Here is a 72,089-nt window from a genome sequence, read left to right as displayed (position 1 = left end):
TGACTTACAATCGATTTCTAATTCCTTGCATCACCCCTTAAGTCACATTTAGATCTTTGTGATTTCCCATTTGGCAAAATCGTAAAAAAGGACAAAGCCACTACGTCAGACAGTAATTTGAATGACGATTTTACATGATGAACAAGGCAGTCACGCCATTTTTCACACACCACAAGAGGAATATTCAAATTAATATTTAATAAAGAAAATAAAAGTTCGTAAGCGATATAAAAAATGATAACGAAATTGTGCTTTTATTTTATTTTATTGTTTCTTGACGTCACAGACAAGTAGATGCTCCAAATTTGTATGACATAAATGATCAAAATTGTTATTTTGTAATTGGTTTGGTAAAAAACCGCAGAACTACAATAGTAGATTTAAAAAGGAGCGTGCCTCTCAATATGTATATACAATATTTTTTGAGGGGACCTCTAACTCCCATATTTTATCAATCATGTTCCTTCAAGGAAAATAAGATATTCATGGAATTCATATTATTGGGGAGCTGCTGGTGTAATTATGGCGTCTCAATGAAAATCAAAACTCTTTTTATGATTTTCATGAAATCGCCACCAGTATTGTAATCTATCAGGGTGACCTTAATCTTTAGCTCTTTGCCAAACCGAGGGCATGTGTCGCGTTCTCTCCTATACTCCAAAAATGTGATTTTAATTTACTAACCGGTTACATTTTCTGTCATGTTAACATAATTCGCTAACCGGTACGCTCGTTCCCGTCTTACACGCACTCAACTTGGGTTTGTCTGTCAGAACAGGAGCTTTAAAAAAAACATGAGTCAACAATTACATTCAACGATTTGAAATTAGATTAGGAATTGATAGACATAGTTGTCTGGACATGGGACGTCCCAAGTTGAGGTGTAGAATGTAAGAAATCGTCCCCAAAAGTAGGTCACTTTACACACACACACATCTCTTGTTCTAGTTTCTTGTTCTGTCCCTCTCATCCTCCTTTTCATTTCCATTTCGTTTCACTTTCTTTCCTCTGCGTATCACCTCCTGTATTTATAAAACCAAATCTACTTTGACTATATAAACAAGAAGTTCATAAATATAATCATTACTCAGAACGGACTTTCTTAATAATTATTTTATTCCCTTTACCCCAAAAAGCTATTGTATAATATAACATGTATAAGAACAGAGAAATTAGAAAATGCTAACGATTATTGAGTAACATGTATTATGTCGTAATAAACACCATGTGATAAACGTTTTAATAGCTGTAAAAATAGTGTAGAATTAATCACTACCAATGCGCTTTGTAACTTAAAGAAGGGCTTTTGTGTAATTATCATTATGATGATGCAAATTAGATACCGCCTACCATGACAGATGCTTGTAAGAAAAAAAAACGCCTACTAGTTGGCAATAATAAAGTTAATAAGAAGCAATTATTGTCAAATAGAAACTATTGAAGTACTCACTTTTAGATTAATTTGATTCATTTAATTTCTAAACAACACTTAAGAAATATTTTTAAAAATTAATGTAGTCGGTCAAGCAAATCAACATTCACTTTGCTGTAGAAAGAAACTTGTTATCAAAGAAATGTCTAAATAATCATTATGCTCATCAATTAAATTTGTTGATAAGATTAATTGTACATGTCCCAAGGTTAGTATAGGGAATTTTTGCACCGTTAAGCAGTACGCTTTTAAGAACATAGAAAATTTATCGTCACTTCCCCTCTCGAGGCAATGAAGAAGTCTTTGTCGAAAAGTGGTCAGTCAGAACAGAAGTTTCGTCCAGGGGGCCGTTCATAAAGCATCTTGTAAGTTAAGAGTGACTTTAAGAAAGACTGGTAAATCTTTCTTCCGCGCTAAACCATCGCTAATGAACATTTTTTATTATACCATTTACTTCAAGAAAGGATCACCAGTCGCTCGTAACGATGCTCTTACGAACAGCTTTATGAAACACCCACTTGGAGTCTGGGCAACAGACACACTTTTTTTTCGTCAGCTCTAAAATAAGAACAAATTGCTATTCCCGTTCATCAATATTTTACAAAAACCATCCAGCTATTTTTTGCTATTTGACGGGCATTTCCAATACATTTATAGTGTTTTTGAAAACGTCCTGCTTTCAGGTGCGAAATCTCGTTATTAACCATACACCAGAAACAAGATATTACGAATAAGCAATCTGAATTTTACTCTCCAGAAAAATGGTTTGTCAGTCAGGCCATCGCGTCATGATACCGAGATACTCAGACACCTGCAAAAAGATTGAGATAAAATTAGCGTAAAAAATACAAGTGAGATATCAAACAATATGAATATTTGACAGAATTAAATATACAGTATTTCGTAAATATACAGAATATAAGTATTTGGCATTGGTACTCAATGCATAAATCTATCATTTCTTTATACAAACACACCCATATTCCCTCACGCACAGACATATACACATATGTGTGTGTTATGATTAATAATTAATTTATTATCATTATCATCACTATTATTAACTTAATAATGGAAAAGTTCATCTTGAAGTTCATCATAATGATTTCGTCTTTTTTTACTACTTTTGCTTTATTACCATATGCATTTATCTCGTATATAAATATGTATTACTTTTCTGTTGCCACGACACTTTGTTAACACCCTGACCCCCCCCCCCCCCCCTGCACGACTGGAATATTCTTTTTTTTATCAAATCAACTGCGCCTGCGCACAACCTGTATGACGTCAGCTCGAATTCCATGAAAAGTCAGTGACAGACGACATTTGTTTCTCCTGCAATTTTATCGATTTTTGGCGATTGTTCTATTAATTGATGTCTACCTTTAATCGTTTCTTGATTTGAGTCAGACGAGGAGGAGTTCAGCTTCAATTTTAACAGATAGCGTCAGGTAGATTCTGCGTGGGCAGTATTGTGTGATTTGTAATTCTAAATTTGTTATTTATTAAACGTTGAATCAAATCTATAATAAAAAATCAGTTTTCTCGAGTCTTTATCATTTCTGGTTTTATCTTTCTCCCCCAGCTTTCCTTGATTGTATTGTTATGACAGAGAATTATCTCTACTTCAAACTCACAAAAATATTACACTAAAGCAATCATATAGTTAAGTAAGAATGAAATCGTCCTGCTTTGGACCTTTAATCAAAAGTTTGCATCTTGTAAACAAAGTTAAAAAAATAAAAGTTTCTTCCAATCTCCAACACCATGCTTTAATTATAATATCAGCAGGTTCGATAAACTTGTAAATCGAACATTGTTTTACAATTTGTATGACCGTCACTCAATCCCCAGGCATTTTACTTTTATTTCGGCTATTAGTAGATTATGACTAGGAGCTCGCTATTTCAACCTAAGCCTAAAACGTTAGGCCTACTTAGACTTTAATAGCTTAGTTCTACTTCTAGATCTACATTAAATTTTACCTTAAGTTACCAAAAATACATGTTGCGGATTGTTGGGGCCCATACGGTATTAGCAGCGACACTTCAGTTTTATTCAGGGGTTTTCATGGTGTACTCACAGTCCAGTTCGCGATTTAATTGCATAAAGTTCATCCGCTATGTTGAACTAGTTGACAGCGTTCACTGTGCAGTTCTAATTAATGTTGTGTATTACATTTCCGAAGTGTACTCTGGTAGGTGTGTGTAGTCCCAATAGTTCATTTATATGTTGTGCAGAAACATGTTCAAACTCTGTTCCAAATCTCACTATTCAACGCGTTGAAACACTAGCTCAGACAAAAGTCCACCTCTGGGTAGAAAGGTTGTTCAGTTCAGCTAATAGTCAAGATAATTAACTTTCATCTCGGATCAAAATCATACAGGGTTGAAAAGAAAAGAACGACGAAGTTTCGCCCGATAAAAATAAAAGACGTCACTTTCCACTTTTTACACAGTTCATGCCATTGCCATCCTAATCCTTTTTTTCGAAACCATGGAAACAGTCCTTAGCCTTGTTCCGAAGAGCAAAATATTAATTCTAACTACATGATAAAATAAAATATTGAAATAAACTTAATCTTAATACGATACTATCAAGTTTATTCGTAACAGTATCCATAACCAGGCTAATTCTTTGAATGCTCTTATGAATCAGTAATGTACGTAACATAATTTTGGTGCGAAACCCGGGAAAGCTGAATGGCAGATCAGATCGGTAACTAATTTTCACAATTCACTAAAAGAGACAAAACTTAAATTTGCCCTTAAATCTGAATCTATACACAACACTGTCCAAAGGATCGTGAAGATAGAGAATCCAGCGCCACCGTGTCCATCTCTATCGACGCCGGTAACACCAGCGGATCCTCGCAGCCAACCGATGCTGTCACCAGTTACTCCAAGACTTCCAGCTCCAAGGCAGTCTAACCCAGTAACACCTCTCCAGATGGCTGGATTCGACCCCATGCCAGCAGAATTACAAGAACTGAAACATTCTTCCTCGGTCCCATCACACATTGTATGCCATCAAATGAAGCAAGTAACTGTTTTCTCTGGCAAAGGTGGTGTAAAGGTAGAAGATTGGGTTAGATATATGAAACATGTAATTAGTTCAAAATGAATTATGTCACATCAAGCCCAATTTAATGAAGTTGTAAGACATACAGGTGGTAGGGCTCGTGATCTTATCTTGAATATCGAATTGTATCAAGGTGAAGAGTTGTCAGCTAATAGAGCATTTAGATAGTTAATTGATGAGTACGGTGATGGCGACATTACGTCTTCGCCAATGTCTGCTTTTTATTCCAGGATACAGCACAGCAATGAATCGCCCTCAGAGTACGCAGTTGCATTAGAAGCGAAGTTGAGAGTAGCGAGAGAACGAGGCGAGCAAGCTGCAATGGTGGATGACGATGTCAGAGACAGAATGCTGGCGACCCAATTCATGCATAGACTGAGGAGTCAAGATGTCAAGGCTCGTCTGGCTCCGATGAGACCAAGAGAGATGACATACAGGGAGCTATGAAAGGAACTCAAAGTGATTGATGCTGAAGAGAAGTGTGCAGTGGCACAATCCTTCAGACAAGGAGCCAGTTCCAATGAGGCTCAGGGTAGATTGAACACTAACAAAGAGATCGAGCTACTGACAAAAGCTGTCGGAGAATTGGCCGCGACACAGAAGCAACATATGGAACTTTTCCACGAGTCTATGAGAGACAAGCAGATTCGATTATCTTCTCTCGAGAAACACATTGGAGGAGGTTCTGGAGGAAAAGGGAAGAAGTGGAATCGCCAACCTCCAACATGTTATTCATGCGGCCAGATCGGTCACATGTCTAGATCCTGCCCCAACGCCATCCCGTCAAACTAGGAAAACCCACAGATGGAGGGCAGTCTGTGGGTGTGTATGAACAGAGAAGCCCAGAAGTTGAAGAAGGTGATTTTCAGAAGTCATTAGTTGGGCCAGTGAATAGAGAGGAGATAGTTATCTCCGGATTGTCTTGTTTGGCTATTCTTGACACGGGTTCACAAGTGACTACAGTGTCCAAGGACTTCATCAATCGTCATCCTTCCCTCAATAAACAGAAGCTCAAACCTGCCAGGATTACTGTAGTAGGGGCCGGTGAACAGAACGTTCCATATGAAGGCGTAGTTCCCATCGATGTTCAGATGTTGGGGACCGTAATAACTTCAGTACCAACGATTGGACGAGATATAGGCCAAGAGCATTAGGCCAAAATAGGATTAAGAAGGGAAATTTCTGGTAACGAGCTAATTTTTTCAGGATAGGTCCAGGAAACTGTCTAGAATAACATACTAAAAGTCCCCATAAATCCTCCATGGGGGTTTTCCGTAATCCAAGATGGCGTCCAAAATGGCCGCCATTCACAGAAAATGGGCATAACTCACTCATTATTCACACTAAACATCAAATTTCGGTGCATATTTCATGGTTCAAAGAGGTAACGGATCTAGTGATATAGGTTAGAGTAAAAATAAAGACCAGATTACCTAAAAATCCAAGATGGCGTCCAAAATGGCTGCCAAAGCCTAACAATCCACTTTTCATCCATTACTTCCTTCAATGTCTTTAATGTTGGTTCTATTCAATGGTTTTAATGGTCAAGTAATAAATTGGGACAAGTTACAAGGACAGTCAGTGGTCAAGTATGTCCGAAAATCCATCTGGCTTCCAAAAATGGAGTCTAAGATGGCTGTTTTTACTTACGAATGGACATAGTTCATGAAATATCTGCCTGGGATATATGATTTTGGTGTCTAAACCATGGTTTGAAAGGTCAAATAATACATTTGGACAAGTTAAAAGGACATTAAGTTATCAGGTATGTCAAAAAATTCAAGATGGCTCAAAAAATTGAGTCTAAATTGACCTCTGTTACTGAAAAATTAACATACTTCATTTAAAATATCCACGTGAGAGATATATGTGGTGTCTAAACAATGATTTAAAGAGTCGAATAATATATTAGCACAAGTAAAAAGGACAGTCAGGGATTCAGTATGTCTAAAAATCAAAGACAGCTTCCAAAAATGGAGTCTAAAATGGCCGCTGTTACATACAAATTGACAAAGTTCATTTAACATCTGCTTGGGAGATAAGATTTTGGTGTCTAAACCATGGTTTATAGGGTCAAATAATACATTTGGACCAGTTAAAGGCAGACAGTGGTCAATTATGCCCAAAACTGCAAGATGGCTTCCAAAAATTGGGTATATTGGTAATGATTGGTTAATTTTATTTAAAAATCGACAGTTTGATTAATATACACCTAAAAATATGTTTTTGATGTCTAGACAATGGTCCAGTATGTTCAGAAATCCAAGATAGTTTCCAAAACGGAATATAAATCAGTTATATCTGGAGAAGAGACTTGTTGATCATAGTGATTCAGTTTGCTTTTTGCCTCCTAGGCAGAGGAGAAGCCTAAACAAATAAAAATGATAAAATGACTTCTGAGACCTACAAATGGACATAGTTAATTTGATATCTGCCTGATATATATGATTTTGGTGTCTAAATACAATAGTTTGAAGGGTCAAATAATATTTTGGGATTGTTAACAATGATAATGCTGTTGTCCATTTTTTTCCTAAAAATCCAAAATGGCTTAAAAAATGGCGTGTAAATGACTCCAATCACTTAAAAGAACGATCATTATTCATACAATATCCTCATGTGAGGAATAATTGTGGTGTCTACGCTTAAATACAGTTAAGTAAAGTCATCTTAATGATTTTAGGAGTATGTAACGACAGGCATTTTTGCTCAATTTGGGAACCAAATTGCATATATACACAACAAAAAAAGTAAGTCCCTGTTGCACCCACAAATGTAATAAAACTTTACCCACAAATGTAATAATTTTTGATCGCCCACAAATGTAATAATGACTTTACCCACAAATGTAATAAATTTGAAGGGATTTTTGGCGAATCCGTTCTAAACTAAAATCCTATAGTAATTCGTTCATATAGCAAAAGTGCAAAGTCTTTTTTTCAGACCGGGTTAATAAAACATCAAAGTACAAGTCCAAAGTCTTTCTTCCAGACCCGTTTGTTTCAAAAATTATAATATAAATCCAAAGTCTTTTTTCCAGACCCGGATGTTTAAAAAAATATAATAAAAGTCCAAAGTCTTTCTTCCAGACCCGGTTGTTGTTTCAAAAATTATAATAAGTCCAAAGTCTTTTTCCTGACCCAGTTATTTCAAAATTTATAATATAAGCCCAAACTAAGATACGATAATGATATTCCTGTGGAAAAAAAAGGGAATAGAGCTTAGTCTTTTCTCCAGACCCAGTTAATTAAAACTGGTGGAATTAATGTCTTTGTTGTTGTTTCAACTAATACGGTGTATATTGTGAATATATGCACTAAGAGTAAATTGAGAATCAAGCGTAGTCTTTTCTCCAGACCCGGTTACCTGTTCTTTAAACATTATGAATAACAGTTTAAAAACAGTATAAAGACCCCATAATCTTATTAATACTGGATATAGCGTAGTCTTTCAGCCAGACCATTTTTTTCTTTAAAAAAACGCTAATAGTAAGAATTAAAAAAAATCAAAGTCCAAGACCAAACAAACCTTCAACCTAAGAACCTGTTTTAAAGAGGTTTAGAGTGTTGTCTTTATTCCAGACCTAAAACAGTTACGAAAAAAAATCTTCTAACATAAGACCTTATATTCTTATTCTCGTGGAATAACACGAGTTTAAAACATACTCTTTCCTCCAGACCCGGCTATTAAAAAAAAGTAACTGAAAAACTTCGAATCTAAGACCAAATTTCCAAAGTTTCACCCAGTAAAAATATGTCTTTTTTTAAATAATACTACTACCCCTACAAAACATTGTAATAACGCGAGGGTAAAGCAGACATCCTTTCTCCAGACTTGGTTACTATTTGAAAAATAAAATAGTGTTTACAAATATTCTAAAACGAATACCCAATAATCTAATTACTGTGGAACAACATGAAGACCGATTGTCGAAGATCGACTTTCCTCCAGACACAATTATTTCAGGAATAAAAAATCAATAAAACTCAACCCCCAACAACAACAATCCTCCAAATTAAGACCATGCATGTAGAAAAGCACATGTTTAGAGCGTTGTCTTTATTCCAGACCCGGTGATTTAAAAATGATTTAAACAATCCTAAAAACAAAAGACTCATATTCTTGTGGAATAACACGAGTATTATGATTAGTCTTTCGTCTGGACCCGGTTATTTAAAAGATAAAGAAATATTGAAAAAATGACAGCTGAGACCAATCTTCAAAATTAAACCCACTTAAAATGCTTGGGCTTAGAGTGTTGTCTTTACCCCTCACCGACGTATATTATAACTTTTGAAACGACCGGGTCTGAAAAAAAGACTTTGGACTTGCATTATAATTTTTGAATTAACCGGGTCTGGAAAAAAGACTTTGGACGTATATTATAATTTTGAAACAACCGGGTCTGGTAAAAAGACTTTGGACGTATATTAGAATTTTGAAAAACCGGGTCTGGAAAAAGACTTGGACTTGTACTGTAATATTTCATTAACCGGGTCTGGAAAAAAGACTTTGAATTTTTGTGCTTTATGAACGCATTACTATAGGATATTAGTTTAGAACGAATTCGCCAAAAATCACTTCAAATTCATTACATTTGTAGGTAAAGTCATTATTACATTTGTGGGTAAAGTGCATTATTACATTTGTGGTTAAAGTGTTATTACATTTGTGGGCGTTATTACATTTGTGGGTAAAGTGTTATTACATTTGTGGGCGATCAAAAATTATTACTTTTGTGGGTAAAGTGTTATTACATTTGTGGGCGTTATTACATTTGTGGGTAAAGTGTTATTACATTTGTGGGCGTTATTACATTTGTGGGCGATTATTACATTTGTGGGTGTAACAGTCCCCCCTTAAACAAACATCAATAATTTCCAAACCAATTTGAGATTTTAATATATTTTTACATGAGCGTGTAGGTAATTTTATAAGCTACCCTCTGAGTAAATGTTATGGACGTATTTTACGTCATGCTTCAGTGAGCATCGTCAGAAGGCAAAAATGTCACGTTTCAAAAGTCACAAGCCAAATATCATGACTTTGATTCCATTTTATTGAAACTTATTCCACATTCTCATCATGAAAAATAGTCAGAAGGCTTATAAAAGGTACTTTCTAAAAGACGATATAACTTTTTGGCTAAATTTCACGGTTGAATAAACACAAGTCCAAATTTGCTATAATTAGATATTCCACACGTTTTTATCGATAAAAATGATAGAATATGACAGTTATTTTGGGGAAGAGTTTCTTCATCAGTATTCATCGTTTCACGGTTCAATGAACATTTATTAAAAACAAAAAATACGATTTTCAAATATCATAGGCAAATATTGTTTCATTTTGGTAACTGAAAATGATCTGTTCTTAACTTTTTCGTTGTGTTCATGACCAATTAACATGCTTCAATGATTCAAAGGCGTTTAATTAAAAATTCACGCTTGAATGAAGATGTGGAATGTGATTAGCTCTTTTTTACGTTATTGGAAAAACTGCAATTTGTTACTATGGATATCTGTCACAAACCTCCTTGCATAGTTCATTTCATTTTATTTTTGTGAAAATCCTTATGTTTAATGCATCAGTGAGCACAAAATACTCGAAATTATGCAAATGAGAAGAAAGTTCAAGGCCTTGGCCCCACTCTGTGCCGTATCGAATGGTTATTTTGGTGTGCGCACCTTTTGGATAGTGTTACTCTGAAGCCATATGCGAAGTTTCATGAAATAAGTGTTGGTAGAAGTAACAAAAATCGTCCATGAAACAAACCCTTATTTCAAAATTTTGACTTTCTATCTCATAGACTTGTGTACATTATGGGTGCATATGTTTACCAATAAGTAACCCTTTATTCAATATGGTGGAACTTTTTTTTCAAGGCTGTCTTTAGCAATGCCGTTTGGCAGTAATGCTTATCAACCTATGGGCAAAATTCTGTGCAAAATTTGAAATCGATTTGTTAATTTATGGATGAGTGAGCACGCAACAAAGTTGGAAAATTGCTATTTTCAACGTCACAGACGCATTTTAAAGGATAATAAAGTGATTATTGGGGGCAAATTCGGTTGTTTCAAATGTTACTCTAATTGCTGTTGTTTTTATCATCCATCATTTCTATCACCACACACTTTTCAAATTTTAAAAATTTTCATGGTTGAGCGAGCACAATCGAAAACTCAGGAATGAATACTCTTTATACTGCATAAATGTATTCTTTTCCTAACAATTTCTCAGGATCAGTTGAATGTATGGACAAATCAGTGGTGGATCCAGAATTTGAAAATGGGGGAGGGGCCTATAATCGGGGGAGCCACCAAAATTTTCAAATTTTATCATGATCTAACAAGTTGTAGAGGATACTACTATAAACCCCTATAATGATACGTCACAATTCAGGGGCCGCGGAACGGTTTTCAAAAGGGGGGGGGGGGGAGACTGAGCCAAAAGTGAAATGGGGCTGATCATGCAAAAAACTCAAAATCGTAGGGTCATTTTTACATTTTTGTACCTGCTTTTGGAAAAAAGTTGGGGCTGAAGCCCCCCCCCCCCCCCGCAGCCCCTACAATACATTGCGCTCACTCAACCATGAACATACGATATCAAAATATGGACTGAAGTGGTTGAATGATGGATAGTAAAACAGCATAACACCATAAAATTCTGCTGAAAACAACTTTTGCCCAACTTCGTATATGAACAAACTGAAAAACGACTCTTGTGACTTTTAAAAATGGTCATTTCTAATTCAATTTTTAATTATTCATGCATGACTCAACCAATCGATCTCATTTTTCTCCAGAAGTTGCCTAATGAGTGCAGAAAACCACCTATGAAATATCATATCTCAAACTAATTTGGTTGAAAAGTTACAGCAATTTGATTTAGTGGGGACTTACTTTGTTTGTTGTGTATATAATGGAAAACTGAACATTCTTGTGATCGACTTGTTCTTAATATATACTTGATATTTCAAACCATAGTGCAGAAATAAAGTTTATTTCTCACAGGTGAATATTGAGTATGACTATTTTTAAGCGATGAAATTAAACGCCATACTGGAAGCCATATTGGATTATGAAGGAAAATTTACAATTGCATAATCATCATGTCTCAAAGTTTTATTTGACACTTGAAACTATAGTATAGACACCCAAATATTATCTCTCAGGCGGATATAAAATTAACTATGTTATTTTCTAAGAAACATCAGTCATTTTTAGACTTTATTTTTGGAAGCCATCTTGGATTTGTAGACATATTAGACCACTGACTGTCCTTGTAAATTGTCCCAATTTTTCATTTGGATCTTTAGACCGTGGGTTTAAAAAAACAAAATCATATCTCACAGGCAGATATCAAATAAAGTATGTATTTTTTAAAGTACCTGCGATCAATTTAGACTCCATTTTTGGAAGCCGTCTTGGATTTTTGTACATACATGTACTAGACCTCTGATTGTCCTTTCTACTTGTGCTTATGTACTATTTTGACACTTAAAACTATAGTAAAGCACCACAATCATATCTCTCAGGTGGATTTTTAATGAAGTATGACAATTTTCAGTTACAGCAGTCAATTTAGACTCCAAATTGGAAGCCATCTTGGATTTTTGGACATACTTGACCACTGAATGTCCTTTTAACATGTCCAAATTTGATCTTTCAAACCATGGATTAGACACCAAAATCACATATCTCAGCCAGATATCAAATGAACTATGTCTATTTGTAAGTAAAAAACAGCAATTTTTTACTCCATTTTTTAAACCCATCTTGGATTTTTGGACAAACTTGACCGCTGAATGTCCCTGTAACTTGTCCCAATTTATTATTTGACCATTAAGAACTATTAAATAGAAACAAAATTAAGGACATTACAGTAAGTAATAGATGAATAGTGGATTTTTAGGCTTTGGCGGCCATTTTGGACGCCATCTTTGATTTTTAGGTACCATGGTCTAATTATTATTACTGTAACCTATATCACTAGATCTTTTTACCTCTTTAAACCATGAAAAATGCACTGAAATTTGATGTCCAGTGTAAATAATGATAACGGAAAACCCCCATGGAGGATTTATGGGGACTTTTAGTATGTTCTTCTAGACATTTTTCTGGACCTATCCTGAAAAAAATCAGCTTGTTACCAGAAATTTCCATGTTAGGTAGCTTGTCAAAAGTCCATGCACCGTTCTTCATCGTTCTTCCCGCATCCGGGTTTTCGCTTCGGCTTTCCCGCCCAACGTCTCTTCTCTTCAAAGGAACGGTCGCCATCAAAGGCCCTTTGATGCCACCGTTCTTTTGTTCGTCTTTCCTGCAAGTCTTAATTTCTGTCGAAAGGCCGAAGAATTTATTCTAAATAGCTCCCTCTACGACCAAAACAAATGTGTGCCTTCATCATGTTCATATTGACTGTTGGATCGAGATTTCGCGTCACTGTTCTGAACTGTGGTTCGCATCTATAATGGAAGTTCTGGTGCATTCATAAAGCCACGGTAGCTTAATAAAAAATCACGCACATGTCATTAATCGTTACTGATCTTACGAATTTGCTGCAATAAACATGAAAACCTCTTTTTTGCAATGGAAGAGAGTCAATTCATGATGTTTTAGGTGGGAAAATAAGATTCCACATATTTTCGTTTCGTAGGCCCAAGCCATTCGTATAATTCACGTCGACTTAGAATATTAATTATTACTCGCATCTCAAACAAGTGTCGAGAGCCCCCCCCCCCCCCTCCCAAAAATAAAACCCAGAAGGAAATGAGAATGATAAAATAAATATGACCGGAACAGCTTGAAACTATTAGGCATAGATAGATCAAAGATTTACAAAGATTTATTAGAAACTGTTTTAAATAGTTTCTAAAAAATTTTGACGGGCAACAATTTCCCCAGGATAACATATTGTCTCTTAATTTTCTTTATCTCCATGTTGTAAAGAAGCGGGACCAAAAGAGATTGTGAAAAGAGGAAAAAGAAAACTAAGAAGTCAAAGGGAGAGGAAAGGAAGGGGAAATAGAGAGAAATAAGAAAATAATATTGGGATGGAAAAAGAGGAAGGGTGAGAAAAAAAATGGAGTAAATACAGTTGAAAGAGTGGGAAAAAACTCGGAAATTTGAGAGGGGTTCTCCAGATAAGCGATTCCATGTCCCTCGACATCAATGTCCGATTGTGTTAAAAAACGACTGTCATCGATTAATATTAATCTTTTTTTTCGTTGTTTAACCAAATGCGTGCGCATCCCGATTGCTGCTTCTGCATCGAAATCAATAATCATGAAAAGCAGAGTTGTGTTCTCGCAGAATTCGTGAGCAGGGGGGGGGGGGGGGGGGGGTTAAAAACATTTTCCCCAAAATTCATGACTTGCGTCTTCGGAATGAGAGTACGCATGCGCGTGGACTGGATATTTACGAAATTGTGGTCGTCTATTTGAATATTGTATGCCATGAATGAATCAGCATCCTCAAATTTCCGTTACCTTTCTACCCCCCCCCCCCATTATGAGAGGCACAATTAAAATTTGTAATGCAAATGCAGCCAAAACAGAAGAGTGGCCCCCCCCCCCCACTTGAAAGCGAACCTAATTTTCCCCCCCGTCATGGATCCGCCCCCGACCTTTAGACATTATGTTGTACATTTACATAGGGCCCGCCCCCCCCCCCCCTATTGGCGGAGCAAAAAAAAGGGGAAAGAAAGAAAAAGAGAGGAGAAAAAGAAGGGGAAACATAAGAGGAGGAAGGCGAGTGAATAAGATGAGGCGAAGACTTAGAAAATAACTTTAATAATCATTACGCTACTGGGACAACCAATTCAAAGAAATAAACAAATATCAACCTTGGGCGGCCGATCGGGGAAAATATGGGTGAAAAATGAAATCATCCTCCCCCTATTGGCGGAGGCTGGATCCACCCCTGATTTAGATTTACATTTTATTCACACTATCGATCCCCTCTCGGGGCATGAGTGTACAACATAAAAACATATAACAGACTAAAGTATAACTTCATTTAATTGGTTTAACGTATTAAACGTAATGTTCGGAATTAAAGATAAATACCAATTGTGGTAACGATCAGAAAATTAGTTCGATCAGAATGCAATGAATTTTACCAACGAAGTGTTTGTTTGTATAAATGAAAAATATTTGCCAAATAGCCCTGTGAAAGAAAATGGTAAAAGTGCTGAGAAATGAGCGATATAAGCACAGAATTCCATCAAATGTCAGGTATTTTTGAGGCAATATTATAACACACTGTACCACGTATGCTTTTTTTAAAAACAAAAACAAAAAAACAGGTACACACCTAGTTACAAATAATGCGTGAAGCATTTCCATTTATTTGAATGCAGGATAAAAGAGCACAGGTGTCGTAGCCGGGGATCGAACCCCGGACTTTCCATGTATAGCCAGGCGCCTTAGACCACTCGGCCACGGCACCCTCACATGTTTTAGCAATCATCAGAATTATCGATATTGAGCGGCGATTTCATTATTCTACAAAGATAAGTGCAGGCGCGGATCCAGGAGGGGGCCGAGCCGGCCCCGGCCCCCCTATTTTTTGACAACCTGCAGAAAAAGTGTTTCTTGATAGAAACTACGAAAAGCAGGAAGAAAAGTAAGAAAGAGCTATTATACCCATGATGTGTAATTTACAGCCTCGTAACGGCCGGCCCGACCCCGAAAGGAAACAAGAAAAAGATGAGGGGAAGAATTGGAAAACAGACTTTATATAAAAAAATTCGCTCGCGCATCGCGCTCGCATTAACTGTGTAATGAATCCCATTCAAGAGGATTAAATGGCACTTTATATATCCAGTTCTGAAATCAATTTGCACACAATATTTTAGCTCACGCATCAAGCTTTCATTTTTTGTTTGATTTACACAAATTGTTATATCAAAATTTTCAGCTCGCGCTGCGCGCTCGCATTGTTTTATTTGTGAGTAACCTATCCTCTTTGGAAATTCTTTCCAAAATTTGTCAAAATGCTCCTGTATCATGTCAGTTTATCAAAAAATTAAGCTCGTGCTTCGCGCTTGCATTTAATTGTTTGAGACATGCAAACAAGCTTGTTCTTTAATTTTGAATAAAAACGCACTTAGACCGTCCAGTTTTCAGGTCGGAATATCACTAATTACTTAATTGGTGATACTTGTATCCTCTTCACTAATCACTAAAAACAGTCCTAATTGAGTCCCTTAATTTTCACGTTTCGGCTCGCGCTTCGCGCTCGCATTGTTTAGTTGGATAGTTATCTTTGTTCATTATTATAAAAACTGCTCAGAATCTTCGAATTTTTTGCACGCGCTTCGCGCTCGCATTTTATATTATGACCACATGAGATACCTTATCTTGTTTATAACAATAAAAACTAACATTTACTTAAAACTTCAGTCTTCAGTTAGGACTACCCCCTGAAAAACCAACAAAAAATAGAATTATGGCGGCCAATAGAGAAAAATTTTGCTGAAAATATTTATCGGCCCCCCTATTGGCGAAAGCTGGATCCGCCCCTGAAGTGCACATTAATGTACTAGATCTAGATTTATGATAAATATTTCGTATCGAAATCGTCATGTAATCATATTTAAAATTGCTCCTGATATCTTGTGCTGTTCATGGTCTATAACCTCCCATAGTTATCGATATCGTCATCACCGCTGCGGCTGTTACTATCGCAATCATCTTCATTTCTCTATTATAAGTATTATCTTCGTTAACATTTCTATTATTTCATTATAATTTCATCTTCATGAATCGATGGGGTGGGAGAAGGAGGAGAAGACTGAGAATTACCAAGGAGAAGCAGACGTACATGTAGAATGGGGGAGCAGTAAAAAGGGATGATAATAATAATGAGAGATGAGGAAGGATACGGAGAGGAAAAACAAAGATAGAGAAAAAAGGAGATGCAAGAAGAAAAGAAGAACGAAGGAAAAGCAGTAGGAGACGTATAAGAAGAGCAGGTGGGCAGAAGAACAAGAAGAGAGGAGACGTAGAAAAGGGGGAGGAGGGAAAAGAAAGAAGCAGCAGAAAAGAATGAGGTGGAGAAAAAAGAATAATGAAAGACGACTAAGGATATGAAAAAAAAAAAAAAATAAAGAAAAGGAGGAGTAAGAAGAGTAGATGAAGAAGGGGCGAAGGATGAGAACAAGAAGAATAATAAGGTGAAAAGAAGAATAACGACGGAAAACAGAAGAAAAAGAAGGGGGGGTGAGTTTGTTCTAAAGTAAAATCAATGTGAGTAGAATTAAATTAATGTTTTTATCTATATTGCAGTGATTACATCATTACAATACTAGGATGCCATTATGTTCAATAATTTAAGCTTCAAAATTCTGTACCTTACGGGTGAAGATATGGGGCCGTAAGCTGCAGGGAGACATGTAAAGTGATATATTAGCATCAGATCATTACTCTAAAATAGATGGAACGTGATTATTTATTTATAACTAATATTAGTTAGTACACTTACTGGCCTAAAAGCCAAAGCAAATAGGGCCATGATATAAACTTCTCCATCAAGAGAATTGAACATTATTGAACTTTCAGGATTGCTTGGCATTGATACTCATCGAACTGTTCTTAGTCATTGCCCAGGCCTATGATCATGAAAGAGCAAGATCACTCACCCGTATAGTAGAGAATCATTGACAATAGCATGCTCAGCGGGTTCGCCACAGAAAACAATGAGAGAGCTAGACGCTCACAGTCTTTAATTCCCCATATCCGCTGTCGTGATTATTGTCGTAATTTCAATAGATAAACCTACTTCAAAAGACCGTTGGCCCGCCCGAAGGGGAATCTTTTGTAATAATGTAGTGTATTAAAGTACGTGTATGCAGTAACTACCATCCCGACTTCTGTTGTGCTATTTAAAAGATTTCTTTCACCATCATCGAGGAGCGATTAGCGTGTAAAATCGCATAAATTATCTCACAGAACGGATATAATGTTCATGATTACCAACATCACCATAATCATTACTATTATCTTTCATATTTTTTAATGATATAAACTATAAAATTGATATTGGAGAACGATTGGAAATAGATAATGAATGAATGATGATAACAGTGATGATGATGGTGATAATTAGAACTTTAAAGTGATATTAATGGACATGATACGAATAACATGAATAATAATATCAGTGATAATGTAAACATTAACAAGCGAAGATGATTGGTATATTTGAGGCAATGAACCATGTATAACTTGAGACGCGTTTTTCCTTTATCATGTTTGTTATAAAAGGGTTTTCATATCATGATCCTGAAAGACATAGATTATATTTAGATTAAAAAGAAAGAGAATGGATAGCAATCTAATTATGGGAAAGATTTTGCGGGATGTCAAGTCCCGGGGGGGGGGGCACTTACATTGACGAGTGGATACCATGCGCGACCAAAAAAAACACGTAAAAAGATGTCTTTTTCACGATAGGGCACGTTACGTACGTAACGTGATAAGGGTGTCCATAAACACAAAATAATGAAATTATAATATAATTATAATTATTAAATATAAGTAAATATAATAATAAAATAATTTTGCTAGGAAAATTACGTGTTTAGGGTCGAATTTGCGGGGATGATAAAACAAAATAGAATGTTTTATAAAGGATGTCTTTTTTGCCCCAACACTTCGTGTTTAGGGTCCGATTGCGCGAGGTGTAGAAGGTGGGTTCGTACTAAACCCAAATAAGGTAAAGCCGACGACCGAAGGACCCGTAACAATAAAACATTCCTTTACTGTTATTTAGGGGTCATTTCAGGGAACATTTGCCAAGAGTATCGTTTTGTTTCAATACTTGTTAAGGGTAGGGTTTCACACGCCAGTACTTGTTAAGGGGTAATTTTCAGAATATGGAAATTATGTGTTTAGGGTGCTTTTTGAGACCCCAATGGTCGTGCATGGTATCCACTCGTGAATGGAAGTGCCCCCCCCCCGGGTGTCAAGTCCGATGCAGTATAAAAATTGATTGCATATCGCGGTCGATGCGACTCCTATAATCAACGATATCATCCCCAAGAGTCTATCAAGTTATGAGTTTAAAGTGCATTTTTAGCAAAATGACATTTGTAATACGAGATTATTCTAATTTAGAGTGCTGTAACAACCGATTGCATGGCATTCCTGCTACGTACGTTTTGAATTCATCGGACATTTCGATTTCTGGATGCATGTTATATCAGTTAAAGCGGTGTACGTCTGAATCATATTGATTGTCATTTGTATTAACTTTATGATAACGTTGATATACAAAAACAGAATTCATCAGTTCTTTATCATTACACCAATGGTATGAACTAATGCACATATAGGCCTACGTCTTTTGCTTGATAGAACACTGACCCCCCCCCCCCCCTCCATTAGAGCGAGAACAATATTGTGCTCTTTCATTAATATTGATTTCGATAAGGAGATCGGAAAGCGCACGCCATTAATAGGAATTTACATTATTTGTATACCACTTACAAGTGAAGCACAAAACATGTATCTAAACGCTAGGGAACAAATAGAAAGAGAGAATGAATTTCACCAAAATTAAAGTAGTTGCACAGTTAACAGTAGGCTGAAAACGATAGGGGGCTTCACATGCGGCGGGAAAGGCTATTTACCCCCCCCCCCCCAAAAAAAAAAAAAAAAATAATAATAAATTTGAATTTTCTTTCTTGAATCTGCTTGTTTAGTACTTTCTGTCAGATTGTTCCTGATTGGATCTAGTGGGGGGGGCAAGGGGCCCGCCCCCTCCCTCCTCCCTCTATTGGCGGAGCAAAAAAAAACGGTGAAAGAAAGAAAAAAAAAAGGAAAAGAGAGGAGAAAAACCATTGGAGGAGGACAACGATTGAATAAATAAGATGAGGGAAAAACAATTAAAAAGAATTCTTTCATGTCATTAAAATAAAATTTCGCTCATGCTTCGCGCTCGCATTGCCTTTTAGGTGATTTACACATACGGAACTTAAAATATCAAATTTTTAAGTCAATATACATACATATTTTAACTCGGAAATCGAACTTTCATTTTTAAAAAGTGTTCTGAAAAAAAAATTATTGTCTGAAATTAACATTTCTGCTCCCGCTGCGCGCTCACAAAATTTGATTTGTCAGGTACCTATTATTTTCCTGTATTCTATTTTAGTTATCAATATCCCCTATTCATGTCAGATTGTGAAAACATATTACCTAGCGCTGCACGCTCGCATTTTGATTGGTGAGTTATGAAAATTTCAATATTAATTATATTACAAACTAATTAAAATCTCCATTTTATGACAATTTATCAACAATTTTCAGCTGGCGATTTGCGCGCACATTGATTTTTGAAAATATATCAACTCATGCATCTTATTCATAATTATAGAAGTGCTATAATATTGACAGATTTCGCGCTCTGATTAGGCTTATTAGATTAATAAATTAATTTAATGATAAATTGTCCCTTTTTCAGAATGGAATATCAAAAAGTTTCATCTCGCGATTTGATAAGAAGAGAAATAGGAAGACAGTCAAATTTTCATATGATGGAATATTGTTCTTAGAATTTTCCGGCCCTATGTCAAAACTCAAAGTAATAATAATGAATCATATATGTTCCTTTTTAAATGTGATCCATATCCACTCACAATTCTCCTACAAATCTCAAATTTTCCGCTTGCGCTTCGCGCTCGCATCGATTACTTAGTTATGTATGTACCTTCATGATTACAAAAATTGCTTAGAACTTCCCATACTTCAGGTAAAAAAGTAAATATTTTCAGCTCACGCTTCGCGCTCGGCATTATCTAATTGTTGAAATATGTAACGTTCTAATTTATGGATAATTACGAGCAGCCGTTAAAGTAGAAATATATTGAAAATCGTAAAACTGGAGAATCATATATCACAATAAAGGAGAAAATAAGGAGAACACGATGGTGTACATCATTTATCATGGAGACGGATGAAACTCAGTTAATTGATAGTTTAAAGTTCTCTCTCTGAATGCTTCAAACACGCAGAATTAGTCCGCGAAATTGGGATTTTTTATGACGTCACTGTCTGTACGAGAGGCGTGATTGGCTCTCCCACGTGAAGCTCCACTTGCATGCAAAACCTGTGCAAGGGTAACATTTTCTCCACATTGTCACTGAATACTCGATCCCGAAATGATTGAAAGAAAACCTAGAATTTTTATCTAGATTTGGATTTTCAAAAATGATGATTTGAGATGAAGAGAATGATGATGAAGTGAAACAACACAGTGCCGTAGTGGAGGTAAATTGGGGAATTACGCCGATGATGATGATGATGAAAATTCAAACTTGCAACACAATCACAAGTAAAGTCATGTACATACCGATTCGCTACCAATTCATGCAGCTGGAAGTGCTAGCACACACCGCGCGGCCAAATAGAATTCATGCTGAACATGAATAACCACATCCAGACAGTCTATCATAAGAAGGCAAAATGATATAACTGTTCTTCAAACAAGAAGGAATAATCCGAACCTGAAGGCAAATCAACTCAACGAATAGACCAGACGATATGGCATATGCACTGACGATAAACTTCATGTGGCTGGATAGATGTCACTCGTTCTGTTAGATGTAACTTTATCTCAATAATTTGACAAAATTACGAAACTCGGGGAATTATTATTCTATAATAAAAATATAGTAACATCTCTTATCATTTTTGAATTACGATAAAACCTGTTTTGAAGGAAAACGATGAGGTAAATTAAAATTAGATGTGAAGATCATCCCATCATGCGTAGCATTATGTGATCGTAAACAAACCATCACAACAACACATGCCGTATTGTTTGCTCGCCTTGGCTGAGACTGAGAGAATAGATCTATGCACGTGTTGCACAGCTCTCAATCAGCAAGGAAAGAATACGTGCATGTTTGCGATGGTTTGTTTGCAATGACATACAAGCTACGCATGTTGGGGGGATTTAAAAGTAATTTTAGTTTATCTCAACGTTTTCCTTCAAAAGAGGTTTTATCGTAATACAAAAAATAATAAGAGATGTTACTATATTTTTATATATATAAATAATTCCCCGAGTTTCGTAATTTTGTCAAATTAATGAGTTACAAAATACATCTAACAGAACGAGTGACAATCTATCCCAGCCACATGAAGTTTATCGTCGGTGCATATCGTCTGCTGCTATTCGTTGAGTTGATTTGCTTTCAGGTTAATTCGGATTATTCACTTGTTTGTAAGTACAGTTATATAATTATTTTATTTAATTTGGCCCGCGCGGTGTACGTATAGCTACCACTTGTAGCAGCAGCTGCATGAGTTGGTAGCGAATCGGCATGTACATGACTTGTGATCGTCAGGCAAGTTGAATTTTCATCATAATCATCGGCATTGTTCCCCCATTATTTACCTCCAACTACCTCACTGTGTTGTTCACTTCATCATCATTCTCTTCATCTTTAAAATCATCAATTTGAAAATCCAAATCTAGATAAAATTCTGGGTTTTCTTTCATTTCGTGATAGAAGTATTCAGTGACAGTGTGGAGAAAACGTACCCACGCAACAGGTTTTGCATGCAAGTGGAGCTTCACGTGGGAGAGCCAATCACGCCTCTCGTACAGACAGTGACGTCATCAAATTCCAGTCAATTCAGAGACCGATGCGAGGCATATTTCGGAGGGGCATTTTAGCGTTTTTTAATCGGCGATTTTCACCTTTTTGTATTATTTTCGGTATTTTTGAATGACCCACTGATGATCCCCACATCATTACCTTTCCATTGATATATAATAAGACCACATTCATAATCAATATATTTCTCCTTTAACAGATTCCTTTTTTATCAAAACGATCAATGCGTACTAAATTCATTCATCTCGTTTAGGATCAGAAGCATTGCCAGAATGCTATTTTAGGACAAAATACATGAAATAAAAAAATTAAGAAAAGCTGGCGCTTCGCGCTCGCACTATTTAGATTAGGCTTGTGAGATTATTTTACATTTATTTTTACATTTGATTTAAAGAATAAAGCTTAAAAGTGACAATATTTGGTTTACATATTATAAAGCGCCTTCTTATATTCCAATTTTACCTTAAACGTAAGTATTTTATTTTCAAACGAAGTCTATGAAAAAAGGTGCAGTTAGGCTTTCATTTTGATGCCAAATAGTCTCATAATTGGGATTAGTTGCAAACACGGTTTTCGAATAGAAGGCACATCGGGGAACATCAAAGTAACAAGACAGTCACCAGCGCTGACAAAGTGATAATCTCCCCTTGACATACCCCTATATACCAATCAAGAGGTCATCTTTCTATTGAAATCCGCCACCACTCAGACCACCTCTATATGTTCAAGAATAAAGGGGTAATCTCCGCAATCAAGAATGGGGTAATTTAAATCTACCTTGACAATGGGGTAAGCCGTTAAATACAGCTTGCAATGCACTGGCCCATGTCATTTTCAACGTCCGGCTTTCGGGGAATTACAATTAGCATCAAATGGGTAGTTCTCTTGTTCTCGTTTTGTCCCCATACTAGAACCTTGATTTTGTTTCTTTTCGTAATGTGCATTTTGATATGGTTTCCAATATATTTCTCAACATTTCGACATTTAATGTAGTTTAATGCTTGCCTTTATAAAGAGCAATATTACATAAAACCTGCTTGGCGAAGCAGATTATAACATAACGTTCGAATGATATTTTATCAACACATTTTTAATTAAGCATGTAAATTCCCTCTTTATAGGCATGATAGGTCTAATCTTAATGTAAACATTCGAGTTATATTTATTGCCTACCATCTCTCTGTGCATTTTAATCCCGGGGAGGCCACTTACATTGACGAGTGGATACCATGCGCGACCAAAAAACACGTAAAAAGGATGTCTTTTTCACGATAGGGCACTTTACGTACGTAACGTGATAAGGGTGTCAAAAACACAAAAATAATGAAAAAAGGGTATCTATTTCGCAAGGAAAATTACGTGTTTAGGGTCGAATTCGCGGGGATGATAAAACAAAATAGAATGTTTTATAAAGGATTTCTTTTTTGCCCCAACACTTCGTGTTTAGGGTCCAATTTGCGCGAGGTGTAGATCGAGGTGGGGTCATTCTAAACCGAAATAAGGTCAAGCCGACGACCGTAGGACCCGTTACAATAAAACATTCCTTTACTTGTTTAGGGGTTCATTTCAGGGAACATTTGCCAAGAGTATCGTTTTGTTTCCAATACTTGTAAAGGGTAGGGTTTCAAACGCCAATACTTGTTAAGGGGTGCATTTTCAGAAAATGGAAATTACGTGTTTAGGGTGCTTTTCGAGACCCCATGGTCGCGCATGGTATCCACTCGTAAATGGAAGTGGCCCCCCCCCCCGGGATTTTAATAACCAAATATATTTTGAAAAGGGGTGTTTACCAGGCTAAAGTGAAGGTCCTCATTTGGGTATGAACGACATATTCTCATTAAAATACATGTTGTGAGTTTCAAAGGGGGCACACTTGTGTAAAATGGCATATTTACATTAACAAAATTGATAATGGCTCTCAAAGGGGGGGCCGGCATACGGGCCGGATCCCCCCCCCTGGATTCACTACATAACTGTACCCTCCATGTGCAGAATATAGACCCCCGTACAGACCCACTACTTCTTTTAGTAGAGGGCACAAAATAGACCACAATACTTTTGAGAGCCCAACTATTGTTCAAAATAAATACGGCGCTTATTGGATTGTATTGTGTTACTCCGGCAGGATCCGCACCAGCATGCACTCCATCCTTGTTGATCTAGTATGCTAAATACCTCGGTCACATTTGTTCTAAGGCAAGTCGAAAACAGTCATTTTAACAGTTTTTGTACCAGCTAAATATAGGAAATTTGAATAAAATGAATAAAACGGCTGTTTTCGACTCGCTGTATGGCCGCCGTAAAGCAAATATGACCGAGGTATTACCATTTCCTGTACGTTAATTTATTTTTGGTGCGCATTTGAATATGCAAGCTATACAAAATGCAGCTATACAATTAAGAGGTGAGGTACAAAGTTGGAAGGGAAACTAGGCCAAAGAGGCTTTCGTGTTACGTCGGTAAATTATGTTTACCTTAGACACTGGGAATCTAATTTGCAATAATTTGACAGACACACATTGCAGATTAATTCAGATATTTGATAGGAAGAAGAAATCAACGGCAATATACACGTATTGTTCAAGTCAAACGTGAAGGTTAAAAGAAAAGTTTTAGAAAAATTCAAAGGAAGAAATGAAGTTGGATAAAAAAAGGAACCATCAGAATTAAGTTGACAAAATTGAATATTGTATGTAGAACAGGAAAATTGAAAGAAATAATTAAGTCCCCTCCCCCCGAGCGGACTGGTTTGAAGGGGTGGGGTCACCATGCATAAAATTATGGTACTTGTGGAGGCCTCAGCCCCAGATCCCCTTCGGTTCTGTGGCTCCTGGATGGTAATCAAGAACACTAGGTCACAGAGCACTCTAGATCACAGGGGAAATTTATATAAGAGAATAAAGACGGATCACAGGTAAAAAGATATAGTACAGTGCGTCCCAGAAAAAACGAAACCGAGATTTAGCGATCATTTATCATTACTTAATCATAAATAAAATAGACAAATGACCTACCAATTTAAAGCTTAGAATCTCCTCTTCCATCTGATATTACTTAGATTATTTTTCATTCACGCATGAGTGAGCAAAGACAATTTGAAAAAAGGATATCAAAAACTAATTTGGCGGGGGGTATCTGGGTTTAAAAAAAAAAACCACATTTTTGAAACGTTCAATATCTCCTCTTTAATTTGATACCAAAATTACAGAAAATGGTTGAGAAATAAGAAAGTTCTAGTTATTTGAAATAAGGCTTGAATTTCAGTAATTTCATAAAATGAAGAGGTTTTACAGGCTGGCTTTCAAACTCACTCGACACTCCGTTTTGTTGACGATCAGCCATGCATTAAATCTATTGTTCACCATGCGAAAGCTTCTGTGGGAAACCGGTGAAAACACATTTATCTCATGAAATTATGGAAATACAAGCCTTATTTTAAATGACCAGAACTTTTTTATTTCTAGAACATTTTCTGTATTTGAGGTACCAAATTAAAGAGCAGATATTGAACTTTCAAAAATTTGGTTTTCCTTTTGAAACCCAAATACCCCCCTCCAAATGAGTTCTTGGTATCCTTTCTTCAAATTGTTTTTGCTCACTCATGCGTGAATAAGAAATAACCTAAGTAATATCAGATGAAAGAGGAGATTCTAAGCTTTAAATTGGTAGGTCATTTGTCTATTATATTTATGATTAAGTTATGATAAATAATCGCTAAATCTCGGTTTCGTTTATTCTGGGACGCACTGTATATAGATTTTCCTGTCCAGTGTCATGTCGGAGTCACTTCGATGTGTTAAGTTTCATTTTAATTCACGCGATATTTTTCATCGGTCATTCAAAGTTTAGAATGGGGTTAATAGAAGACGCTTAATTCCTTTATAAACACTCAACTCTATTCATGGTCAAGACTACCTCAACTTTGATAATTTCAATATTTATTTTTAAGTGCTTTTGATTTCGTTCGAAGGTAAAGATTTTTGTAATGGTCTTAAAAAGTAACGAAAGTACTTTTTGTTCTGAATTTCGGGTAATGAAATTCAAGAATTGTGCATTTAAGCTACAATTACCGATATGACAGCTTGAACATCCAATTTATTTTTTAAAGTTCAAATTAATGATATTTTATTCGTTTGTTTTGCACGGCATCTGTATTATGTGCGAATATATAAGTTTCTAGAATTCCAATGTTTAAACAAATGCAGTGGCGTACCTCGGATTTTCCACAATGGGGGGGGGGGGCAAAATCGCCTTAAAAGAGTCCTCAACAGCTATAAAGGACATTTCACAGCTAAAACAAATTGACAAGCAAAAAAAGGTCTTTAACTTCTCGTCGGGGGGGGGCAGGGATAGGTCCGTTGCATGGGTTGTGACTCGTCAGGGGGAGGGGGGGAGGGGGGGGAGTCTGCCCCCTGTAGGTACGCTAGTGAACATATATATAAGAGGGCTAAATTAAACATAGGCCTATGTTAAGCTCAAATTTGAATTTCAACGCTGCCCTTAGTTTTCAACCTTTTTTCCAGAAAAAAAAAACGGTTGCATTTTATGTATTTATTGTTATTTTTTGTCACGGTAGCGTTTCAATGTATATCTTTAAATGCCATCATTTTTGGACCAAGGTATGATTTATATTGTATCTTTTGCGTGGGTTTTTGCATTTCGTTTACAAAGATGTTAAGGAAAATTCCATATTTTTCCTCTTCACCCGATAATGCTGACTGTGTGGGCTCAGTGTGATGAAAAAAAATCTTACCCTCGCCTGAACACTTACTTTCAGAAATTCAATATGTTAACGGTATGTTCTTCAAAATAAAACAACATGCTCGTGCTATTAAGGGCTAAAGCTTAATTGTTCTATTAAAGAAATGAAATCTAAATCTAATTGAAATTTGTCATATACTGAAACCCGAAAAAAAATTCTCCCCCAAAAATGTGAAAGCGTAACTTTTGAAAATATATACCCCACTGGACTACGCACACCGATACAAGGACACAACAATATTCAGATCAGTGACTAGAGATCGGGCGTTTAATAGTTTGCCTAAAATGCCGATATCGTGGACATAGAGGGCGCTCATGCAGAAACATCTTATCGGAGAGACAACCGGGTGGTGTCAAAAGAAAAGATCAAAGCGCACGCTTCCGTTTTCGCTGCAAAAGGGAACGGTGGCGTCTTGAATGGCAAGAGCACTGACCCGTAGGAAAGAAAAATGGACAATGGAACGTTGAGCGGGATCGCCGTGGAATATAAAGGTAAAGATGCACGCACACCTTTGACAAGCCGCCTTAAACCTAATGCTCTTAGCCTAATAAAAACATTTCGTGTCTGTTAGGTACGAATGCATTGCGTGCTACTCGTGATTTAGTGCACAGCAATAAGTTTGGCAGGGATTTCATGCAAAGTGTAAAATCATCGTCGTCTGCCTGTTTCCTAGCCTTTCAGACATTAGGTGGTGATAACCTCGCCCTTGCTGATCAAAATGGAAATATTGGAACGGTGAGATTTGAAGGGAAGGGACCTTTCACCATAAATCCAGGACAGAATGTAGAAGTCAATGCCAGAGTTCCCAAACATGCCCAAGGTTGCAGCTTTGAGGCCCTAGTGGAAGGCAATATCGAGCTTGATCGACTGAAGATTGATTCCGGGTTTTCTCATATCAAGAATGGGAAAGTCATGCTATTGGTTAGCAACCTATCAACTGAACAGAAGATGATTCACAGACATACACCGCTAGGGAGACTTGAGATAGCAACCCCATTGTCGCACAGGACAAAAGAGGACCCCTGCGAAGACGATGAACGTTCTAATCAAGAGCCCATTGCCAACACCCTTAATCAAGAAATTAAAGCGATTGGTTAACATTGGTTTCACTTTAAAAAAAATCTGAGCTAGAAGGTCACACTTGTCATCTGTGTCTAGGATATGTTACAAAAATGAAGCCCAGAAAAAATTGCGTTTGAAAACAATTATTTAGTGCTTCAAAAATTGAAATATAAAGTGACCGGAAACACCATCTTAATTTCCTCCCATACACTTATGTGTACTATTTAGGCTTCTATAAGTCGCCTATTTACAAAATCGGGGTTTGCCTTGTAGTTTTAGCTTTTCATTCTCAATAATTGTTGTTTTCAGGGTTTATTAGTTCTAATACATGCACTGGTACACATGTTTCATCTTGGTTTGAGAATTTTTTAAATCGGCTGCTCACAAAGTTAAACAATACCTTTAAGGACAGTATTCCTGGTTTGGAAGTACCGATAGATAATCTTCAAATGAGAGACAGATATTTAGAAGAATTACTGGTGAGTAATGCAAATGTATTTTCAGTGGGTCCAGAAGACTTTGGATGTACGGATACAATTGTCCATGATATCCCTCTCATCGACCCGACTCCATTTCGTATGCCCTATCGCCGCATCTCGCCATCAGATTTCAGTGATGTCAAGGATCATCTGAAAGAACTACAAGCAGCAGGGATCATCATTCCCAGTAAAAGTCCATTTGCGTCCCCCATCGTTATCGTTAGGAAGAAAGACGGGAAAATTCGCCTATGTGTGGACTATAGGAAACTGAATACTCGCACTGTTCGGGATGTATTTCCTCTTCCCCGAATTGATGAGTCTCTGGATGCTTTACGAAAAGCCAAATACTTCACCAGTCTTGACTTGATGTCACGATATCTACAGGTACAAGTTGCCAAAGAGGATAGGCTTAAAACAGCGTTCACCATCCCCATGGGTCAGTATGAATATACAAGAATGCCTTTTGGACTAATGAACGCACCAGCGACCTTTCAGCGGTTGATGAATACGGTATTTGGGGATATGAATCTCACCGAACTTCTCATATACTTAGACGATGTAATTGTGTTCAGCTCAACACTGGAAGATCACTTGAATAGACTCCAACGTGTTTTCGCCCGTCTTCGTCTACATGGTTTGAAGCTGAAACCAAGTAAGTGCAATATTCTCAGATCAAAAGTCAAATATCTGGGACATGTGATCTCGGAGAAGGGTGTATCTACTGACCCAGACAAGACGTCCGCTGTACGAGATTGGCCAGTCCCTAGGACAAAGAAGGATGCTAGGAGTTTCTTGGGATTCACTGGCTACTACAGACGTATCATCAAGAAATACGCCAAGATTGCTAATCCTCTTTTTGCGCTAATAGGCAAGAAGGCAGGTTCTGGAAGGCACAATGTCGTAGAATGGACTCCAAGTTGCCAAGAAGCATTTAACATCTTGCAGGAGGCACTGGTGTCAGCTCCAGTTTTGGCATATCCAGATTTCTAGCTGCCATTTATCCTTCAGACGGACGCATCTTTAATAGGACTAGGATAGTACTTGCACAAGACAAGATGGTAAAGAGCGAGTTATCGCCTATGCTAGCAGGAGCTTGTCGTCTGGAGAGGCCGGGTATCCGGCCCATAAGCTTGAATTCAGAGCGTTACATTGGGCTGCTACCGTGAAATTTCGAGACTATGTAATCGGAAGGAAGGTTACGGCAGTCACAGTTACCGAGAACATACGTTCTCGGTAACTGTGAGAACCGAGAACATACGTTCTCGGTAAAGCTCGTCTGGACGCCCATGGTCAACGCTGGGTTAACGGTTTAGCACAGTGTAATCTGGACATAGAATACCGGCCAGGGATGTCCAACGACAACGCCGACAGCTTGTCAAGAATTTCTTCAAAAGAAGTAAGGCGCACCCTGGACTTCACTACCACTGACCGTGACATTTGTGGAGGAGAGGAAATTCCTTTCAAAGTGACTGAGAATCACAACATAAATGCTACACAAGAGCAGTATCAGCAATATGAGTGTGAAAGCACGGTGCTACAAGGAATAACTTCGGCAGAGATTGCTCAGTTTCAGAAAGAAGATTTCGTCACAAACCGCGTCATTGAGCTAAAAGAAAGTGGCAGCAAGCCTGGATCACGTCACATCAAGAAAGAAAAGGTTCCTGTTAGATTGCTACTCCGAATATGGAATAAGCTAGAGATTAATAAAGGAGTACTGTGGTACAGAAGAGATGACGATCACACACTGGTAGTTCTTCCAAAGGGAATGAGGAAAGCAGCCCTTCGAAAGGCACACACCAAGACATGGGTCACCTTGGAGTAGAGAGGACTTTTGCTCTAATGCAAGATAGATACTTTTGTCCTGGAATGAAATTCTGTGTACCAGAATACATCCGACGGTGAAAACGTTGCACAGTAAGGAAGACTAGAGAATCCAAGTCCAGAGCACCTTTAACCCCGTTTAAGAGCTCACGACCGCTCGAACTAGTCTGTCTTGACTTTCTGAGCCTGGAGTCGTCAGAGGGAGGAATAGAGACCGTTCTCGTGGTAACTGATCATTTCACTCGGCATGCTCAGGCTTTCCCGACGAGAGATCAGACAGCTCTGACTGTAGCAAATACCCTATGGAAACGTTACATTGTACATTATGGGATACCAGAACGAATCCACAGTGATCAGGGGAGGTGTTTCGAATCCTCAGTAATCAAAGAGCTTTGTCTTTTATTCAAGGTGGAGAAAACTAGAACTTCCCCTTACCACCCACAAGGTAATGGAATGACGGAGAGGTTCAATGCAACACTCCTAAATATGCTTGGAACGTTACAGCCCCCCGAGAAGAAAAACTGGAAGGACTTCGTAGAAACTATGACATTTGCATACAATTCAACGAAGCATTCTGCTACAGGTTTCTCACCTTTTGCCCTTATGTTTGGACGAGAGCCTCGAATCCCCCTTCATCTCATCGCTGTGGGCGATGACAGGGAAGACGACGTTAAAGTAAGTGATGGTCTTGTGTCCTCTTACATTTATCATCTGAGGAAGACTGCAAGAATCACATCGCATTGCAAAAGAACAAGCCGATGTTACAAGTATCAAAATGAAGGAATTCTATGACAGAACGACCAAAGAGGCGCCATTTGTAGAAGGACACAAGGTACTGGTAGCTAACAAGGCTATAGTTGGTCGTCAAAAACTAGCTGACAAGTGGCTTGAAAACCCCTACACGGTCGTAAGGCGAATGTCCGGTCAGGATGTCTATGTCATCAGAAATATGTCAGGCAAAGAAAGAAATGTTCATAAAAATTTGTTGACAGCATGTACATTCTCTGATACTGACGAAGACGATGACATTGAGAACATACCTATCGAAGAGGGGAATACCAATTTCCAAAGAGTCTCGCCGCTCGACGCGGACAAAACGATCACCGCGGCGTTACATACCAATGTAGATTAGATTTTTTGATTATTGTTGAGGACAACAATATTTCTAAACCCGGGTGAATGTTATGATAAAGAATTAATTTATTATCATTATCATCATTATTATTAACTTAATAATGAGAAAGTTCATCTTGAAGTTCATCATAATGATTTCGTCTTTTATTACTACTTTTGGTTTATTACCAATGCATTTATCTCGTATATAAATATGTATTACTTTTCTGTTGCCACGATACTTTGTTCACACCTTGATCCCCACCCCCCCCCCCCCCGCTCGACTGGAATATTCTTTTTTTATCAAATCAACTGCGCCTGCGCACAACCTGTATGACGTCAGCTCGAATTCCATGAAAAGTCAGTGACAGACGACATTTGTTTCTCCTGCAATTTTGTCGATTTTTGGCGATTGTTCTATTAATTGATGTCTACCTTTAATCGTTTCTTGATTTGAGTCAGACGAGGAGGAGTTCAGCTTCAATTTTAACAGATAGCGTCAGGTAGATTCTGCGTGGGCAGTGTTGTGTGATTTGTAATTCTAAATTTGTTATTTATTAAACGTTGAATCAAATCTATAATCAAAAATCAGTTTTCTTCGGTCTTTATCATTTCTGGTTTTATCTTTCTCCCCCAGCTTTCCTTGATTGTATCCATAACCAGGCTAATTCTTTGAATGCTCTTATGAATCAGTAGTGTACGTAACATATATATAAACCCCTCGCATTATTCAAGAATACTGAAATACAGATAGTGCCTGAGTATTTTGATGGGTTAGGGATAGCATCATTTTTTTTTCTTGATTGAAAAAACAAGGGGTAAGCCTATCCGTCAATTAGACTTACACGAATATATAATATTTTATCCTCGTCTTTCCTCATTTTTTTTTTCTTTATATTATTTTTCCTTGACACTGTTTGAAAAACCAAATTGACCGTCGCTACCCCCCCCCCCCCCCCTCCAGGAATTAAAAAAAAAACATATATCATCAGGGGCCGCGGAACGGTTTTCAAAGTGGGGGGGGGGGGCTGATCCAAAAGTGGGGGCTAACCATGCTAAAAATCACATTCATATGGCCATTTTTACGTTTTTGCACACGGTTTTGGAAAAAAAGATTCCCGTTCCGTGGCCCCTGATCATGATAATTGTAAGTTTACGAAATGTTATTTTGCGGCCATACAACGTTTTAAAGAGTGATGTTGTTCAGATATTTGCTAGCATTACGGTCATGCTCTTACTTTATTACTCCTATGTACACTGCCTTGAAGGCCCGGTCACACCGCCCGAGTGCTGTTGGAGCGGTTGTGGAGCGGAGGGAAAAAAAATCATCACCGTTTTCTACCGTTCACCACCGTTTAAGTTAAGTTGGCCTCCGTTAAGGCAACGCCGAATACGCTCGGCCACCGCTGATGGTCCCTCCTACCGCTCCGAAAGTTTTGAGCTGCTCAAACTATTGCGAGCGGCAGGCGCGCCGGAACACTTTCAGTTTTTTTGGGGGGGGCAAAATCCCGAAGGGAGCACAATATTTTTTACAGCGTGAGATACCGAAGCGATCGAGCGGGAGAGGGTGTGGGACCCCCCCCCTACGGTAAGGACTTTGTGTAAAAACTGAGTATAAAAGTTGCGTTTCTAAGAGCGTTCAAAAATAAATTTCTTGAAATTCAAACCACAATCTATGAGAACCTATGAAATCTACGTGCCAAACGATCGCTTCGGAATAAGTTTTTTTGTGTCTGATCAATTGAATTTCCAATATTGACTCAAAATACCAGAAATTACATTTTTCATGCAATATCCTTTCAGGAATATTTATGTACATTTACATAAACGGACGACACGAGAGAGCACAATCATCATAAGTTTCAAGTAATTCCTGTCAGAACAAGGAGCGTATTAAGCAGAAGAACCGCAACAACAGAAACAAAATAAATTCTAATGAATGTCTTTTCAAGTTCAAAATGTCATACTGTTTTGACGTGGCAGACATCAATAAGCACTTAAATACCCATTCTATGCAAATCATTTCTGACATAAGCATTGGAGATGCTGATTATCCATGCATGGGCAATACATTTTCATATTTTGTAACTGAATTAAGGAAAAAGAAATATGTCAAGCTTAATTGTCTAACAATTTAAAACTTTTCTGAAAATCATTAAAGTTTAAACATTTATCATGTTTATTACTCGATTTGTGTTTCCTTTTGCATGTTTTGTATGGCTGGGAAGCACTTTTAGATGACCCCTTCAAAATCTTCTTATATTTTCTGGGGAAAATGTGACCATAACTAGGAAATGATGATTATCAAATTCCAGGAAATATTCATTTGTAAATAATCATGAACTGATTAAAGGGATGGTCCGGGCTGAAAATATTTATATCTTAATACATAGAGTAGAATTCACTGAGCAAAATGCCGAAAATTTCATCAAAATCGGATAACAAATAATAAAGTTATTGACGTTTTAAAATTTAGCAACATTTGGTGAAAAACAGTTGTCATGAATATTAATTAGGTGGGCTGATGATGTCACATCTCCACTTTCTGTTTTCTTATGTTATTAAATAAAATCATATTTTTTCATTATTTCATACTTGTGTGAATAATATGTCTCCCTTATAACCTGTATAATGAAATAAGTTGCAGCAATAAATATCTAATGCACTAAATGTCAATCCAATTTTCTAGTTCTTGGAGGAAAAAAATGTGAATAAACCTATTTTCATATAATAAAATACAAAAGAACAAGTGGAGATGTGACATCATCTGCCCACGTAATGAATATACATGACGACTGTTTTCACAAAATATTGCTACTAAACTTTTTTAATTCAATAAATTTGTTATTTGTTATCCGATTTTGATGAAATTTTCAACATTTTGCTCAGTGAATTCTACTCTAACTATAAATACTTTCAGCCCGGACCATCCCTTTAACAAACTACCGCAGTTCACAATGTACATTATGTAACATTATTAGAAGAAAACAATTACATTCCAATAGCAGATATGGTTGTCGGTACATCATGTGGAGTTTTCGAAAAAGTGGATAGAGGAAGAAGTGAAATCGATAGGGAAGGAAGTGAACAATTGATATTCGAGTAATTTTTTGTTTAAATGCGCGTAGTCCTGAAAAAGACAGTAAACCAGAAAAGGTAGAAGAGGATTGAGTATTTGATAAATAACTACTCCTGGTCTGCACTCCATTCGCCGACTCAAGCTAGCATCGTCTCATTTATCCAATAATCCAACTACTCAAGCCTCTTTAACTCTTTAACCTTTTCTGTTTTACAGTCATTTTCAGATTCCATATGTTGCTCGAGTAACTTGCGTTCACGCGCGTTAAGTGATATCGGGTCCGGTCTGAGCGTTTCTGGGCGACCGCGCAATTGTTAGCCGACACAGCCAGCATTGCATTGGTGAACCACTTTCAATTTGCCATTCGGTTTTAGTCTGAAATGTATTCATTAAAAGGTTAAACGTTATCACACTGTAATAAGATGGAAAAGGGGCTTCTCAAAGGTATGTTTCACAGAGGGACATGTTCGTCAAAAGACGCGAGGCTTACTATGATTATGTAATTGCCCCGTCAGGGGCGAAATTTTTTCATTTTTGGCAATGGAAATGACAATTTTTAGGCAGAAAAGTGCCTTCATCGTTTACTTTTGTCCTTGAATAATTTATCATTTTTTCTTCAGGGGGGCACGTTGGGGGGCAAAATCTCGTTTTGCCCCCCCCCAATTTTATTTGGGGGGGCAAGTGCCCCCCTGCCCCCCCCCCCCCCCGCTTCCGGCGCCCTTGGCGAGCGGTGAGGAGCGGGCAATTTTCCGCTCCAGCAAAGTTGACTAGCGATCTAACAACGCTTTGGCATCAAAGTTTGGCACCGCTAGACGAAAGTTCGTGAACGCTTGGGTCCGCTAGGCCAACGCAGAAATCTTGGACGCTAGACAACCGCTGCTTCGCCCGCGTTGCCCGGGCGGTGATTAAACGGTTCACAAACTTTGGTGGAGCGGTTGTAAGCGTTTTCCAAGCGGACACAGGATTGCTGGAACGATGCATTCATCCATTCATTGTTAAATTATAGCAATGAAGGGATGTACTTTTGTCTACCAGAGTAATTGTGGCTAGTACAGTAAGTAGCTGCATAAATACACTCTTTTGGTCATCATGATCTAGCGTATTTACGGGGAGGGGGGGCAGTCTGCCCCCCCCCCTGACGAGTCACAAGCCATGCAAAGGACGTATTCCTGTGCTCCCTGACGAACCTGAAGACCTTTTTTGCCCCCCACCCTGACGAGCTTGAAGACCTTTTTTTTGCTTGTCAAATTTTTGGGCGGACGTTTTTGCCCCCCCCCCCTGTGGAAAATTAGGTGCGCTATTGGTTAAACCAGTCCAGCCGACGCCCGGATGCGCAGAACTCCGCTCTATCAACGCTCTAGTCACCGCTAAACCAACGCTCGCGACCGCTTGTCACCGTTAAACCAACGCTAAATCTACGCTGGCTTAAGCGGTGCACCGCTAAGGCAACGCCCATGTTTTCGATTTTTCCACAATTTTGTGAGCGGTGACGAGCGTTGTCGAAATTCGACCCTCTCTCCCTACCGCTCCACGACCGCTCCAAAAACGCTCGGGCAGTGTGTTAGGCCTTTATACTCTATCATGGTTTACTTTAAGCTCCATACCGCCGACGTGATTTAACTTTCATTTTCTAAGAGGAAAGACAATATTGCTTACATTCGTAAAGAACGTCGAGGTACTTTTGAGTTCCCTTGCACGGATCCCCGAAGACACTGTTGCTTGCATCCACGGAGCATGATGATTTGCCATTGCATGCGGCTTCGACTTTGCCGACACTGTTCTCCGCCTGACAGTTCTGATTGAACACGTGGAAATTGGGGCAGACTTCTTGACCTGCCTTGCGTCCGTAGAACACATCCATGACTAAGATAATCTGCCCAGATGAACAGCTGAGGGTCAGGGTACCTCCTTCACACATCCGACCACGTCGTGCACAAACGTAATCAATTTCCAGGTACTTGTAAGTTCCGTAGCAAGGTTCACCAAATACATTTCTAGAAGCAGCGACGGAACAGGAAGATCGGCCCTCACAACGAGATCGAACTCTATTCAACGAGATGGGAGAGGCGCAGTTGGTGGTTCGGATGTTAGGATGGGGGCACAAATCTGATCCGGGAAGTTGTCGGCCAAACATTGCATTGCAGATGTGAATAGCCGGGGTTTCTTCAGGGCACTGCAGATTGATGTCCTGTCCCTCACACCCTTGTTCTCTGTTACAGCCGGGATTGCGGTGGCAGGAGTAGTCTACCTCGAGGTACTTGAAGGTACCAAAACAGGGTTCGCCAAATACGTCATTGTTAGCTGCGACACTGCATGATGGTCTTCCGTCACAGTTTTCTTTGACGATTTTGAGTGATTTGCGGGCGAAACATCTTGTTGTCCGGATATATCTATGTGGGCAGATATCCTTGCCGGCAGTACGACCATAATTTGCATAGTTGATACTGATGAGGAATCCGTTGGGACACTCCAGAGAAAGGGTTCCTCCTTGACATTCCCTTTCCACTGTATTTCAATGAAAGAATTTATATACATGATCATAAATCTATGAGCATGGGGCACAACAAATAAAATCAACTTTATGAGCAGCATTAATTTGTTAAAAAATTATTTGGTCTTGAAGCGCGAGCTCATTTTTTTATATACCGACCTTAAAGGGGAATGAAACCTTGAGAACAAATAGGCTTGTGTAGAAACAGAAAAATCAAAGAATAAGAATAAAGAAAGTTTGAGAAAAATCGGACAATAAATGAGAAAGTAATGAGCATTTAAATATTGCAATCACTAATGCTATGGAGATCCTCCCATTGGCAATGTGACAAGGATGTGTGATGTCACTGATGAACAATTTTCCTTTTGGTGGACTATAAAATACCCTCAAAATGTCTCTTTTTGATTTTTCTTATGATGATACAAACTCTTTATCCATGATGTATTTTTAAAAAATATGTATTACTTGCCCTCATGTAGAAAGAACACATGATCTATGGATAGATGTGATAAAAGAGGCAATTCAAGTGAAATATATACTAAAGTAATTGGGAGAGTTGTTCATCAGTGACATCACACATCCTTGTCGCATTGCCAATCGGAGGATCTCCATAGCATTAGTGATTGCAATATTTAAATGCTCATAACTTTCTCATTTATTGTCCAATTTTTCTCAAACTTTTGCTGATCTGTTTCTTTAATTTTTCTGTTTTCACACAAGCTATCTTGTTCCAATGGTTTCATTCTCCTTTAAAAAGGGATAATTCTAAATTTGCTAGCTAAAATGTTGGAATTAAAAATGAATGAAGCGAGTGCGAACTACATTTTTGATTGACCTGAATACGGGATATTTTGTAATATATCTAATAAAATCTTATCCACATGCCTCGTTAAAATGCGGGGGCGGAGCGCCAGGCAAAATTGTGATAATTTAGACAAGAAATTTTGACTTTTATTAGGTACATTTTGTAAAAGAGATGGGAGTGAAAAACACGAGACGAATCTTTATGGATACATTTCTATATGAAAAGAGACATTTAACAGGGGGCGTTTCATGAATGGACTTGTCGGACGTTTTATCCGACAAGTCCCATTTTATCCGACAGTTACCAAAGGAACAGTACCTCTTGTCGGATGAAAATATTGATGAAACGCTCCCCAGAGAAAGATGTCAGATCTAACAACTTGTCGGATGAAAATGCTGATGAAATACCCCCACCCCCTGATCTTTCACACAAACGTGATACGTAACTCTCTCAAATAATGTAAGCGCGATTTGCTAGCTGAAATGTTGGGATTCATTGACCTGATGACGGGATACGTTTTAGAACTATTTCAATGAAATATATCTCAATGAATATTTAGAGAGCAAAGAATTTGAGCTCGCATTGCAGTTTTTTTTTATATCATGTATATACAAGATTATTAGATTTTTTGAATAAATATGATATAATTTTTGACTTTCAATTTGGATTCCGCCAAAATCATAGTACATCTCATGCTCCTCTTTCATTTGTTGAAAAAAAAACACAAAAGCTATTGATAAATTTGAACATACAGTAGGTGTTTTTCTGGACCTCTCCAAAATGACCATTTGGTTTAATCCCATCTCATTTTCATCGGTCTTTCTTTTGTCAATCTGTGAATTTCGATTCCAGAACCAATTGATTTGAGAGGCTTGAGCCTCTCTTTTATTAAACAAATCTCTTAATTATTGACATGTGTTTAGTTAAGATTATTGAAGCTAGCCTGTGTCAAAACTTTGTTCATTTTGACTGATGGGAATTTGTGTAGTGAGCTTGTGAAATTTAATTTGTCTTTTTTTATTTTCGAACCCAGTTTATGATAGGCATATGATCTGCATCAAAATGGAAGAAGGTGATACAAGCTTCCCAAATTGAGTAATTCCCGTTCGTGTTAGAATTTTCTGCTTGAAACATAGCAATGAGTCTCTGTTTCCTGTGTTGGTTGACGCGCATATATTAAAGAACAGAAGTTCAGTCTTTTCCAAATTGTAGGCAGACTGGGGATTTTCAATGAAATCCAGACGGTTGCCGTACAATCAAAATCTCCGGGGGGGGGCATAATAGCCCCCCCCCCTCGACAATTTTAGCGATATATCTGCTGCAATTTTATTTTTGACCTCACCGCTCACTGACTTTTTACTTCCAAGTTTCCAAATTTTGAGAACAAATTTGTGACGCCCGGGTACGCGTTTACGACATTACACAACATTATGTAAGTGTATGCAGACCCAAAATTGCACAAAAACGTGATTTCATGTACAAATCCAATGCAAATTGTGTATTTAGCCAAAATCCATGAATGTATCATTATTTCTACTTTTACTAATTAAACTTAATTAATTTTGCCTTGTTTATGATCAGCATTAAGTCGAGAACGATTTCCATCGAAAAAAACAATTAAAAAAATAAGTAAAAACAAGAGAAAAAAGAGAAAAAAATAAGAAAAAAAACGAAATACATAAGAAATCGGTCTTGGTACTAGATTTTTCTTTTCATTTACAATTGTTAGGAATGCTATAAAGAATATTTCCACCAAAAAAGCCTTCTTATTCAGTGAATCAGAGCAAAAAGTATTATTTCATGAATAAATTAGCATAATTAATTCATATAAAATAAAATATATGAATTCAGTGAAATTTGCAACTGCAACTATGCAACTGCGTAGATAATGAGATCTTAAGGGCGGCCATAATGCCCCCCCCCCCGGGAAATGGCAAGAATCAAAATACTCCGGGAGATTTAGGGTTAAATCTTAAATGATTTAAATTGAGGTAAGAACAACCACAGTCCCTTGTTAACTAAGACATGAAATGGTTCATATGTTATTGGTTATAATATACCACCTTGGAGTAATAGAGTAATACCAACAAAAAGCTGTGAAAGCCGAGTTCGTAAATGAAAACAGGAGTCACCAATACCATGACAGAAACAAATTTTTTTTATTTGAATTCAAATCATTATGTTTAAATTTAAATATCAGTGCTCGACAAGTAACTGAACATTGCCGATGTGGATTTACTTAAATGTAATTTCTTTTTGATATATTCTACTCACCAATAGCACGAGAAGCTCCAAATGACGCAGACAGAAAGAAGCAACAGAGAATCAATTTTCTTGCCATTGTAGCCATTTCCGTTGTGTTTTTCTTCCCCTAGATAACAAAAGGTGGGTAAATTTGTTTGCAATTAGAAGTTATAATGAATTTTATATTTTACCGAGCAAATCAAGAGAAATGAAATTTCGGTGAATGATGTAATTTAAATAATCCAAGTTCATATCTAACTCTTGCTTTGCCAATTCAGTATGTGTTAAGTCAAATCAACGAAGTTAAATTTACTTATTCAGTTTGGGTATATGAGTAGGCCTACATAATTACGGCATAAATGTAAAAAAATACAAAACAGACATGGTACCTGAAATTTCAGGAATATATTTTTCACCCTTAAATGTAACCAGTCACCCCCAAAGCTAACAATAAGTCTAAACAAATGAATTTTGGAGATTTTCATTGAGTTTAAAAAACGCACATCATAAGCTTTCAAACCATGAAGACATACTCTCCCAAAAAGCTTGCACGCTGCCCTAGAGAGGGTCGTGCTGTTTCGGGTGTTGCTAGTGCTTCAGGTGATGTAGTGATACTGTGGTGGTATTCTTGGTGCAGTGTATACATAGTGCTAAGTGCAGGCCTGGCTAAGTGCAGTGTGCGCGTGGTAAGTGTGCGACAGCATCGCAAGGGGAGGGAGGCAACATTTGTTGAATGATAGGCAATGTTGCTCCCCGTAAGCCATCTAGGTTGAAGTTACAGCAGCGTTTGGGAGAGTATTCCAAATAAGGGTGGGTCTTATTCAAGGATGGTTCTTGGGAACAAACTGCACGTATAGCAATTCACTCTGCAGAATGGCTGAGTGTACTTGAGCTGATGTCCAGTGTTTTTGTTTTGTAGTAATCTTTATTATTCATTCAAATAAAATTTATATATACATAATCAAGGAAATAATAAAAAAAGATAATTGCAGCAGTACAATACACAAATTAAATAACAGTGTAATAAACATAGCAGACAAATTGTATCACATAATCAGAACAGAGACATATAATTCGAAATCATGCAAACATAAATGCATGCAGCTAAAGCAAATAATAATGATAAAAAAAGACGTAACTACGTATACGCAAATTGAAAGAATGAATGTATATTGAGCATTCTCCCGCCCGCGCGTTTCCGTTTTACACCCTGGCGAAGGCATTTTCCGGAAAAGTAGCCAAAAAGCGACTAGTGAAGAGTCTACACACGTCGCTGGTTGCATGCAGCGTGCGACACAGGCGAGTCCACCACCGCATGCAATTTGCACAGTTCATAGAGATGTATATTATTGACACTAGAGGGCGGACTTCATCAAATTGCTGTGAATCCATGTTCGGGGCGGCCGCCATCTTAAAGAGGGCAAGAGCGCGGATTTATAACACACGGCTCTATGGGAGAATATCACATATTTCACTTTTTTACATTATATTTTCAATTTGATGCTGTATGCAACGTTAAAATCACAAGGCAAAACATTTTTATGTTAAAATATATGATAACCATGCATATTTTATAAAGGAGATGGACTCAACATCCAGAAAACGGGGAAAAATAGGTTGCTGTACGTGCATTACCTATGATGTAGATCAGGGCTTGGTCTGAAGTTTCCCCTCCTTTCAGTTAATTTTGAAATCAAGGTAGAAATCATATGGTGAATCACTGATAATCCCATTAAATATAATATTGGAGACTATGCGACTTTATAGCTATATTTAACACCACGGGTGTTAAATCTAGCAGCCCAATCAATAAAGGACCACACCATCTGGTGTTGGAGTTACACGTTCTGCCACTGGTGTTAAGATTACCAACATTTAGGATGTTAAAATATATCAACACCAGTCTTGGTGTTCGATTTGAACACGAGTCGGAGAATGTTATGAAGTTGACACCATTCGGTGTTCATTTGACACCCTCCACCTGCAGAAACGAACATTTAAACGAAAGTTTAAATCACCCATTGGTGTAAAAAAAATACCAACACCAGCTTTGGTGTTGTTTCACGGTTCGGATTCACATCATTTGGTGTCCGATTTCAAGTTCTTCAACACCTGCAGCCTGACGGTGTAACTTAACACAAGGGTATTTTTTAAAAATACCCCAACAACAGACAGTGTTGAGTTACTCCAGTGAAGTGTAACTTCAACAATAATTTTTGTTAAAATATTTCTATCCAACACCTGTCACGGTGTTGTTTCAACACTTCTGAGTATTTGGTGTTTATTTTACACTCTAAGTGTTGTTTCAACACAGTATACACTGCCGGAGTGTCAAATGAGCACCAAGTTGTTTCAACACTTCTGAGTATTTGGTGTTTATTTTACACTCTAAGTGTTGTTTCAATACAGTATATTGCTTGAACACTGAGTGTCAAATGAGCACCAAATCAAGAGAACATATGAACACTCTAAAGTGTTAAGTTGACCTTATCTTACACCCTTGTCACGGTATATGCTATATGATGGCTTATTACTACTCAGTCGACCTCGTCGTTTTTCCCCTGTTTTCTGGATGTTCAGTCCATCTCCTTTATAAAATATGCATGGTTATCATATATTTTAACATAAAAATGTTTTGCCTTGTGATTTTAACGTTGCATACAGCATCAAATTGAAAATATAATGTAAAAAAGTGAAATATGTGATATTCTCCCATAGAGCCGTGTGTTAAAAATCCGCGCTCTTGCCCTCTTTAAGATGGCGGCTGCGCAATACATGGAATCACAGCCGCATTACGCGCGCGTCAATGCGAGCGATTACTCTAGTGTCAATATACATCTATATGGCACAGTTACTGATCAGAGCACAGAGTTCCTCGGCACTTCATGTACAGAGAAAGCGGCAGTCAGGAGTGAATTGCAGTCGCGTTGTTTATGATAGTTTTTTTTTTCTAAAAATAAATTATTAACTAAATGAATAGAATGACAGACAAAATCAAAATAAACAGATACTTATAATGGAAAGACAAATTGAAGTTTGATGGATTGATACACTTAGAAGCTGCCGAAAGATAGATATAGAAGACTGATAAATAAATAGAGACAAGATAGACAGATAGATAGATAGAAATAGAGAGAGAGAGGTGGATAGATAGATAGAAAGAGAGAGATGTTGTAGATAGAAATATGGACGGACAAAGAGAAAGAGAGAAAATATTAAAACTGACAGATAGATGCTAGAGAGGGAGAGAGATAGAGAATTTGAGAGACAGATATATAGATGTTTTTATAGATAGATAGAAAGATAAAGAATGAGAGAGACAGAGAAGATAGACAAATTAACAGATAGATACATAGATATATAGATAGAGAGAAATAGAGAAAGACAGACAGATGGATAGATAGATAGAGATAGATAGATGAGAGATAGACAGATGTTAGATAAAGAGGGAGAGAGACAAAGAATATTAACAACTTAATAGATAGATAGTTAAAAAAATAAAATAGATAGAGAGAATAAGAGAGAAAGACAGACAGATGGATATACATAGATAGAGAGAGAGAGATATTAAATAGATAATTAAAGAATGAGAGAGACAGAGAAGATTATTAACAAATTAACAGATAGATAGATACTCTAGTTAAAAATAGATAAATAGAGAGAAATAGAGAAAGACAGACAGATGGTGGATAGATAGAGAGATTTAATTGAGATAGATAGATGTTAGATAAAGAATGAGAGAGACAGAGAAGATTATTAGATAGATAGATACTGCAGTTACATAGAGATAGAATTTGAGAGATAGATATATAGACAGATAGAGAGAAAGACAGACATCAGCAAGTCGGCAAGGCAAATGATCAAACCTGGAAAGTATAAGCTCATGCAGCTGCATTTGCAAGACAGTACGGTATGTTCTGCGGATAACTTCGGTGCGGACTTTGGATCGCGCGCCCAGCTGATAATGTAAACAAACGTAGACGTAGACTCTTCACTAGTCGCTTTTTAGCTACTTTTCCGGAAAATGCCTTCGCCAGGGTGTAAAACGGAAACGCGTGTTAAGGCCCTAAACCGCAAATCGCCGCCTAAGCTTGTAGAAAAAAAGTATTTTTGAAACGAAGGACCTTGGATGAGTGGTTTCACTACTACTACTACTACCACTACTACTACTACTACTCCTACTCCTATACTACTACTACTACTACTACTACTACTACTACTACTACTACTACTACTCCTACTACTACTCCTACTACTACTACTAAAACTACTACTACTACTACTAAAACTACTACTACTACTACTACTCTTACTGCTACTACTACTTCTACTACTGCTACTCCTACTACTACTACTACTACTACTCCTCCTACTACTACTCCTCCTACTACTACTACTACTAAACTACTACTACTACTACTCTTACTGCTACTACTACTACTACTACTACTACTAAAACTACTACTACTACTACTCTTATTGCTACTACTACTTCTACTATACTTCTACTCCTACTACTACTACTACTACTACTACTACTCCTACTCCTACTACTACTCCTACTATACTACTACTAAAACTACTACCACTACTACTACTCCTACTCCTACTACTACTACTACTAAAACTACTACTACTACTACTACTACTACTACTCCTACTACTACTACTACTAAAACTACTACTACTACTACTACTACTACTCCTACTACTACTCCTACTATTACTACTACTACTCCTACTATTACTACTACTACTACTACTATTAAACTACTACTACTACTCTTACTGCTACTACTACTTCTACTACTGCTACTCCTACTACTACTACTACTACTACTACTACTACTCCTCCTACTACTACTCCTCCTCCTACTACTACTACTAAAACTACTACTACTACTACTCTTACTGCTACTACTACTACTACTACTAAAACTACTACTACTACTACTCTTATTGCTACTACTACTTCTACTATACTTCTACTCCTACTACTACTACTACTACTACTACTACTACTACTACTACTACTACTACTACTACTTCTACTATACTGCTACTCCTACTACTACTACTACTACTACTACTACTACTACTCCTACTCCTACTACTACTACTCCTACTATACTACTACTAAAACTACTACTACTACTAAAACTACTACTACTACTCTTACTGCTACTACTACTTCTACTACTGCTACTCCTACTACTACTACTACTACTACTACTCCTACTCCTACTACTACTCCTACTACTACTACTACTACTACTACTACTACTACTACTACTACTACTAAAACTACTACTACTACTCTTTCTGCTACTACTACTTCTATTACTGCTACTCCTACTACTACTACTTCTACTACTACTACTACTACTACTACTACTACTATTTCGTACTGATTATGACTATAATAATATGAGTACATGGCTTCATTACCCTCGTAACATTTTGTATTAAAGTTTTAAAAAGATTATAATAAATATTTAAAAAATTATTTATAGCGATTCTTTCTTTATTTTCCGCCTTTCATTTCTTCCCTTTTCCTTTTCCTTTGCTTAAACCTACAGGCGATAGATTATACTAGGGGAGAATTAGGGATACACAAAAAAACCACCAAAAAACCCACAAAAACGGCACTATGTACAGCCCAAGTTGCCCAACTCCCACCATAACCAAGAGTCCAAAACCAACAAACAAGAAGAACAATAATGATAGCCTTTTAGGGCCCCATGGGAGACCAACTTTATGTTGAATGAGCACCCTGGTAAAATATTTGAATAAATAAACAAATAAATAAATACGTGTATCAACAAAGGGATCAACAACAACATTTCTCATAAAAATGAGATCAGCGCCCTAGTTCTAATTCCTCACTCTTCAACCTCTATCCATCTGCGATTTATGTTTGCCGCCCTCTGTGTTCACGCCTCTTACGCGCACACGGTATATTAACAAGGACCGTGTGCGCGTAAGAGGCGTGAACACAGAGGGCGGCAAACATAAATCGCAGAAGGATAGAGGTTGAAGAGTGAGGAATTAGAACTAGGGTGCTGATCTCATTTTTATGAGAAATGTTGTTGTTGATCCCTTTGTTGATACACGTATTTATTTATTTGTTTATTTGTTTAAATATTTTACCAGGGTGCTCATTCAACATAAAGTTGGTCTCCCATGGGGCCCTAAAAGGCTATCATTATTGTTCTTCTTGTTTGTTGGTTTTGGACTCTTGGTTATTATGGGAGTTAGGCAACTTGGGCTGTACATAGTGCCGTTTTTTTTTGTGTGTTTTTTTTTGAGATTTTTTTTGTGTATCCCTAATTCTCCCCTAGTATAATCTAACGCCTGTAGGTTTAAGCAAAGGAAAAGGAAAAGGGAAGAAATGAAAGGCGGAAAATAAAGAATCGCTATAAATAATTTTTTTAATATTTATTATAATCTTTTTAAAACTTTAATACAAAATGTTACGAGGGTAATGAAGCCATGTACTCATATTTTAGTCATAATCAGTACGAAATAGTAGTAGTAGTAGTAGTAGTAGGAGTAGCGTAGTAGGTAGAGTAGCAGTAGTAGAAGTAGGAGTAGTAGTAGTTTTAGTAGTAGTATAGTAGGAGTAGTAGTAGGAGTAGGGTAGTAGTAGTAGTAGTAGTAGTAGTAGTAGTAGTAGTAGTAGTAGTAGTAGTAGTAGTAGTAGTAGTGGAGTAGTAGTAGTAGTAGTAGTTTTAGTAGTAGTATAGTAGGAGTAGTAGTAGGAGTAGTAGTAGTAGTAGTAGTAGTAGGAGTAGTAGTAGTAGTAGTAGTAGTTTTAGTAGCAGTAGTAGTAGGAGTAGTAGTAGGAGTAGGAGTAGGAGTAGTAGTAGTAGTAGTAGTAGTAGTAGTAGTAGTAGTAGTTTTAGTAGTAGTATAGTAGGAGTAGTAGTAGGAGTAGTAGTAGTAGTAGTAGTAGTAGTAGGAGTAGCAGTATAGTAGAAGTAGTAGTAGCAGTAAGAGTAGTAGTAGTAGTAGTAGTAGTAGTAGTTTTAGTAGTAGTAGTAGTAGTAGTAGTAGTAGTAGTAGCAGTAAGAGTAGTAGTAGTAGTTTTAGTAGTAGTAGTAGTAGTAGTAGTAGTAGTAGTAGTTATAGTAGTAGTAGTAGTAGTAGGAGTAGTAGTAGCAGTAAGAGTAGTAGTAGCAGTAGTAGTAGTAGTAGTAGTAGTAGTAGTAGTAGTAGTAGTAGTAGTAGTAGTAGTAGTAGTAGTAGTAGTTTTAGTAGTAGTATAGTAGGAGTAGTAGTAGGGTAGTAGTAGTAGTAGTAGTAGTAGTAGTAGTAGTAGGAGTAGCAGTATAGTAGAAGTAGTAGTAGCAGTAAGAGTAGTAGTAGTAGTAGTAGTAGTAGTAGTAGTTTTAGTAGTAGTAGTAGTAGTAGTAGTAGTAGCAGTAAGAGTAGTAGTAGTAGTAGTTTTAGTAGTAGTAGTTGTAGTAGTAGTATAGAAGTAGGAGTAGTAGTAGTATTAGTGGTAGTAGTAGTAGTAGTAATAGTAGCTTATTTTCAAAAATTTTCAAACTTTAATACTAAATGTTACCAGGGGAGTGAAACCACTCATCCAAGGTCCTTCGTTTCAAAAATACTTTTTTCTACAAGCTTAGGCGGCGATTTGCGGTTTAGGTGCAATTTGCGGTTTAGGGCCTTAACACCCGCTCCCTACGAAATCCTGGATCCGCGCCTGGTGTGAACGATACCTATTCGTGGGCTGAGGGGGCCATACATACTGTCAAGCCATGGGCATTACTGGCTGTAACACGGTTGGGGTATACTAAGTGAATTGAGTGCACCAGGCGCGTTCACACAAGGAGTTCCGTTTTAAGTGCTCAAGCACTGTTCACTTCAGGTTTCTCTGTAGATGTTTTAGTGTTTCTTACCTTGGTTGCATGGGACTCGAACTCACCTTGTAACTGCAGTCAAGATCACTTTCCGCTACGCTAAGCGAGAAGCGCTGATACCAGAAGAGAATTTTTAGCGATTATGAGATGAGTCTAGACTCATATAGACCCTTTACTGAGTAAATAAACTGATATCTATGGACAATTTTACGAACTCGATTTTTCTAAGAATTTTTGACGGAATAAACCATATTTTGATATGCATTTATATCATTCATGGTTTATTTATTCCAAAAACAATACACATTTGGCAGCCAATGGCTGAAAAAAAATGTGTTTACAAATGGTTCACATATATATAGGGGAAGGCGGGGTAAGTTGAGCATAGGGGCAAGTTGAGCCACCAGCCCCAGGCCAATAATGAATGAGTCAGACATTGCTGTGGGTGTTGTCATGTATTGATGACCCATAGCATAACCCCTAACCCCACCAAATTGTTTAAACAGAAAGTAGTTTTTTAGAGGGAAAAGTATGAATTTCAGCAAAAAAAAAGTAAAAAAGAGTGTGAATTAGATAAGTACTTTATTCACACACACGTCTTTAAATATAGTAAAGACATGATAACAACATTGTTAGTCCATATATGGATCTTCATTCTTGTCATAGTCTTTTATTATGATAGATGCATAATAAATGTGTGGATACAAAATTATCGCACTAAGCTCGGACTGGGGTAAGTTGAGCCAAACAGCATGGGGCAAGTTGAGCCATGGTAATTTTTATGGTAATGTATCTTAAAAAACAAACAAACCTTAAAAATTGAGTGAAATGCAGGCTGAAAGGAGCAAATGTACATGACTGCTCTTTTCCTTTTAAAGGATGTTAGTATTATAGAGAATTAGCAAGTAAAAAGACTTTAAACAAAAAAATGACATCCTGGTTCTCCCCCATACATTTTGTACGTAGTTTTTGTGGCTCAACTTACCCCCAGACGGTGGCACAACTTACCCCATATATGGGGCAGGTTGAGCCATTTGACATCGTTTTTTTCAAAGGTCACGATGACTTTCAGTTTGGGGGTAGAAAGTTATATGTAGGTGAAAAACATTTCCCAAGAATCAAATTTAAAGGCAAGGTACTTATTTCTACAATAGTACTTGTCATATCAATTCTAACATGCAAAATGCAAAAAGTGTCACAACTTTCCCCGCCTTCCCCTACATATAAAAAAATACAAATTTAAAATGATACATGTATTAGACCTCGTAGACTTAAAATAGTTGATATGATGACAATTTTCGGTCCGTTGAAAGTAGTGAATAGATTAATCATAATTTGCCACAAATCGTTCAACAGGAAATGCCAATTAAACACCAGTGCAATAATTACAAAATTCAGTAATCAATACAAAGTTGAAATAATATGTATTAAATTTTTGCGCAAGTAAACGAGTTATTAATGCAATTTTGAACAGATTAGTCAGCATTTGCCACTAATTATCCAATAAAAATTCATTATAATCTAGTAATATAAATACAAAATTAAACAGACAATAAATAGAATGGGGAAATATTCTCAAATTTATATTCACACCTGAACCCATTACACCCAGATGAAATATATGCCAGTATATTACATGTAGATATTGTAAGAATATTACTTGCATTGAAATGTTTCAATAAAACTTTCACGAAAATCGTCATTAAGAGTCATTCGGGATGATAACAATTAGACATTGGGCTTTATATCATTGTTAAGCAGGCGGACGACAGATGGAATACAAGATTGATAATACCTAGTAGTCCTACATTTGGGTTCCTGTAGTAGGTGAGAGTTCCGTAACTGCCTTCCAGACACAGACTGACGAGATTGGGGGAGAAAGTCACGATGGCGCGACGACCTGAGGAGATCACGCGAAAAGGAAAGAAGAATACATTCTCGGCGGGATCTAAGCAATTCAAGATTGAGCTGGTCCACAGCCCAGCTGTAGGAATGATATCCACCAAGAATGATCCTACAAACTCGCTTTTGCGCCCTTTCAATGTCATCAGACTGGCGAGCAGTTATGGATGAAGACCAAACAGGTGATGCATACTCTAATACCGGTCTGATGTACGTAGTATAGGTAGCTACTAAGTCAGATGTTTCGATTCCACTATCCCATCATATATGTTCTATATTATAGGGCTAGATGTATTATTTTGAACCTTCTCCATATTTCTATTGTCAAATTTAGTGGGGTGCATATGGAACTCTTCCCAAATTAGAAAATAAACAGAATTATTGGCTTACCAAGTTGAGAAAGATGTAGAGAAAGATTCCCAACTTCTTGGAGATTCTAAACCATAAGCAAGACGTACGATGCGTATTAAGTACTATCGGAACTAAGGTGTGCTTGTAGGAAATATCATATACAATTTGATTCACACATCAGTGGACTTACAGTATATACTAGGTGCATACTTTGGCCGGTAATCGGGGATAATCTGTAGACGTAATCAACCATAGAAGTATTGTGTTGTATATCAATCACTTTTGATTTTTTCACCCACAACCACTTAGCATGGTTCTGGGGTGTGCGTTAACTGAATGGCTTTGACATTTCCATATAGGTTGTAGGAAATATCTGGAGATATTCACTGCCCATGGTTTCACTCATCAGTGGACATATTGTATTTATGCATTTACTAGGTCCAGTGGCGTAACTACGGGGGGGGGGCATGGGGGGCACGTGCCCCTCCAATCGGCTGGCCAAAAAAAAAACGGGGAAAAGGAGAAAAAGAGGAAAAAAAAGGAAGAGAAACGTAGTGAAGGAAAGAAGAAATTGTTGTTTATCATAGTGTTATATTATATTATGTTATATAACATTAAAAGCATTTTTTCACAACTTTATGAAACATTATTTGCTTAATTGTGTCTTCACTGTTCCTGGTGCTCGCATAGACTTTTTAACGAGATATATATACCTGCTGTACTAAAGCCTCCCGTTTTCAAATCAATATACAAAAAAATAATATATTTCCTCGCAATTAGAGTTATTATTGTTTTAAGTAGTGATATATTTTTCTTTTTCATGACTACTGAAGTTATTGCCCTATTTTAAGGTCTTAATATAAAACATTTTCTTGTCCGCGCTAACGTTCGCATTAGTGGATTGGTGAGATTTCTGCTCTTCATGAACTCCTAAAATCAGTCCTTAAAATGTCAATTTTTCTGATCTGAATATAAAAAATTTTAGCTCGCGCTTCGCGCTCGCATCATTTGGTTAGTGAAATACGTGGGATCTTAGTGAATTCCTACAAACAAGCCTTGGAATGCCCCACTTCATGTCTGAATTTCCTAGATTTTCAGCTCACGCTTCGCGCTCGCAGTATTTCATTAGTGAGATGCGTATAATAATCATGATTACAATGACTTCAAAAAGTGCTCCATGTGTTTAGATGTAATTCTAACAAAATCAGCAAGCGCTTGGCACTCGCATTAGATGACTATAGTGAGATATGTATACTCTGACTTAATGGATTCGTAACTATAGTCCTTAAAATATCCATGTTTGTGGTCAATATATACAAAAATTTCAGCTCGCGCTTCGCGCTCGCATCATTTGGTTATTCAAAATAATACGTAGGGTCTTAGAGAATTCCTATAAACAACCCTTAGAATGCCCTCTTCAGGTCTATATTTCCTAAATTTTCAGCTCGCGCTTTTGCGCTTGCAGTATTTGATTAGTAAGATGCGTATGATAATCATGATTACATGACTACAAAAGGTGCTTCATGACTGTGTATAGATGTAATTCTAACAAAATCAGCAAAGTATGGCAATAGCATTAGATGACTATGGTGAGTTATTTATACTCTTAATGGATTCTATAATATAATCCTTAAAATTTCCTTGTTTAGGGTCAGTATAGGCCTATACAAAAAATTTTGCTCGCGCTTCGCATGTCTGTTTAGCGAGACAGTTAAGTATCATGATTACAAAACAATCCGCTTATAATGTTAATTTTTAGCCCTCAATATCAAAAATTTTAAGCTCGCGCTTCGCGCTCGCATTATTTAATCAGTGAGATATATATCCGTTTGATGGCACTGCATGTCCTTAAAATATCTCTATTAGGTCAGTAAACCTGACAACTGAGCGCGCTTCGCGCGCTCCCTAAGTTACCCGAAATTTTTGCTGGTGCCCCCCCCCAATACCGTGACCCACGGTACGCCACTGACTAGGTCTCATTTGAGTAATCGGGGGTAATCTGTAGACGTAAGTAATCATGAAATCATTGGGTTTTATATCAATCACTTATCAACAGGGATTCATCCACCCACACCCACTTGGCAAGGTTCTGAGGTGTGTGATAACTGAATGGCTTTGAAAATTCCCTTTCGGTTGTAGGAAATATCCGAATGTAGATCTACATTTACTTTGCACACAGGCTGGTGGACATGTTAATTGTTAATTCCATAAAGGTATTTTTAATTAAAAGCTAAATTTTGTGTTTTAAATCCATATTTTATTGTTCGAAATAGACACCAGAAATGAAATACTCCGAAAATCTGTTTTGCCCAATTGATCTTGGGCCCGGCAGCCGCTGTGCAGCGCCAGATCGACGAGGCTCTATCCCTTTAAATGTTGAATGCCAAACAGGGTAGCAGCAACTCCCATCTTTTAACGTCTTTTGGTCTGACGCGGCCGGGATTTGAACCCGACCTTCCGGTTGTGAGACGAACGCTCTACCAACTGAGCCAACACACCGGTTGATAAGTTATCTACTTGAAATAGATCTAGATCTATAAAGTATTTGGTCCAGACCAAGTTTCTACCATTGTGAAATGTATTTTGTACAGATCTACATTTAATATTAAAGTCTTGATCTATAAAATAATAGGTACTGTCGTGATTAAGATCTAGGTAATTAAGATTTACAGGGGTGTTATACCCTATTATCATTATTTTTTGGCGGAAAAAAGCTGCTGAAAACTGCTTAAATTAGAGAGTCAAAACACATTAATTTCTGTGATATATTGTAATTGCTGCAATTCATTATTGTTGGACATGTTGTTTGATCATTGCTCAAAGATTATGTAATAATAATAATAATGATAATTGGCATTTATATAGCGCTTTATCAATCTACGACTGTTCAAAGTACCCGGTCACTGGATTCATAGCATTCCAAGCAGCCTGTTAGGCGCAAACTTGCTAAACCAACCACAATGACTGTTGTTTCCTACCGGTACCCAATTAGCACGTGGGTGAGAGTGGCAAAGTGTGGATTGACTCCTTGCCAAAGGGCGCTAGGCCATGGTGGGATTTGAACACACGACCCTCTGATTACAAGGCGAGAGTCAGAACCGCTACACCACGGCTCCTGGCTGAAAGCCGGGAAAACATTGCCCTGTGCTTCAATTATTACCAATTTAAATGACGTTCATCTTTATGGTGCACTCTCTTGTACACATCTTTTCCTTTGCACTACATTGAGAGTTATTTGGTATTACATGTATCTACGTAGAGTGACGTTAATATTCCACGCAAGTCTTAACATAGTTAAAGCACCCTAAACACGTAATATCCATATTCTGAAAATGAACCCCTTAACAAGTATTGGCGTGTGAAACCCTACCCTTAACAAGTATTGGAAACAAAACGATACTCTTGGCAAATATTCCCTGAAATGAACCCCTAAACAAGTACAGGAATATTTTATTGTTACGGTTCTTTCGGTCGTCGGCTTTACCTTATTAACGATACTCTTGGCAAATATTCCCTGAAATGAACCCCTAAACAAGTACAGGAATGTTTTATTGTTACGGTTCCTTCGGTCGTCGGCTTTATTATTATTATTTATTATTATTATTATTATTTATATACTGCGCTTTTCCCAGAATGGCCCAAAGCGCTTACAAGAAGAAAAGGAGATTATTACAACTATACAAATGAAAACGTACAATCCTAAAAATCTGGATTGGAAAAAAGGAAGGTTTTAAGTCCCTTTTTAAATGAAGGAAGAGATGGTGATTGTCTAAGAGTAAAAGGTAAGCGATTCCAATATTTTGAAGCGGTTATGGTAAAAGTCCTATCTCCAGCCAGTTTCTTAGTGATTTTATATGTGAGACGGAATGGGTCACTGGAGGCTCGTACATTCCTGCGAGGGATGTATAGGGTCAAACAATCACGCAGATATAAAGGTGCCTGCTTATTGAGAGACTTAAAAACTAACAAAAGTAACTTAAAAACTATACGATGTCGTATGGGAAGCCAGTGTAACGATTCAAGGAGTGGTTTAGAGAAGTGAAATCTTGTTACTTGATAAATTATTCGAGCTGCCCAATTTGAAGCCTTTGAATGCGATCTACTTGAGTAACAGGAATGTTAGAGAGAAGACCATTGCAGTAATCTAAACGGGACAGAACTAGAGAACGAATTGCATTGTTACAGGCAGATTGAGTAATATATCTTCTAATTCGAGAAATATTCCTTAAATGAAAAGTTACAGTAGTGCATATTTGAGAAACACGGTCAACCATTGACATTTCTCTATCAAAAATTACACCAAGATTTTTAACAGTAACTGAAGGGCTTATGGATATATCACCGACTGTTAACTTCAGATCTGGCAGATTGCGTAGACTGTGTGGAGAGGCCGCTATGAAGAATTCTGTTTTTGAGTCATTCAACTTTAATTTATTAACTGTCATCCAGTTTCTAATATCTGAGATACAGTTCTGAAGTCGAAACAGAGCGACAACTAAATCTCCTGGGATTTTCGGATTAAATGAAATATACAATTGGGTGTCATCGGCATAAAGATGGTAGTTGATACAATGATGTGTAATAATATTACCAACTGGTAGGGTGTATATAGAATACCCGATAGGGCCTACTACCGAACCTTGCGGAAGACCAAAATCAAGGTTAGTGGGTTTGGATAGTTTACCAGTAATGTTAACTCTGGAGGACCATCCTGTGAGGTACGACTCAAACCATGACAGAGCTGTAGATCTCACACCTATTCTGCTGTAAAGACGAGATAAAAGAATTTTGTGGTCGATCGTGTCGAAAGCAGCAGATAAATCTAAAAGTGCGATCAATACAACTCTGTTACAGTCAAGGGAAAACATGATATCATTTTTAACTTTAACCAATGCCGACTCTGTGCTATGATGCGACCTGTAAGCAGATTGAACAGAATCAAACATATTATTGCTTTCGATGTGTTGAACTAGTTGTGAACAAGCTGCTTTTTCAATGAGTTTAGCAAGGAAGGAGAGATTAGAAACTGGTCTGTAGTTTGAAAGTTCATTTTTATCCAAGTTCGGCTTTTTCAACAGAGGTCTAACAATTGATGAATGTGCTCCTAAAGGGAAACTACCTGTAGATAAAGAGTTATTAATTATGTCAGTGATTAATGGCAATAACTGAACAAGATTATCTCTTAGAAGCCATGTCGGAATTGGATCTAACATACAGGATGTGTTAGTGAAATTCATAATAAGCTTGGACACATCAGATTGAGTATATGATTGAAAGCTTTCAAAGAGAGGAATAGTTTCGTCAACTGAATCAACAAACCTAGTGTCAGGGACAACATTCAGAGCGTCAATTTCTTCTCTAATCTTCCTTATCTTTTCCACAAAAAATTGAGAAAATTGTGAGCTCAAAGTATATGCTGAGTCATGTATAGGTAGATGACCAGACTTCTTATTCAGAAGAGAATAAATAATACGATAAACTTCCTTACTATCACAAGAACTCAATTTCTCTTGGAAGTAATTCACTTTAGCTACACTAATAACCTTGTTAAGATTATCATTTTGCTCCAAAAATAGTTTTCGGTCCGAATCTAGCCTTGTTTTGCGCCATTTTCTTTCCGCTTGACGGCGGTGCTGGCCGGCAACAAGTGTAGACTCATTGAACCAGGGAGAGCGCGACTTTGGAGCACAGGTTCTTGTTTTGGGTGGTGCATGATCATCCAAAATTTTAGTGATTTCAACACTATACCAATTAAAAAGTGCATCACAATCATGATCATGTGGTCTTAACGATACTAATTCCTCCAATGCATTCATGAACCTTACTTTGTCTAACTTGCGATAATTGCGCAAGGTCTCTGTAATCAAACTAGGATTGGGCTTCTCCTTTCTTAAGGAGAAATGAATCATGTAATGGTCTGATGAACACATTTCTAGCGTATGACAATCAAATAAGAAAGCATCATCACGAGTAAAAATAAGATCTAAGGTGTGACCTTGGATATGGGTCGGGCCCTGGACATGTTGTACCCTGCAGCCCAGCAGCGCTCACAGTATTCATAATGTGTTTGACATCATTCTTTAATGCATTTTCCCAATGTACATTAAAATCACCCATTATTATTAACTTTCCTGGAATCAGAGAAGTTTCTGTGATAAATTCATCAAATTCTGCAAGGAAATCTGACAGAGATAACATGTTCACGGTTGAAGGAGGGGTCTGTACACAACAATAAAATGAACTGAGCCTGAGATATCTGTAATATGGGCAAATTCAAAAGTTGAAGAAACGAATACATCATTCTTCTTCTTCATTTTTAATGATGTTTTGAACAATACGCCGATACCACCTCCTCGAGTACTAGAGATTCTGGGGGATAACTTATGAATGTATAACCTGGTGGTGTACACTCCCCAATCACTACATCATCTGTTTCACTTAACCATGTTTCGGTAATAAACAACATATCAACATCATTTTCTTGTACATACTCTGTTATCTCGGTTGATTTGTTACGAATAGAATGTGCATTCCATAGACATACATTATTATTGGATTGTACTACAGAGCTACATACAATAGGGACTGCCTTAAGATTATCACAATTGATTTCTCTTGAAACCAGAGACTTTGGTTTCCTTTGCCTTGTTATAACAACCGGTATAGGTGAAGGAATACAACTAGGTGGATCAAGAGCTGTGATGTAGCTATCGGTCTGTGTTCTGACTCTATTCTTTTTCGATCTTTTCTTTCCTCGAAGATGAGCCTGGATGCCTAACTCCTTGATGTTCCTCCATACGTCGGGATGAACCTTTCCTCTGTTCTTTGAAGTTTTATTTACAATCCTTGACAAGTCATAATTATAAGTCATTGGATTCAAATGGGCCCATGCAGGATTGCTTCGAAGCAAAATCGACCTGTCGTACTTAATACGCTCTCTAGTTCCGTCGGAGTTCCGCTGAATAGGAACACTACGACATCTGGTGATGTATTCACTAGTTGGACCTGGATTAGGACTAACATCGCCAGACTGAAGTATCTTGAGCTGAAATGTCGCAGACGAATTGTAGTAATAAGAAACTCGAAGTTTTGAGTACTTACAGTGAATCTCCTTAGCTGGGTGTCCTGTATTGTATTCAATTTCACAAGGTAGACTTGCAGTTGACACTTGAAAAGCTAACACAGTGAGAGTGAATAGGCACAGTGTCAATGGCTCCATTGTGCTTCTAATGCAGGCATTCAATAGATAGAAACTGTCTGTTCAAGTTGAGCGACCTTGAATGGTGATAGCTGGATATATAACACACATGTACAAAATGGCTTACGGATTTACAAGCTCAAATCAAAACCATGTACAAGAACATCCAGTAATATCTCATCAATACAAGCAAGATACAGTTGCAAATTTGGCTACAAGTATCCTTGCAAATAACAAACCTATCTGGTACAATTATTAATGAGAAACAATATATGCAAACAGTAGAAATTATACACAGCTCAGAGAGCAATGTTTGCTCCCAAAAACCATGTCAGCCACGCAGGGCGACTTACAAACATTACCTTATTCTTTACCTTATTACCTTATTCTTTGGTTTAGTACGACCCCACTTCTACACCTCGCGCAAATCGGACTCTAAACACGAAGTGTTGGGGCAAAAATGACATCCTTTATAAAACATTTTAATTTTGTTTTATCATCCCCGCAAATAAGACCCTAAACACGTAATTTTCCTAGCGAAATAGATACCCTTTTTTCATTATTTTTGTGTTTTTGACACCCTTATCACGTTACGTACGTAACGTGCCCTATCGTGAAAAAGACATCCTTTTTACGTGTTTTTTTTTGGTCGCGCATGGTATCCACTCGTCAATGTAAGTGCATGGCCCTCCGGGGAATAGCTACCCTTTTGGAATAATGAAGTTGAAGTAAAAGGAAATGTTGACTCTAAAATGAAATGCAGTGAGATGTTAGCAAGTACATATAATACACCAGTCCTGTCAGTTGATGCATTAAGTAGTTTACAAACATTGATTGTTCAAAGGCTGTTGGAGAAGATGGCATACATGCTTCTTTTTTTAATACAACATAGTTATATTTATACAATATGACATTTCGAACATAGTACTATTCCAAGATATTTAAAGACGGCAAGAATTACTCCAATACATGAAGGAAGATCATATGATGTAAATAATTTTAGACCGACATCTGTTCTACCTGCTTTATCTAAAATATTAGAAAAAGCAATCCACAATCAACTTTATGAATACTTGAATGAAAACAAACTGCAAACCAATTCCCAGTCAGGTTATAGACCTTTGCATTCTACTACTACTTGTCTAACTGAAATTATAGAGACTATTTGTTTAGTAAAATGGATCAGTGGCGAATGATCGGTGGTATTTTCGTCGATTTACGTAAAGCGTTTAATGTTATACCACACAATTTCATTTTTGGAAAACTGACGTATTATGGAATTAAGGGTAACGAATATGATTGATGAAAGCATATTTAACAGACAGGAGACAGTTTGTCGTTGTAAATAATTGTATCAGCGAAAGTGAAAAAAAAATGTATAATGTATCCAACAGGGATGCATACTGGGTCCATTGTTATTTTGCATTTTTATCAATGATATGTGTAACTTGAATTTGAATGTTAATTCCAAAATTGGTCTCATGCAGATGATACTGCTCTGTTCTGTCATAATGTATTACTTAAGGAGGTAAAAAAAATCTGCAAAGTGATTTTGATGATCTCTGTAACTGGTTCAACCTTAACGGTATGTATTTGCATCCCCAAAACACAAAAATCATGTGTCTACGTCATAGGAAATATTTAAAGATGAAGCTTTAATGGTAAAATATAGAAATGATCCCATAGAGAAAATGTAAATATGATCAAATACTTGGATGTAACACTTGACGCCGGCAGGACGTGAGGATAACATGTATCTATACACAACAAAAAAGTAAGTCCCCCTAAATCAAATTGTTGTAACTTTTGAACGGAATTATTTTGAGATATGATATTTCTTAGCTGGTTTTCTACACTCAGGCAACCCCTTGGTAAAAATTAGATTGATCGATTGACCATTTTTAAAAGTCACAAGAGTCGTTTCTCAGATTGTGCAAATACAAAAGTTGGGCAAAAGTTAATTTTAGGTGAATTTTATGGTGTTATGCTGTTTTACTATCCATCATTTAGCCACTCCACACAATTTTGATATCGTATGTTCATGGTTGAGTGAGCACAATGTATTGCAGGGGTCGCGGAAGTGTGGGGGGGGGGGCTTCAGCCCCACTCTTTTCCAAAAGCATGTAAAAAAATGTAAACATGACATATAATTATGATTGTTTTGCATGGTTAGCCCCCCGTTCCACTTTTGGCTCAGTCCCCCCCCCCCCCCCCACTTTCAAAACCTTTCCGCGGCCCCCGTATTGTGATGTATCATCATAGGGGTTTGTAATAGTATCTTTACAACTTGTTAGATCATATTAAATTTGGAAAATGTTGGTGGCTCCCCCGATTATAGGCCCCTCCCCCATATCAAAATTCTGCATCCACTACTGATTTATCTGTAAATTAAACTGATCATGAGAAATTGTTAGGAAAAGAATAAATTTATGCAGTATAAAGAGTATTCATTCATTCAAAGGTTTCGAATGTGCTCGCTCAACATGAAAATGTTTAAAGTTGGGAAAGTGTGTGGTTGTAGAAATGATGGATGATAAAAACAACAGCAATTAAAGTCACATTTTAAACCAAATATGCCCCCAATATTCACTTTATTACCCTTTAATATGAGTCTGTGACATTGAAATACCAATTTTCCCACTTTGATTCGTGCTCATTCATCCATAAATCAACATGTCGATTTCATTTTTGCACAGATTTTGCCCATAGGTTGATAAACATATCTGTCAAATGACATTGCTAAAGACAGCCTTGAAAAAATGTTCCACCATATTGAATAAGGGGTTACTTGTTCTTAAACATATGGACCTATAATGTACACAAGTCTATGAGAGAGGAAGTCAAAATTTTAACAAATATGAAATGAGAGTTTGTTTCATGAGCGGTTTTTGTTACTTCTACTAACAGTTACTTCATGAAACTTGGCATATGGCTTTAGAGTAACACTATCTAAAAGGCGCGCATACCAGGGGCGCATACCAAAATAACAATTTGATACGGTACAGAGTGGGGCCAAGGCCTTGAACTTTCTTCTCATTTGCATAATTTTCGAATATTGTGCGCTCACTGATGCATTAAACATTAGGATTTTCATAAAAATCAAATCAAGTGGAATATGCAAGGAGGTTTGTGACAGATATCCATAGTTACAAATTTCATTTTTTTTCCAATAACGTAAAAAAGAGCTAATCACATTCCACATGTTCATTCAAGCGTGGATGTTTATTTAAACGCCTTTGAATCATTGAATCATGTTAAATGGTCATGAACATAAAGAAAAAGTTGAGAAAAATCATTTTAAGTTACCAAAATAAAAAAATACTTGCCTATGATATTTGAAAATCGTATTTTTTGTTTTCAATAAATGTTCATTGAACCGTGAAACGATGAATATTGTTGAAGATACTCTTCCCAAAAATAACTGTCATCATATTCTATAATTTTTATTGATAGAAATGTGTCAAAATTAAAATTATTGCCAATTTGAACTTGTGCTTATTCAACCGTGAAATTTGGCAAAAAAAGTTGTATCGTCTTTTAGAAAGTATTTTTTGCAAGCCTTCTGACTATTTTTCATGATGAGAATGTGAAATTAGTTCCAATAAAATGGAATCAAAGTCATGATATTTGGCTTGTGACTTTTGAAAAGTGACATTTTTGCCTTCTGACGGTGCTCACTGAAGCATGACGTAAAATATGTCCATAGCATTTCCTCAGAGGGTAGGTAAATAAAATTACCTACACGCTCATGTAAAAATATATTAAAAACTCGCATTGGTTCGGAAATTATTGATGTTTGTTTAAAGCCTGTGTATAGCTTTGGTAAAGGGTCAATAATGTGATTGATAATCGAATATCATCTAATATGACAGTCTTACTGAAGCGTAGAGACCGTTAGATATTTTTCCAACTGCACTTCTCTGAGAAAATTTTAAATATTCAGATCTTGGATATATAGCGCCCTCTCTCGGCGATGCTTATTTTAAATAAAAAAATGGGCATTCAAGCACTTATCTTATAAATTTAGTGATTAGATATCCAAAAGTTACAGACAAAGAACATATCTTGAAAGTTTCAGCCCATTCCATGATTTGGAATAGGATTTAATTGAAAGACAAAAACACACAGATATTTTAATTTGATCGGGTGACCCGATGAAGTTAAATTTCCATGTAAAATCGCAAAATTTATCCTGTAAAACACATTTTCATTTCATATCCTCCACATCATAACTGTTATAGGGCATATCCATTCATATTAGCTAGCAATGAATTGGAATAGTGATAGGTGCATTTTGGTGGATTTACCAAAACTATACACAAGCTTTAAGGGTGACTTACTTTTTTGTAGTGGATAGTATCAATGTTAAAATATCTCGTATGATATGTTGCATAAAGAGAATCAGACAATTCCTTCCGCGTAGGATTCTTAAGAATTTATATTTTGCCATGATTTTACCTTACATTGATTATTGTTGTACATCTTGGGGAAGCTGTGCAAAAACCAACACAAATACGATACAAAAACTGCACAATAAGTATGCCCGAATAATTTTGAATAAGGACCATCTTACTCTCCAAAATTAATTGTTGTCTACATTCAAATGGCAAACAGTGGAGGAACGTATCAAACATCAATTTGTGTTCTTTCTTTCAAAATAGAAATCTATTTAGCACCAGCCTTTCTGTGACCACTTATCTGCAAAAGTAATGTAACTTATAAAACACGATATTCTGATATTCTGAATGTCCCCTTCAAATACCCTCCCAACGACGGATGATAAAAGAAAATCTTTTGAATATGTTGCTGCCGCCGTATTTAATTCTCTCCCTTGTGATATACAAAAATGCACGTCCCTCCATGCATTCAACGAACTCTGTAAATCATAAAATCTGAACTGACGTACATGTAATTACACTGAATAACTTGTTGCAAATGTAATGATTCTATGACAATTGTTGATTTCATTCTGTATGTGTATAATGTATTCTGTTTCTACTTTATTTTATGTTACATTGCATGCTATTATGTTGAGTTTTTTGTTTAACCGTAGGGCGCCTTCGGAAAGCAGTTTTGCATAACTGAACACGCATACCCTGCAGTCTCAAATAGAGAAAAACAGTGAATGAATAAATAAATAAATACATTGAAACGAAATTCCGCGGTTTAATACAAAGTGAGCTCTAACGAACCCAACAAAGTGACCAACCCATGACAACCACACTGAATTTATTCATGAACGATGACATGTTCCCATGGACCCTCCTCCAAATGGACTGAACACGAACAGGGCTTCTCATCTAAACACGACTGCCGATATTCCGTCTTAGTACGGAAGCCAGCTGAATCTGCCTCGCCAAAAAGGTTTTCCGTATAGTAGCTCCATGCACTTAGTAAGGAAATGCGCGTTGGTGCAATTGGTGGGTGTGGTCAGGAGGGCATTGACTCTATCTAGCTTTTTGCACTCGGGTACCCAAATCGGATCAGCATGGGTTGCATGGTCCAACGAGGTTTAAAGATCGTGTTTTCACGTGTTGTCATGATACCCCGAAAAGGAAATCTACATTGAGTGTCTTCACATTAAAAAAATATTTTTCCAAAAGTTAATACATTTTTTGGATCTAGGCTCTTTTGCAAACAAACTAAAATGGACCTTACCCCTCTTGAAGAAAAGAGATTTTTCTTTGTTCACGTTTTAATCGCAATTTCAACTTTTCTTAGTAGTCATCTAATAGAGCTACTAAAAATCTTTTAAAAAAAATCAAATTCGATGAAAAATTGATCTAACCCCTTTTGCAATTGAGCTCTTCATATGTGTGTGGATGTGCGTGAGTGTGTTTGCGTGTGTTGATATTTGCTCTGAGGAGGATATATCACACTCATAATTTCCAAACCCTATACCTTATTTGTCATGTTCCATTAAAAATAGTAAGATTCATGGAATTTATATTACTTGGAACATGAGGAGCTACTGTAGGCCCTATATGACGTCACAGAGACGTCACACACACTTAACTCTTATCGGCCGAACCAGAACTTAACAAAAAACAGTTAACTATACGAAACTATCTAAGATTTCATCTTTTAAGATGAAATAAGGAACTAATGGCTATGGTAATCTGGACATAGGACGTCCTAAGTTGAGGTGTAATGTAAGATATTGTTCCTAGAGCAGGCTTATAGAGGTAGGTTCCTGTAAACTTTCACACGCGCGAACTCTTTCTTTCTTCTAGTCTTCTCTTCCTCATCCATGGCCGTACGCAGAATATTTTTCCTGGGGGCAAGACGCGCAAAAAAATCGAAAAAAAGGGCAAGTGAGCAAACAGAGCAAAGAGACCAACCTTCTTATGGGTCCGCTTTGACAATTTTTTTTTCGATGGATTTTGGGGAGTTTTATGAACATTTTAGTACAAAATGTAGGTTTCAAAATTTCGTAGGAGGCAACGCCCCCCCCCCCTTTGCGTAAGGCCATGACTTATAACCACATCACCCCATCTCCCTTTTTCCAAACAAAGTCTTCTTAAAAAAGAAAAGCAGACATATAATACGTAGAACGAACATTCTTGATAATAATTTTATTTCCATTACCCAGAAGTTTAATTTTGTAATTTTATGTTATAAGAGCAGAGAAATAAAAAAAGTTCGTAGGTTTTAGACAAACATGTATCATGTTGTACTAATCCTTTTAGGATAGACGTTTTAATAGCTATGAATGGTTTGGAATTTAAGCACTATCAATACGCTTTCTAACATTTGAAAAGGTGCTTAGAATTAATTATTATTATTTTATCATAATGCGGTATTATTATTTTATCATAGCGGTATCATAATATCATATTAAGATACCGCTTACCATGAAACCTCCTTATAAGAAATTGCCTCAGTAAAAATAAAGTTGATAAGAAACCCAAATTAGAAATTATCTAATTATTCGCTTAATTACGCTAATTTGATTTATTAACCTCTAAAAAGTAATGATTAAAAATGAATGAAGTCGGTTACGCCAAGCAATAATCAATTCTCGAGCTACATGCATCACGACAGATAATGACAACTACATGACACAAACCATGTCTAAATGATCATAATGCACATTAATTAAATGTGTTGGTAAAAAATTGTCCATCTCCCACCAGTACGTAGAACATTTTTAAGAACCCAAAAGTCTATTGTCAATTTCCCTTCATGACAAAGGGCAACAAAGAAGTCTTTGTCGAAATTTGGTCAATCAGATCAGCAGTTTCGTCCTGGACTATATGGGCAAACGACATACTTGCAATTTCTCGTCATAGTCCAGTAGATATTTTTCATACCTGGAAAAGTTGTTAAGTACAAGGTTTTTTTTGTTGATTTGCGTTCTAGATGGGTATTGAAGTAAATTCAGCTTGGTTGCCACCTTGGCAACCTTGAGCATTTTTTTAATTAGCCTAATTAGCATAATCATCTAATTAGCATATTACGATATGTAATATGCGACTTCTCTTAAACCAGAAAGATTAAAAGCATAAATAATGTCATTTTACTAAGAGGTCCTGTGACGAGGAATCGATTTATAGCAATAATTCAAATATTTTAGTCATGCAATTATCGTAATCAGCCTCATTAGCATAATAAGCTAATTAGCATAAGTGTAATATATACGTATTTGTGGATGTCTATCAAAAAAATCCCAATATGTAGATAATGCATCTTTTTACGGGTTTTCTATAGCGAGGAATTCATTTATGACATTATTTTTCAATTTTAACCAATGTAATTGCTGTAATTAACATAATTAGTATAATGCGCTAATTAACAATTAACACATATACATCGGTATGTGTAATACATATAGAAATATGTATTTCTTTGTCATTTCATATCGAGAATGTCCGTAAACATGATTAATACAGCTACCCTATGCTTGTTTTCTATTATGGCGAGGAATTCATTTATGACATTATTTTTCCCTTCTTACCAATGTAATTGTCGTAATTAGCATAATTAGCATAATGCGCTAATTACCAAATATGTGCAATATATACATTCCTTTGTCATTTTATATCGAAAATGCCAAATACATGAATAAAACAGCTATCCCATGGTTTTCTATGACGAGGAATTAATTTTTGACATTATTTTTTCCCCTTTTTGGCAATGTAATTGTCGTAATTAGTATAATTAGCATAATGCGCTAATTAACATGTGCAATACATATATTCATTTGTTATTTTATATCGAAAATGCCCAAATACATGAATAATACAGCTATCCCATGGTCTTCTATGACGAGGAATTGATTTCTGACATTATTTTTCCCCTTTTTACCAATGTAATTGTCGTAATTAGTATAATTAGCATAATGCGCTAATTATCATATATGTGCAATATATATATTCCTTTGTCATTTTATACTGAGTGAGAATTCCCGAAAAAATAAATAATACAGGCATACAGCTATCCTATAGTTTTTCGATGATGAGGAATTCTTTTGTGACATTATCTTTTTCCTTTAAACAATGTTATTGTTATAATAAGCTTAATTAGCATAATTCGCTAATTAATATATATTTGTAATAAAAAGATTTCTGTGTCAAAGTACTGTCTACATCGGCCTGAAAACACAATATGATACAGCTCTTCTAATGTTTTCTATGTTGATGAATTCATTAATGACAGTAATTTTCCATTTTAGCCAATGTCAATGACTTAATTAGAATTACTGGCCCAATGCACTAATTAACATCTATGTGCAATATATATCAAGTATATATTCCTATGACCAGTGTGTTGGCTCAGTTGAGCGTCCGTCTCACAACCGGGAGGTCGGGGGTTCAAACCCCGGCCGCGTCAGACCAAAAGACGTTAAAAGATGGGAGTTGCTGCTACCCTGTTTGACGTTCAACGATTAAAGGGATAGAGCCTCGTCGATCTGGCCCTGCTCAGCGGCTGCCGGGCCCACGATCAATTGGGAAAAGCAAATTTTAGGAGTAATATTCATTTCATGTCTATTTCGAACAATAAATTATGGATTTTCATTTTTTCTATGTTAGTTTATATCGAGTGTGCCTGAAAACATGAAAAATACAGCTATCCTATATATTACACACATATATGTTAATTAGTGCATTATGCTAATTGCAGTGATTACATTGATTAAAATCGAAAAATGAATTCCTCGCTATAGAAAACCATAAAAAGGTTGCGTTTTTTTACATATTGTGAATTTTTTGATAGACATCCACAAATACGTATATATTACACTTATGCTAATTAGCTTATTATGCTAATGAGGCTGATTACGATAATTGCATGACTAAAATATTTGAATTATTGCTATAAATCGATTCCTCGTCACAGGACCTCTTAGTAAAATGACATTATTTATGCTTTTAATCTTTCTGGTTTAAGAGAAGTCGCATATTACATATCGTAATATGCTAATTAGATGATTATGCTAATTAGGCTAATTAAAAAAATGCTCAAGGTTGCCAAGGTGGCAACCAAGCTGAATTTACTTCAATACCCATCTAGAACACGAGTCAACAAAAAAAACCTTGTACTTAACAACTTTTCCAGGTCTTGTACATGGACTATGAGACCGTCTACTGGACTATCAGCTCCGAAAGACCGTCCAGTTGTCCTTTATCATTTTTAATTGGGAATTTCATTACATTTTCCTGCATTCTGGTTACAGTTGCAAAAAAAACAGCTCTGAAATTTGGGACGAAACGCTGTTTCCGTTCACCAATTTTCGACAAAGACCACTCAGTTGTTCATTGTCATTTGACCGGCATTTTCAATACATTTTCTATGTTCTTGAAAGTATTCTGCGAAAACTCGATATTAACCGTACACCAGAAGCAAGATATTAGTCGAATAAAAGACAGGAAGTTTTCTCTCCAGAAGAGTAGTTTGTGAGTCTAGCCATCGCGTCGTGATATCAAGATATTCAGGCACCTGCCAAAAGAGAGATGAATTAAGCGTTAGAAATACATATTAGGTATGAATATTTGATAGAATTACACTTATTCCGTAATTTTACAGAATATTATTTTGGAAATGATATTCAATGCATTCGAGTCTTAATCTACGGTATGATTTCTTTTTACACATGCACATACCCCGACACCCGCAAGTACACCCTCACACACACCCTCACACACACACACACACCCTCACATACACACACATATATATTGAATTATACCTCAATCGAATTATACTGACAGCGCCGGGGTATTTTGATGGGCTTGGGTAAGATATAACATGAGAATGGCGTGTTTTTTTTTTCTTGATTGAAAAAGACAACATGAGAGTTGCACGAGCCTATCTTTGTTATCTTCGTCTTTCCTCATTCTCTTTCTTCTTTTTTCTATTTTTTTCTTTTCACCACTTGAAAAAACACATGGTCACCCTTTGCCCCCCCCCCCTCTCTCTCTCTCTCTCTCTCTCTCTGGCTCCACCCTTTCTGGAATACTGGCCATAAGTCATGCATAATAATTGTGAGTCAAGTCAATGAAAAGGAAATTTTTGTCCATGCAACTTGTTTTTTTTTTAAGAATAAAGCAGTTCAGATTGTTTGCCTTCGTAGTCAGTCTCGATATTTATTACCCCTTTACCATGTAGACACTGCATTTTTACTTCACTATAATTCATTTTCAATCTCCATACGGCCAACATGATTGTATCGAACTTTTATTTTCTAAGTGGGCAGGCAATAATGCTTACATTGGTAGAGAACTTCGAGATACTTGTAAGTCCCCACGCAAGGATCTCCGAAGACGCTGTTCCTTGCACCCACGGAGCATGATGTTTGGCCATTGCATGCGGTTTCGACGATGCTGATGCTGCTCGCCGCTCGACAGTTTCGATTGGACACCTGGGAATGAGGACAGATTTCTGGACCTGCCATGCGTCCGTAGAACGCATCCAAGACTAAGATGGTCTGTCCAGATGAACAGCTGAGGGTTAGGGTACCTCCTTCACAACTTCGACCACGTCGTGCGCATACGTAGTCAATTTCCAGGTACTTGTAGGTTCCGCCGCAAGGGTCACCAAAGACATTGTTAGAAGCAGCGACGGAACAGGAAGATCGGCCCTGACAGAACGATCGGACTTTAGACAAGGAGCTGGAAGCGGCGCAGTTGGTGGTTTGGATACGAGGGTGGGGGCATACAGCTGATCCGGGAAGTTGTCGGCCGTACAGGGCACTGCAGATGTGAATAGCCGGGGTTTCTGCAGGGCAGTGCAGGTTGATGGAACCTCCTTCACATCTGCGTTCTCTTGTACAGTCGGGATCAGGCTGGCAGGAGTAGTCTACCTCGAGGTACTTGTAGGTACCAACACAGGGGTCGCCGAATACGCCATTGTTAGCTGAGACACTGCATGATGATCTTCCATCACAGTTGGCGTTGACGATACTGAGTGAATTGCCGGCGAAGCATGATGTTGTCTGGATGTGGCTATGAGGGCAGATCCCCGCGCCGGCAGTACGACCATAATTTGCATGGTTGATACTGATTAGGAATCCGTTGGGACACTCCAGAGAAAGGGTTCTTCCTTCACATGCCCTTTCCACTGTATTTCAAAGAAAGAATTCATATACATGATTATGAGCACGGGACCCCTCAAATAATGTCAACTTTATGATCAGCATTAATTTGTGATTGATAGTATTGTCTGTTTCTCTCCTGCAAATCCAAATTAAATTTGATGTCCAGTAGTATATAAAGGCGTACTGGATATCTCGTGTGTTGCTATCTGCGTTTCGTTGATTATTTTAAGAGAGAGCCTGAGTTAAAATTAATCATATCTAAACGAATAGAGTAAAATTTACCGAGCTCAACGCTGAACATTTCATCAAAATCTGATAACAAATAAAGAAGTTATTGAACTTTACATTTTAGCTGAGAATTGGAGGATATGCCTACATCCCCGCGGGAATGGAGGCACAGACCCCTTGTGATCTACACCCAAAGTTTTCATGATCTCGACTGACTATGGTTTCGGGTGAGGAAATTGCTCCATTTTGTTCAGACCTCGGATTGATTTTAAAAGTACGATAAGATTAGAAATTCATTAACATGATACGAATAAAATATCCCGAAATATTCACACGAAAATGGGTCATTTTATTAGCATATTTGTAAATTTGTAATTGTAAGCTTGAATCATAGGCCCCTATCTTTCCGGAAATATAATTATCTCGAGGAGTTCACTTTGAGTGAGCTGATTTTCTTTTATATACTGACATTAAAAGGGACATTTTAACTACTATTTAAAGATATTCGTATCTAACTAAATGAATAATGCGAGCGCGAAACTCGAGCTACATTTTTTCATTGACCTGAAAACGGGACATTTATAATCATGAATATGAGATTCAACTCTGCCACATGTCTCAATGAAATGCGAGCGCGGAGCGTAAAACAGATTTGTGATAATAATGACAAGAAAACGGGATCTTTATCAAAAAGAAATATTGGGAATGAAAAGCCCAAGATAAATCTTTTTTGATGTATTGACATGAAAAGAGAGGGTATACAGGACGATTTGCTGAATGAAATCTTGGGGTTTATTGACCCAATGACGGAACACGCTTGAAGATCAATTTCACTCCATAAAAATGTTGATTTGAATAAATAAGGCAAAATCAATCTAGCATAACGCTGAAAATTTCATCAAAATCGGATGTAAGATAAGAAAGTTATGGCATTTTCTGGAGTTTTCTCACATGCATGTGAGACAGTTGATGATGGCCATCACTCACTATTTCTTTTTTTTTTTTTTGAATTATACAATATTTCATTTTTTTTCAGCTTTGACAATAAGGACCAACTTGACTGAACCATATAGTATTAAATAATGCTAATTCCATATGTTCAGTGAGGATTGAGGAGAAAATTAGAAGATTTCATATTTCATATAATAAAATACAAAAGAAATAGTGAGTCGATGATGTCATCAGTCTCCTCATTTGCATACCAACCACGATGTGTATATAACTGTTTTGTGAAATTAAGCCAAACTTTAAGATGTCACAACTTTCTTATTTTACATTTTGATTGAATTGTCAGTGTTATGCTTGTTGGATTTTTCTCTTTTTATGCATGAAAATCAACTTTTTGTTGGAATGGACTTGTCCTTTAAGGACTATTTCCCAAAAAAAATATATGAGCATGATAGGCTATCTAAATAACGAATACTGAGAGAGCTAGGAAATTTCAGCTCGCATAACCATTTGCAGGTCATTCAGTTAATCAACAAACTAATGATTTATTTCGCGCTTCGCTCTCGAAATATTTGTTTAGTGAAAACGAATTCTGTTTAGTGAAATAATCTTGTTCATGAATACAAGCGGTCATTAAAAAAAATGTTTCGTTCTCAGGTCTGTAAATAGCAAAATTTTGGCTAGCATTCGCATAATTCATTTATATTAAATGAATTTGATTAAGTTTTTTTTCCGGATCGAATGAGCTGTCAAAAGTCTATGTCAACGACCGGAATAAAACATTTTTGGGGGATAGCAGGGGCGGATCCAGCTTTTTATAAAGGAGGGAGGGTTGGGGTGGTATGCGAGGGAGCGAGGGGGGAGGGTGCGGGAGGGGGGTGTTCCCCTTCCCGCAGTAGAGAAAATTTTTGAAAATCTGTGTGTGAAAATGGCGTTTTCTTGCATCTAAAACACCACTATTTTTGCTGTAATAATAATAATAAATGAAATAAATACATAGATATAGAATAAAATAAAATTACAAGTTAAAAAAAGATGAGATTTTTAAAAATGGTCCCCGGATTTTTTTTTTGGGGGGGTGCAACCCCCCCCCCCCCCCCCCCCCTCTAGATCCGCTTCTGGATAGAGAGTGTCATTTTAAAATCAGATATCGACTCTTTAAAGGACTTTTGATGTCATTTGCTACTCATGATTTTACTCATTGAGTTGTGTAAAGTATGATAGGCATAAATTATGACATGCATTAAAGTGAAAGAAGATAATTAAAAGCTTCCCAAATAGAGTGGATCCCATTCGCGTTAGAATTTTCTATTTGAAACACAGCCATGGGTATCTGTTTCCTGTTTTTTGCGGACGTGCATAATATCCATAATAACCAGAACAGTATATTCTAAATTGCAGGCAGGAGGGGGTTTTAAATAAATCAAAATCGGCTACCGAAAGTTACAATCAAAATCTGTCTTTTCATGGTTTCAGTTAAGTGGTTAAAAGATAGGAAAGGACAGCTAATCTGCCTGATTAATTTACACGTGAAATGGTTCCTGTGTTAATAGGTTACACACCAGCTTGGCGTAATAGCAGCACAAGGAGTTAGCAGTCACATAACTGAAACAGATATTCAAAATTTCATGCTTTGAATTAAAATCTTTAAAGTCTACATCTAAATCCAGTATTCGGCTAGTCACTAACCATTGCCGACTTGGAGTTACTTGTAATCTAAATTTATGGAAGAGCAAATCTCGTGTACTCTATATTCTACTCACCAATCGCACGAGAAGCTCCAATCGATGCAGCCACTAGGAAGCAACAGAAAATCGCCTTTCTTGCCGTTGCAGCCATTTCCGACGTGACTTTCTTCCTCTAGATAACAAAAGGTGGAGATTTGTTTGAAAATTTGTTTTTAAAGTCTTAAAAAAGTGATAATAAATTTATATTTTACAGATCAAAACAGGAGAAATTAAATTTAGGTGAATGACCATGTTATTTAAATAATTAATGTTCATATTTAACTCTTCTTTTGCTAATGCATTATTATGTGAAGTCAACATAACGAATTTGAAT

At 37.0% G+C, this 72,089-nt stretch overlaps 2 protein-coding genes across 4 annotated transcripts; both read right to left on the bottom strand.

Annotated features, from left to right (window-relative positions):
* Positions 1–36,072: 36,072 nt before the first annotated feature.
* Positions 36,073–50,298, bottom strand: LOC121414442 (L-rhamnose-binding lectin CSL3-like). 3 transcript variants are annotated; one of them, XM_041607615.1, is made up of 3 exons: positions 50,158–50,298; positions 40,028–40,124; positions 36,073–36,962 (listed from the first exon to the last, which is right to left on the bottom strand). In XM_041607615.1, exons 2-3 carry the CDS (start codon positions 40,101–40,103, stop codon positions 36,088–36,090), a joined length of 951 nt encoding a protein of 316 aa, XP_041463549.1. In that variant the 5' UTR covers positions 40,104–40,124; positions 50,158–50,298; the 3' UTR covers positions 36,073–36,087. The 3 variants fall into 3 exon arrangements, with proteins under 3 accessions (XP_041463549.1, XP_041463551.1, XP_041463550.1); XM_041607617.1 differs by lacking the exon at positions 50,158–50,298 and adding an exon at positions 49,674–49,695; XM_041607616.1 differs by lacking the exon at positions 50,158–50,298 and adding an exon at positions 49,661–49,680.
* A 16,548-nt stretch (positions 50,299–66,846) lies between these two features.
* On the bottom strand, positions 66,847–71,883 carry LOC121412780 (L-rhamnose-binding lectin CSL3-like). The gene is made up of 3 exons (XM_041605547.1): positions 71,792–71,883; positions 68,027–68,875; positions 66,847–67,255 (listed from the first exon to the last, which is right to left on the bottom strand). Exons 1-3 carry the CDS (start codon positions 71,865–71,867, stop codon positions 67,248–67,250), a joined length of 933 nt encoding a protein of 310 aa, XP_041461481.1. The 5' UTR covers positions 71,868–71,883; the 3' UTR covers positions 66,847–67,247.
* Positions 71,884–72,089: the final 206 nt, after the last annotated feature.

The sequence above is a fragment of the Lytechinus variegatus genome, chromosome 4 (assembly GCF_018143015.1).
Source record: "Lytechinus variegatus isolate NC3 chromosome 4, Lvar_3.0, whole genome shotgun sequence".
NCBI lineage: Eukaryota > Metazoa > Echinodermata > Echinoidea > Temnopleuroida > Toxopneustidae > Lytechinus > Lytechinus variegatus.
The sequence above is the reverse complement of the archived record's forward strand: the minus strand, read 5'-3'. Positions and strand labels throughout refer to the sequence as shown.

What these genes read in the sequence shown, in the direction of transcription:
- LOC121412780 (XM_041605547.1), bottom strand. Translation starts at nt 71,867, where the DNA reads ATGGCTGCAACGGCAAGAAAGGCGATTTTCTGTTGCTTCCTAGTGGCT. An exon ending in TGGAGCTTCTCGTGCGATTG is followed by an intron (nt 68,876 to 71,791) that starts GTGAGTAGAATA and finishes TTTGAAATACAG; the next exon opens with TGGAAAGGGCATGTGAAGGA.
- LOC121414442 (XM_041607615.1), bottom strand. Translation starts at nt 40,103, where the DNA reads ATGGCTACAATGGCAAGAAAATTGATTCTCTGTTGCTTCTTTCTGTCT. An exon ending in TGGAGCTTCTCGTGCTATTG is followed by an intron (nt 36,963 to 40,027) that starts GTGAGTAGAATA and finishes ATTGAAATACAG; the next exon opens with TGGAAAGGGAATGTCAAGGA.